The sequence below is a fragment of the Astatotilapia calliptera genome, chromosome 23, assembly GCF_900246225.1.
Source record: "Astatotilapia calliptera chromosome 23, fAstCal1.2, whole genome shotgun sequence".
Lineage (NCBI taxonomy): Eukaryota > Metazoa > Chordata > Actinopteri > Cichliformes > Cichlidae > Astatotilapia > Astatotilapia calliptera.
Window position 1 is genome coordinate 31,678,622 of NC_039323.1, and position 72,089 is coordinate 31,750,710.

General features: G+C 40.3%; 1 protein-coding gene across 1 annotated transcript; it reads left to right on the forward strand.

The window, feature by feature from the left end:
- The first annotated feature begins 6,928 nt into the window (after window positions 1-6,928).
- nalf1a (NALCN channel auxiliary factor 1a) lies at window positions 6,929-60,329 on the forward strand. Its single transcript, XM_026158259.1, has 3 exons — window positions 6,929-8,158; window positions 54,658-54,829; window positions 59,306-60,329. The coding sequence occupies exons 1-3, from the start codon at window positions 7,472-7,474 to the stop codon at window positions 59,602-59,604; spliced, it is 1,158 nt and encodes a 385-aa protein (XP_026014044.1). The 5' UTR covers window positions 6,929-7,471; the 3' UTR covers window positions 59,605-60,329.
- Window positions 60,330-72,089: the final 11,760 nt, after the last annotated feature.

Sequence of the window (72,089 nt, forward strand, 5' to 3'; positions counted from 1 at the left end):
CAGGGGGGCCGATGGCCAGTCCAGCTATGGTTCTGACCTGCTTTTTGCAAGAATTGGCCAATCAGAAGAAAGTTGGCAAGGGATTGAAATGCATTGAGGACTTATATATAGATGACAAATTTGTGTCTTTCCTTCAACTTCAACAAAAGTTTCAGTTACCTCAATCACATTTTTTTCGTTATCTTCAAATAAGGAATTTTGTTCAACGAAACTTTTTAGACTTTCCACTGAAGCCACTAAGTCATACTTACTTTGATATAATTCGGAAAGCAGACTTTAAACATCTGATATCTCAGTTTGTCAAGTGCTTTATAATCCCAGTTGATTCTGATCGAATTAAGAGTACATGGGCTGAAGACCTCGGTGTTCCTCTGTCTGAGGACCAATGGTCAAACTGTTTGTCCAATATTCAGAAAGGCTCAATAAATGCCAGATATAAATTAATCCAGTTTAAAGTCATTCACAGATTACATTTTTCTAAACTTAAACTTAACCGGATCTATAATTCTGTATCCTCCTTATGTGATAGATGTAATATCGGTGAAGGTTCCCTTGCACATCTACAGGGAGTGCAGAATTATTAGGCAAATGAATATTTTGTCCACATCATCCTCTTCATGCGTGTTGTCTTACTCCAAGCTGTATAGGCTCGAAAGCCTAATAAATTTGCCTTGCCTTGCCTTGCCTTAATTGGTACTACCAATTAAGGCAAGGCAAGGCAAGGCAAATTTATTTGTATAGCACAATTCAACAACAAGGTGATTCAAAGTGCTTTACAGAGACATTAGAAACAAAAACAAAAAAAAGCACGATTTAAAATTGATTAAAACAAGCAAACAAACTAACTAACTAAACACACACATTCACATTCACACCTGTTCGTGCGATCTGAACCCTTATCGTAAGGGGAGCTACCAGTCCTTCTGTGGACGAGCTACTTTCTATTTTAAATTCCCTGAATTTAAAATACTCTCTAGACCCAGTCTAGACCCAGCTGGGGAGCTACCCAGAGCTCTAAACCCACTTAACTAACTAACTAACTAACTAACTAACTAACTAACTAACAAAACAGTATATAAAATCAAAACAGATAAAATCAGTAGTTAATGTAAGTTTTGAAATTTAAGCTTAAAAGTGTGGATTTGGTGCTTTATTCAAATGCAGCTGAGAATAGGTGAGTCTTCAACCTGGATTTAAATAAACTGAGTGTTTCAGCTGATCTGAGGCTTTCTGGGAGTTTGTTCCAGATATAAGGAGCATAAAAGCTGAATGCAGCTTCTCCGTGTCTGGTTCTGACTCTGGGAACTGATAAAAGACCGGATCCAGATGACCTGAGGGATCTGGAAGGTTCATACTGGGTCAATTAAGCATATTAGGGGATGTGCATCTCTGTAATGAGAAGGGGTGTGGTCTAATGACATCAACACCCTATATCAGGTGTGCATAATTATTAGGCAACGTCCTTTCCTTTGGCAAAATGGGTCAAAAGAAGGACTTGCCAGGCTCAGAAAAGTCAAAAATAGTGAGATATCTTGCAGAGGGATGCAGCAGTCTCAAAATTGCAAAGCTTCTGAAGCGTGATCATCGAACAATCAAGCGTTTCATTCAAAATAGTCAACAGGGTCGCAAGAAGCGTGTGGAAAAACCAAGGCGCAAAATAACTGCCCATGAACTGAGAAAAGTCAAGCGTGCAGCTGCCAAGATACCACTTGTCACCAGTTTGGCCATATTTCAGAGCTGCAACATCACTGGAGTGCCCAAAAGCACAAGGTGTGCAATACTCAGAGACATGGCCAAGGTAAGAAAGGCTGAAACACGACCACCACTGAACAAGACACACAAGCTGAAATGTCAAGACTGGGCCAAGAAATACAGTGGGGCAAAAAAGTATTTAGTCAGCCACCGATTGTGCAAGTTCCCCCACTTAAAATGATGACAGAGGTCAGTAATTTGCACCAGAGGTACACTTCAACTGTGAGAGACAGAATGTGAAAAAAAAATCCATGAATCCACATGGTAGGATTTGTAAAGAATTTATTCGTAAATCAGGGTGGAAAATAAGTATTTGGTCACCTCAAACAAGGAAAATCTCTGGCTCTCACAGACCTGTAACGTCTTCTGTAAGAAGCTTTTCTGTCCCCCACTCGTTACCTGTATGAATGGCACCTGTTTGAACTCATCATCTGTATAAAAGACACCTGTCCACAGCCTCAAACAGTCAGACTCCAAACTCCGCCATGGCCAAGACCAAAGAGCTTTCGAAGGACACCAGGAAAAGTATTGTAGACCTGCACCAGACTGGGAAGAGTGAATCTACAATAGGCAAGCAGCTTGGTGTGAAAAAATCAACTGTGGGAGCAATCATCAGAAAATGGAAGACATACAAGACCACTGATAATCTCCCTCGATCTGGGGCTCCACGCAAGATCTCATCCCGTGGGGTCAAAATGATCATGAGAACGGTGAGCAAAGATCCCAGAACCACACGGGGGGACCTGGTGAATGACCTGCAGAGAGCTGGGACCAAAGTAACAAAGGTCACCATCAGTAACACACTACAACGGCAGGGAATCAAATCCCGCAGTGCCAGACGTGTTCCGCTGCTGAAGCCAGTGCATGTCCAGGCCCGTCTGAAGTTTGCCAGAGAGCACATGGATGATACAGCAGAGGATTGGGAGAATGTCATGTGGTCAGATGAAACCAAAGTAGAACTTTTTGGTATAAACTCAACTCGTCGTGTTTGGAGGAAGAAGAATACTGAGTTGCATCCCAAGAACACCATACCTACTGTGAAGCATGGGGGTGGAAACATCATGCTATGGGGCTGTTTTTCTGCCAAGGGGACAGGACGACTGATCCGTGTTAAGGACAGAATGAATGGGGCCATGTATCGTGAGATTTTGAGCCAAAACCTCCTTTCATCAGTGAGAACTTTGAAGATGAAACGAGGCTGGGTCTTCCAACATGACAATGATCCAAAACACACCGCCCGGGCAACAAAGGAGTGGCTCCGTAAGAAGCATTTGAAAGTCCTGGAGTGGCCTAGCCAGTCTCCAGACCTCAACCCCATAGAAAATCTGTGGCGGGAGTTGAAAGTCCGTGTTGCTCGGCGACAGCCCCCAAACATCACTGCTCTTGAGAAGATCTGCATGGAGGAATGGGCCAAAATACCAGCTACTGTGTGTGCAAACCTGGTAAAGACCTATAGTAAACGTTTGACCTCTGTTATTGCCAACAAAGGTTATGTTACAAAGTATTGAGTTGTATTTTTGTTATTGACCAAATACTTATTTTCCACCCTGATTTACGAATAAATTCTTTACAAATCCTACCATGTGGATTCATGGATTTTTTTTTTCACATTCTGTCTCTCACAGTTGAAGTATACCTCTGGTGCAAATTACTGACCTCTGTCATCATTTTAGGTGGGGGAACTTGCACAATCGGTGGCTGACTAAATACTTTTTTGCCCCACTGTATCTCAAGACTGGTTTTTCTAAGGTTTTATGGACTGATGAAATGAGAGTGAGTCTTGATGGGCCAGATGGATGGGCCCGTGGCTGGATTGGTAAAGGGTAGAGAGCTCCAGTCCGACTCAGACACCAGCAAGGTGGAGGTGGAGTACTGGTTTGGGCTGGTATCATCAAAGATGAGCTTGTGGGGCCTTTTCGGGTTGAGGATGGAGTCAAGCTCAACTCCCAGTCCTACTGCCAGTTTCTGGAAGACACCTTCTTCAAGCAGTGGTACAGGAAGAAGTCTGCATCCTTCAAGAAAAACATGATTTTCATGCAGGACAATGCTCCATCACACGCGTCCAAGTACTCCACAGCGTGGCTGGCAAGAAAGGGCATAAAAGAAGAAAAACTAATGACATGGCCACCTTGTTCACCTGATCTGAACCCCATTGAGAACCTGTGGTCCATCATCAAATGTGAGATTTACAAGGAGGGAAAACAGTACACCTCTCTGAACAGTGTCTGGGAGGCTGTGGTTGCTGCTGCACGCAATGTTGATGGTGAACAGATCAAAACACTGACAGAATCCATGGATGGCAGGCTTTTGAGTGTCCTTGCAAATAAAGGTGGCTATATTGGTCGCTGATTTGTTTTTGTTTTGTTTTTGAATGTCAGAAATGTATATTTGTGAATGTGGAGATGTTATATTGGTTTCACTGGTAAAAATAAATAATTGAAATGGGTATATATTTGTTTTTTGTTAAGTTGCCTAATAATTATGCACAGTAATAGTCACCTGCACACACAGATATCCCCCTAAAATAGCTAAAACTAAAAACAAACTAAAAACTACTTCCAAAAACATTCAGCTTTGATATTAATGAGTTTTTTGGGTTCATTGAGAACATGGTTGTTGTTCAATAATAAAATTATTCCTCAAAAATACAACTTGCCTAATAATTCTGCACTCCCTGTATTTTGGCATTGCCCTGTCTTGAAAACTTTTTGGAGCCAAATTTTTACGTGGTTTTCAAACCAATTTAGGAAAAAGGTACCACTTGATGGTACACTGGCTATGGATCATTTGCATCAATCGAATCTTTTTCCTTTTCACAAAAACAGATAGTTAAAACGGGTATGCTGGTGGCAAAGAAACTTATTCTTTTACAGTGGCGGTCTTCTTCGGCCCCGTGTTTTAAAAGGTGGCTTAATGAGATGGTGTCTGTGGCCAGGGGGGAACAGATAAGATTTGATAGAAAGGGGAACCTGGCGAGTTTTTGTACAATTTGGCACCCATTTCTAGAATTCTTAAAAATTAACTGATCATAATTCATGCCTCACACCCCGCATGAATTTTCTTATTTTATTTTATTTTACTCTTTATTTAGTTAATATTGCTATAATTCTTTTCTTCCTCTTTTTTCTTCTTTTTTTCCATGCTTATAAGTTCACAACTGCTAAATGTAGTAATTTTCCTCAGTTGAATCTGTATAAGCATGATGTGTTTAATTTAAAAGCAAAAAATAAAATAATTTTAAAAAAAAGAAGAAAGTTGGCTTACAGGAGAGTAGCTACAAGACAATAGATGAACCACTTGCTTTGATGCTTAATAATGCAAAGCTACTCTAGTGAAGTAGAGCATAAACATACTGAGAACAAAGGCACCAATAAGTCATCGATAAGTTAGAGGTTTAGACAAAAAAAATCAGTTATTAATGTATTCTGAATTAAAAGCTACAACCAAGTTCAGTTAGCTTTTTTCATTATTTGTTTACTGTGTGTTTTAGTAGGCTTTAGAGTTTTTTGTTGGCGGTTTAGCCTTAACCCTTGTATGGTGTTCGGGTCTGTGAGACCCGTGTTCAGTTTTTTTCAAAAGAAAAATTAAACAATTAATTATTTTTTCACGTGTAAATGTGTTGTGTCTTTCCACTCACTCCACTTGATTTATTTATAACATTTTATATAAAAGAAAAACGAGAAGCACATTAATTCATAAATGTGATCTAACAAAGGTAAAGGGAAAAAATTAACCATGTTTGCTGTTCATATGTCTTGTAATTGGGATGAAGTAAACATCTGTTGAGTAATTTAACATAAAATTGTTTGATAGTGTTAATTTGGAAAGCCAAAACTCTAGCGGGTCCACCAGACCCATGAACACTGGCTGAGTAACAAAAATACGGACACCACACAAGGGTTAAGACACATGTCAGCGGGTTCTTGTCAGAGGATAAAAACCACGTGACCAACCTGTCTGAAACGTCCAGTCCAATAAGAAATAAAATAGTTTTCAGAAAAGCTTCTGAACGACTTATAATTGATACAGAACACTCACACATAAAATGCTAAGTCCCTATACTTATATTTATTTAGTTACATTCCTATGAATTTTATGCCCAGCAATATTCTTTTCTTTAAAGAGTTTCATTTCAGAGCTTTAATTCTGAAGTCACACTTCGAATATTTCTGGTGAAATTTTGGCACGGTCTGTTTGACTTGATGCGCCCTTGCACAGAGAGATGCGGCGACTGTGGTGCGCGCGCATAACGTCAGAGCTGAAGATGTTTGGTCAAATCGCGTTAATTAAGTAGCACCATACCGGATGTTAATCGAAATTACCGACAAAATAAAACACATGCTAGGTTTCAACGTTTAAATGTGATATTCTGTATTTGTAATGTACTACTACTAATAATGATAATAATAATAATATGATTGTGCCTTGGTTTGTTAAATAACTTTTCAAATTATTGTGTTATTTTTTTGACTTTCATTATTTTGCTTGAAACATTCTTTTCCTGCTTCATTTCATTTAAATAAAGAGGTTGGGTATTGGTAGTTTAAGATTTTCTGAATAATAATAATGGATTGGATTTATATATTTTACAATTCCACGATTCATTCACTCTCACACACTGGTGTAGGCAAGCTACAGTTGTAGCCACAGCTGCCCTGGGGCAGCCAGACTGACAGAAGCGAGGCTGCCATATCGCGCCATATCGGCCCCTCACCAGTAGGCGGCAGGTGAAGTGTCTTGCCCAAGGACACAACGACCGAAACTGTCCGAGCCGGGGCTCGAACCGGCAACCTTGCAATTACAAGACGAACTGCCAACTCTTGAGCCACGATCACCCACGATCAAATGTGTGGTTGAAGGCTTCCAGAATAAATTTAAAGTGGATCCAAGGCAGAAGACTTTATTTTTTAAATTAAGTTTACTTCTTTATTTCTTGTTTTCATTCATTAATTTATTTATTGTTTGGTTTTTTTTTAAGTTGTGTTGATTTATAAACATTTAAAAAAAAAAAAAAAAAGTAGCCTTAAAAATAAAACAAAAAACCCTCATTTTGGAAGCATCGCGTGTCATGAATGTCTAAAAAGCGGGAAAGCTGTTAAAACGAATCACTAGGAACGACTAAAACGAGCCTTTATTTTGAGCGGCGTGACCGGAAATGCCGCCCGTTATCGTCGCCGCCTTTATCCAGCTTCCAGCAAACACACAGCATCTCTTAGCGAACATGGCGGCAACTTGACAACGGCAGCGAGCTGAGGATGGTGAGGGCTTGAAAAAGAAAAAAAAAGAGGTCTGTCACAGGCTGTAGGCCCATCCGCCGACACAAAGGCATACAGCTTCGCCATGTTGGAAGAGGATAGCGCCTTTGTCCCTGCACGACCGAGGCCGGGGGAAACGTAAACGCGTCGGGAAGTGTTTCTAAAAACGGAGTTGAGGCTACGCAGAGGAGCGGAGCGGCGCGGCGCGGAGGAGAGCTCGGTGCGGGCGGGCGGGAGGACAGCGGCTTCACCGGTCAGCCATGGAGGATGCGGCCCGTGGTCGCCAGCGTTTGATTTCCCAACCGACCCACGCTCCTTTTAATGGGAATTACCGCTGATAGCAAAGGCAAGCCGGGACAACCCACCGCCCGACACTTGAGGGGAGGAAAACGCGAAGCGGACCCGACGTCAATGACTGTTGCGGCAGAGGAGCCCCCACGGTGGAGTCGGCCGGTTCCCAAAATATGACCAGGGGTGCTGGGACGTGTTGGCAGCAAGAAGATGACGACGGCTTCCAAATCTGGCTAGAGCCCCCCCGCGACAACCAAAAGCCATTCACCGACTCAGAGAGGGCGCAGAGATGGCGACTGTCCTTGGCATCCCTCTTGTTCTTAACCATCCTCCTCTCTGATCACCTGTGGTTCTGCGCCGAGGCCACGCTGGCCCGGACCCGGGACAAGTTCGCATCCACCCACCCTTTGTCACCTCAGACATACTCAGCACACAGCAGCCTCAGAGGAAACCCAGATGATATTTTTATAGGAAACTCTACCAAACATTTGTGGCGGCTCGAAACTTGCCACCGGGATAGTTTATCTAACGACTGCTTTACTTTCTTGGATGCCGACGAGTTGTGCAGGGGCCTTTCCGACAGAGAGGGGACGCGGGCTGTAAATATGAGCAATTTGTACCTTTCCTTTTGTAACTCCTACTCCCTGCTGGATTTGTTGTACGGCTCGACGAGTCCGGACAATTTGAACTGCAGCCTCGACGCGCTCGGCGACGGCGACGCGAACCGCTGCAGTCTGTGCGTCCAGGCGTACCAGCGCTACGACCAGCACGCCCAGGAGAAATACGAGGACTTTGAGCTCCTCACTCAAAAATACGAGCCGGGGGCATATTCGGTGAGGACGTGCATGGAGCAGTGCAAGGTAGGCTGCAAACAAACAAATAAAACCTGCAAGAAAAGAGAGGAAACAAACAAACAAACAAACAAAAGGGATGGGGTGGGAGGGTGTTGGGGAGAGGGGGGTGATGTGGTGGTGGCCATCTGTTGATTTGGGCCCGGATAGATGCCAGTTTGTGGTCCTCCTCCTCCTCCTCCTCTTGTCGCCATGGAGACGGGTGACAGATTCAAGGAGACTCCCGGCTCCGGGCCTCATGTTCATTCATCTCCTCATCGTGTTTAGGCCCCATGCTAATGTGCAGATGGAGGCCGTGTGTGCGCGCCCCATCCCCACAGTCCTCCCTTTTACAAGCTTGTGCACTTCATAATACCGGAGAACGCATATGGTTAAGTAAGACCACTGGATAATTTAATGCAGTGGTCCAATTTACCCACCCCTCCAAAAACAATGTGTCTGCTCTTTAAATGTACAGGTGCCCTTGTAGCTCACCTGGTTGAGCAGGTGGCTCAGTCCGCTGCTGATCATTGTCTTCTGGTCTCCCTTATTGGCTCCCCCCCCAGGAAATGCACATTTAATTAGTCCTGCGTTTTCTAACAGCCCAGGTTGTCTTTGTCTGTTCTGTTAATCAGTTGAAATCAAAATCGCGTAAGTCTTTGGAACTACACAGCAGTATTTTACTACTTGAAGTCTAGAAGTGCTTTAAATTTCCAGATGCTGCCAGCATGTTTAGCAGCTCATTTGACCAAAAAATTGGAGTAATTATGTACCAGCCATCAAGCAGGGCCAGATCAGACCCTTCCTCGGCCCTTTTTTGGCCACTGTGCCGCATGGTTGACACTCCAATTTTATGGCCTTCTAACAGTTTAATGATCAGGAATGAGGCAGGCACCTTATGCAAACAACTCTAGGATCCCCGTGTGTGTGTTTGTGTGTTGCTGCAGTCTGCCAGGTGTTCACCACCACTGCCCCACTCCATATCAAGAGTGTTTCATTACAGTCAAGAGGTGGTTTCCCTGCCTAATGTGCCGGAAGTCTCCTTCCCGCTGCTGTTTGCTTATCTCCATATCCGCACACACACACACACACACACACACAAGCAAACGGCCTCGCGTTGGCTCTACTGTTTGATCGTTTAACATCTCCTGACAGAGCACGGCGAGGTTAATGTGGGCTGTAATGGGTGCCCGGTTAAGAGCTGCCTCTGACAGTCAGTCGGTTCAGCACCATGGAGCTGTCCACAGTGCTGAATGGCGCTCCCCAGCTCCATTCACAGAAGCCCTGGCCAATCCCAGATGGCCTCCATTCACCCAACCAGCGGCAGAGACACAAGCACAGGCGTCAAGTGAAAAATCTAACCAGGCCATCTGCCTGCTTATACAGACCCAATGTGTGGCATGCACAGGAGCGGGGCCTAGTTTGGAAAAAGTAGCTAGGATCTAGGGGAAGGAAATGTGAAAAGGCAAACCAAATCCCTTTTGTGTGCATTTGCAGTCAGCAAACTATGATTCACTTTCTTCTTTATGTCTCTGTTCTATTGAATGTCTTAATGCTGGTAAATACAGCAGCCTTTTTTAGGTACGATAATGCATATTGTTGCATATAAACACTCTGATTCTTTGAGTGCAGAAAGGCGTTGGAGGAAGCTGCTCTTGAATTTATCTCCTGCACAACAGTGGATCAGGATTTATTTTCTTTCTTGACAGTTTTGCTGTCAGTGTTTAAAGCCAGGCTCCATATTCAGTCTGCTGTTACATGTCTCTTTATATTTCGAGTATTTGTGGGATCTTGATACATATTTGGATTAGCTACAAAAATACATACAAAAAATGGATCTGATAGATTTTTTTTGCTGAGCAAGACACTTAAAGACACATTGGATAAAAGATACAAGTAGCACAGAGACCGATTCCAAGTCTCAAAGCCTGTATCAGAGGCTAGTTTATGACAATATAAGAACAAACTGAATGGATTTATTGTTCTGCTTAGTATTTTTAGCTGGACAAAATTTATGCATTTTTAGTGCACGTGAGGATCAACAAAAGCTACACACAATTGTTTGACAACAAACATCTCGAGGTTAACCACACTGGAATGTGATCCAAGAAAAAAAAAAGTCAGGTTTCATCATCTGCAGTTAAAACTCTTACAATAAGGGGAACAATGGCAAACGTGCCTAAAAAAACATTAGTACGAAGCTGTTCATTAAAATATATTTGAGCAGTTTGTATAAATAGATGTACAAATGTACAATAAATGCAAACTCATATACAGAATAACATTCTGACCCTGTGCAGTCAACCGAGTCTATACGAGTGAGCAAAATGCACAATGTTTAAATTGAATGGCATCAAATTTAATCCGTGAAAGGGGCATCCATAAAATGGAAATCCCAGTAGGCGGTTATTATAATAGGCTACAGGAAGCAGCTCAACATTCATTCTTCAATTCTTCAATTTCTAGTGTATGAATCCAAAATGCTCTTCTTTTTAACAGTAATCTGTCTGCATTCCCACCACTTTTAGGAGTAATTGTAACCACTATTTCTATTTCTGTATGTATGTTAGGTAAATGTACCAGGGTACACTGAAAATTTTACAATGTGTGAAAATTTAACCATTCACACATGGGTAATAACTTAGTTATGTAAAATTATACTGTTCTTGACTCTTAACAGCCAGTGGAGTGACTTTTCTACAAAGGATTCAGGTCGAACTTCCAAAGGATGCAGAACTTATGCTCATTACTAAGTGCCCTGCTGCACTGCCTCTTTGTTGATGCCAGCATCAACAGTGAGCGTTACTAGCTAATAGTAGCGTAGAAAGAGTCCACTAACCTGAGTGACAAATGGCTGACTCGCAGCGCCAACAATTGGCTTCAATGTGCTACTGACAGTATCAGTTGCTAAGTTGGGTATCAAGTCTGTGTTAGCAGTCAAGCTAATGTTAGCTACAGGGATGTGCAGAACTAGTTGACTAAGCGACTAATGGTTGCTGTTGTCAGTAGTCGGGACCAGACGTACTAGTCGTTAAATCTAATTGTTAACATTTGAATTGATGCCCAGTCCTAAATGTTATGCAGCCAGCTGCCACCAGATAGAGCACTTAATTTAAGAAACACCATGAATGGATCTTTTTGTCAACAGTATTAGAGATCACAGATACAAGCGGTGAAAATGAGATTTTTCCGAAGGGTGGATGGGCTCTCCCACAGCGATAGGGTGAGGAGTTCAGTCAATCGGGAGATGCTCAGAGTAGAGCAGAGTAGTCCTCCACATTGAAAGGAGCCAGCTGAGGCTGTTGCCTCCTGACTTTTTGTTTTTTTCAAAAGATATTTCAGTAATACACGAGCATCTTTTGTAGTAATATCTTTTCATATCATATTTAACATCAGCTTATTTTATGTGTTTTTCTTCTTCCCTGTCTGTTTGGAGTATTATGTACAACACTCATAATGGGCCAGTCGCATAGCTCATTATTGAAGAAGTCATATATTAATGGATTCAAATGCCTTTGTTTAAACAGTTTTTGGCATTAAATTATTTTCAAATTGAACGTTATATCTGAATGTTTCTTAGTGTAAGACTAGTCGTTTAGCCTAATTGATTTTTTCAAGTAAAAGATTAGTTGCCAGGATTATCCCTAGTGATCTAATATTAGCTAAAAGAAAGCCAGCTTTATCTACCAAAACCGGTTTGACCTAACCGGCTAAACCCGGCTAAACCAACAGCAACATCAGCAGTGTGTTTCATTCATATAGAATTTTTTTTCTCTCCCGGCTCAGAACCGACTCAGTGCTGTTGTTTTTCAGACTAATGTTAGCTAAAGCTAGTGTGCTTGCTCACATGCAAAAATACTGTCTTGAGTGGACAAAGCTAGCTGTTTTATCCAAACACCCAGGGCTGATCTGGCATCTTGGCTGTCCATTTTCACATTACTTTATGAGTTTAATGTTACTAACCAACCATCACCAGATTTGTGCAGTGTAGATAAGTTACAGCAGACTCACTGTATGTCACTAGCAAAATCATATCTGAGTATAAAGGTTAGTTGACTAGTCTGCCATATTTGCTTCATCAGCCAGGCTGTGGGTGTCATTGATAATACGAGTGTTAAGGAGGTTGTTAGGTCCACGAGTTGGACTAAATGATATCTGGAGAAAATAAGAATGTAGAGTCACAGTGTAAAGGAAAATAAACAGCTGATCTTGCACACTTATGGCAGGAAACTTCAATATTGGAATATTGAAGTTTCCTGCCATAAGTGTGAGACGGCTGTGCGTTTTACTCCAGCCGCCATGTCTGACATTCTTTCTTCTCCCCTGCTGAACTGAAGCCCTGCTCATGATTTCATGTTTTAGCCACTGCCAGTCTTCAGGCCCATTCTTCACACTCACCTCTTGGCATTTGAAGGGAAAACAGTCATTTAGTCAAGCTGCTAATTTCTTTAACAATGACCCTTCTCAGTCACCTTCTAGATTATAGGGTTGCCCGAGTCCTCCGTATGGTACAGAAAGAGCAGCATGACTCAAAGGATAATATCGAGCTCTTGTTGAGTTAATGGCTACCTGCCTCGGAGAAACCTAGCGGTTCAACTTGTGTGCCCGCTCAGATGGAAAAGTGTGAAAACATTAAACAAACAGAGGCCTGAATCACTGTCTGGTGCACGGTTAACAGTGCAGACAGGTACAGCAGGCGTTTGCTGCAGGACAGTCTCTGACATTTCGAGCGAGGATATTTGAGAGTCGCGTTTGTTGTGCAGGAGTGTCTCCAGTGGTCCGCAGGTGGTGCTTTGATTCCTCTCGCCTGAGGTGAAACATCACACAGCAGACACGGCCAGTGTGCTGTTCCTCACAATGGGATCCTCCATCATCGGACTCTGTGAAAACCCACCATTCATCCTGACAGCAGGGCGGGCTTAGAACATACAAACCGGGGCAGATGCACTGAGCAGCGGTATTTTCCAGCTTTTGTTTTTTTCTTTTTTTTTTCATCCCGAGCGTGAACCAACATGTCAGACTCAGTCAGAGTTTTACAGGAAACAGCGAAGCTCTCCAGAAAGCATTTGACTGGAAAATGACTGTTAGCTAACAAAGGCAAGGGGTCACAGTAATTAGGGTGTTCCCTACTCTGGAAGCAGGTGCACGAAACTCACGGTTTGCTATGAGTAGAGCTGGGCGATATGAGATTTTTTCATATCACGATATGTTTTTTTCATTTCAGGCGATAACGATATCTATCACGATATAAGCCAAATAACTATATTTGTAAGATTTAAATGTGCCGTTGCTCACAAGTAAAATGTGAAATAATCAGCAGCTTGTTTTTATTTAAATATTTATTTCCCATAATAAGTTCAACAGGGTAGATGTACTTAAGGAACATGAGACTTTTTCAGATAAATAAAGGCAAATATTGCAAACTACACAAAAGGCAGCCGCTAAAGCGTTTAAGTTTCAAAATAGAACAAACGAAACAGACTAAATTGTCAATTCCACTTAGAAACAAAATATTAATTCTAAAAATAAATCTTAGTTTGTTTTACAGAAGAACAGACAAAACTGACTAACTTTTGTCAATATCAAATAAACTGAGAACTAAAAGGAAATTCTCAATCTCTCCTTGTTGTATAGCTGAGCTTTTCAAACAGTTTTAACAGTTACTTTAGTCTGACAAAAGCCGAATGACGAATTAGCGCTTCCAGTCAGAGACTGAGGCTACGTCCACACGTACACGGGTATTTTTGAAAACGGAGATTTTCCATTTTCGTTTTAAAAAATAATCCCGTCCACACATAAAGGCAGAAATGAAGGAAAACGCTGCTATGAACATGCCAAAGCAGCAGGTGGCGCTAGATTCCTAACCGTGCCTAAATGTTGGCCAATCAGAAGTCTAGAAGCCTCGGTGGGAAAAAGTAAACAAAGCTGGGGCATAGAAGCAGAACCGAGTCGTATGTGTGGAGGGACAGTAACTGTGTGTATATGTAAGCATTTAAACACTGCAGAGAGTAGAATTAACAGTAACAGTATTGTAGAAATTCATTTCACTGAAACAATAACGTGGCGCAGTGTGACGCATGCACCAGTTTATTGTATTTCCAGACTTGCTTTCGGCACAATTTACAGTGCACGCTACTCTATTTTTGTCAGACTTGAAATAGCCGAAATACCTTCACACTACGGAACTTCTATGGCTCTTCCGTTTGACAATCTCTCCGGCGTTGGAACCATCATCTGTTTTCTCTTCGGTCACGCTCGGTTGATTTTTCTAGTCGGCACACTCATTTCCTCCATTACCCGCTGGCTCCATTACCCGCTGGCTGCTTCCCAAACAAACACACGTGCGGCTTGGCACTTGTGCTGTACGTAACAAGTCACGCGACGTGACGCTGCGGCTGTGACGCTGCGGCTCTGCGCTACTTAATTTGGATTGGCTGACCTTTTTTTTTTTTTTTTTTTGAGGACAAGAGCGGCGAGGTCTATCGCGATAGCTTAATTTCTCTATCGAGTAAAAGTTATATCGCGATACATATCGTTATCGTTCTATCGCCCAGCTCTAGCTATGAGCCTTGTTTTTAAAGTGGTGTTCAGTAAGTTTTGTAAAAGCTGGGAAAATGAGAAGACCGGTTGTCTGTCTCTATGTTAGCCCTGTGAGACTGGCGACCTGTCCAGGGTGTACCCTGTCTCCTTCCCTCCCAGTGCTGGGACACGCTCCAGCCTCCTCGCAACTCGATTCTGGACAGTATTTAAAAGAAATCATGCTATGTTCAGTGAGAGTTGAAACTAGAGATTGACTCTGTGAACTCGTCAGAAAAATCTTTACTGAGGTCACAGTTTGAGGGAGCCAGAGACTCATTGTAACCATAGATCTCTATAAAACCAGACTTCTTATTGAAACCAGAGGAATTCTCAAGAAAGTTCATTTGTGTGGCATATTTTAAATGACCTCAATTGACCAAAGTGCTGTAAAAGCTATTCAGAATGTACACTGTAAATATATATATATATATATATATATATATATATATATATATATACATACATACATACATACATACATACATACATATATATATATATATATATATATATATATATATATATATATATATATATATATATATATATATGTATATATATATATATATATATATATATATATTAGGGGTGCAACGATATTCGTATCGATATTGAACCGTTCGATACAGTGCTTTCGGTTCGGTACGCATATGTATCGAACAATACAATTTTTTTCAATTTTTTTCAATTTTTTTTTTTTTTTTTTTTGTGTCCCGTTTGGATCTATAGCCATCAGAATTGTTGTCTTGAGGCCAAGAAAGATGCCAAGAGGATTTATTTTAAGTGGATCATCATATTGGTCCATTTGATTGACCTTTATTATAATTATGAATTTATTTTATTTTCAGTTGCAAACGGGACAGACATGACTGTGGGATAGGACAGGGGGAAAGAATGAAAGAAAGAGGGGGAGAGAAAGAAAGAAAACCAAAGGGGAGAAAAAAAAAAGAACAATACAAAATTTGTAATTTATTTTATCAACTTTCCTTCTGACGATGCTGTCTGTGTTGAGCGCTCAGTGAATCTGCATTTGACTACTCCGCCTAGGCTCGAGAGTGCAGCCTAGGCGGAGTAGTCGAACGCAGATTCACTGAGACAGCATGGTCAGAAGGAAGAGCGCAGGGCAAGCTAGCGAGACAGAAGTGGACCTCCCCACCCTCATTCAGATCTGGCGTTTGGAATTATTTTGGTTTTCATGTGACGTATGACCCTGAAGGTAAGCGAGTCATGGACTAAAGTAAAACAGTATGTTGGATGTGCCATGCAATGCTCAATTACATGGGTGGGAGCTAGTGTGTTAGCGCAGTTAGCTCGTTAACGTGTTGGCCGTCTAGCCCCTCTGTATAGGGTAGCTCGTTAACGGAGATTTGCCGTGTTGTGGCGTTAAGGTTATTTCAACGAGATTAACCTGAAAGCACTAGTGGGAACACAACGAATATGACTGCACATTTACACCGACATCATCCTAGTGCAAAGACCAAAACAACAAGCATGCATGCTACAAACTTTAGCCGAGTCATTTAGACAGCTGTTAGCACATGATTCTCCTTATGGAGACCTGATATGTTTAATATGCTGCTGAGAATATAGCCCAGAAGAAGCGGATAGTATAGCTTTTATTTTGGAAAGAGACATTTCTCTGTAATAAACTCTCTTTTCCAAAGATGAGTGATTCCTCAATCAGATACAGGGCTCGCAATATCGCTAGCCCGATGTCCCGGGGCTATCTCTGCCCTGCCTGTCGGGCTATTGTAGGAAGGAAAAATATATGTCAATGCTTTTGCATTCTTTCAGAAATGTAGCTGGGTAATTATGTCATTGGCATCGGTGAGCCACTGTCAATATGTGACATATTGAAATCGTGTTTGAATTTGCGCTTGTTTTTTTGCTTTCACTTTGCAATCGCGCGAACTGTGTATAGAGAGCGACAGCACTGATCTGTGAGTGATGATAATTTGTGCACCAATTCCTCTGACATCGTCTTATTAATTGTTAGCTTACTATGCAAACATGACAAGTGAAATCTCCCGCAGCTTAAACATGTGAGAGGTTGATCGCGCAGAGAATCGCTGAGCTTATGTGAGTGCGGCAGGATATATATTTCACTACGATGACCTGGATGACTGAGAACCTTCACAGACAGATATATATTTTAGTTCTGCTGAGCCAAATAAGACAGGTCAGGGTGAAGAAGTGACAGCCAAAGAAAAGCTTACCACAAAACGGAGAAGTTATGACAAATCAGACTATAAGGCAAAAAGAAAGTGCAGCTTTATGGTTTCATGGACAAAAGAATTTCTGTGGCTGCAATATGACGAGCTAAAAAACAACACGCACAAGGGTTAGGGTTAAATTTAAAAACTGTACTTTTGTGTTAAAATATATATTTATAATTTTAATAAATGACAAATTAAAAAGGCATGAACATTTTTTTTTGTATCGAAAAAATATCGAACCGTGACACCAAAGTATCGAACCGAACCGAACCGTGAATTTTGTGTATCGTTGCACCCCTAATATATATATGTATGTATATGTATATGTATATATATATATATATATATATATATATATATATATATTAGGGGTGGGGGAAAAATCGATACTGTGTAGTATCGTGATATTTTGTTTGCTAATAATGTATCGATACAGGGACAGCAGAAATCGATATTTTGTTACAAAAAAGTTTTTGTGGACTGGAACATGCTCCGACTTCAGAGCATGTTGATCCTTTTTCTGAGCAAGAACCCTGACATTCCTTCACTGTCCAAATGTGTTTAACTTTTTTTTTTGCAGCAATAAACATGACAGTTTACTTATCCATCCATCCATCCAACCATTCGCTACCGCTTATCCTTTTCAGGGTCGCGGGGGGCGCTGGAGCCAATCCCAGCTGTCATAGGGCGAGAGGCGGGGTACACCCTGGACAGGTCGCCAGTCTGTCGCAGGGCTCACAGTTTACTTATTTTAAGACATATTTTATTTTAATTAAGTTTAAAACTTTTTTATTTAATGTAAAATTATATTTTGTTTTAATTTACTTTCAAATTCTTCAGTTGCTGAATGGGCTGCATGGTTTTCATAAATTGCATAGTTCAGAATAGCTATAATTGTACCAGATGGTTGCATTCAGTTAAGTTGGACTAGACTGTAATACAAACCGTTCAGTTTGTCAACAATAAAACTGACTGAAATGAGAGAAAGACTGAGTGTGAGACTTTGATATTAGATAAAATGAATATTGATAAAGTTTACCTTTATGTACAGAATCTGAATATTGCAAAATATTTTTAAAAAATTGCAATAACATCGTATCGTGCGTTAAGTATTGTGATAATATCGTATCGTGGGATGTATGGTGATTCCCACCTCTAATATATATATATATATATATATATATATATATTAGATGGGTTTTTAAAAGTGTTTTAAAACTATTAAGAGACTTGGCAGCTCTTATGTGAAAAGATAAGTTGTTCCAAAGATTAGGAGCCACCACCGAAAAGGCTCTCTCGCCTCTGCTTTCAAGCCTGCATCTAGAAAGAGCACAGACCTCGGTGCTACTGCAGGATTGTATGCCTTCAAAAGTTCTGTTAAGTGAGGGAGCGCCAAACTACTGAGATCCTTAAAAACAAGCAATAAAAATTTAAACTGGATCCTGAAATGTACTGGAGGCCAGAGGAAGGAGGCCAGTATAGGTGAGCTGCTGCTTGGAGGTGATAATGACTGGATTATTCTCTCAAAATCATGTGGCACGACGTAGGTAAAGGTAACCTCACTGAGGAGCCTGAACTTGATATAGACTTCTGCAGGAAATCAACGTCTTTCTCAGGAAGTGCACGAGAGGTTATTTGGAAGTTTACAGCTTTACAGCTAAAAGGAGTTTCCCGTTATGTCACAATTACAGTACAGTTTACAGTTAAAGCATAATTCATGCATTAGTTGAAAGAAGCTGAGCTTAACAAGAGAGCTAATCTGTTTATCACACTGTCAAAAATCACAACAAGGTTCCTTGCAACCGGATGACAGCAATCGGCTAAGGGTGTTTCCTCCAAGTTTGTGTTTTGCATTTGTTCAGATTGAGGAATTTCATCTTCAGCCGTCATTCTTACTTTTGATCTTTTAAAAAGATTGCAGGTTAGCAACACTTCTGTATTGGCATTGCTTTAGAGGCTCAGGAGCTCCAAATATCTTTCATGGATTAGAGATATTTCGGGTTCTGGCTTCACCAGTTATGGCCAATTACGTTGTTTGTTTAATCAAATACGGCTGGACCATATCATACTGTTCACGGTAATAATGTTGGGCAATGATAAGAAAATGAAATATCGTGATAGAATATGGGTAAAACGCTCATGCGCAGTGCCTTTGTTTTCATACGCACATGGCGGAAAAAGCATGGCGGCGACGGAGAATGAGAAGGACGGAAGCGGATCGTTGAATGAAACAGATGAACCAGAATTGGTTTGTCAAAATGCTGCAACTACAGTGGTGTGGAACTGGTTTGGCTTTCTTCCGTCAGATACACAACAAAGCACTATTTTTGGTAGAGCATGCTAGCGAGCCGTCGTTATTACCGTGTTTTTCGGAAAATGCGGCACAGTTAAAATCAGTCCTTTGATTTTCTGAAAAATCGACCGTGCCCCTTATAATCCCGAGTGCCTTATTTATGTAATTCTGGTTGTGTTTACTGACCCCGAATCAATTTTATGTGGTAAAAAAATCTGTCAAAAATGTTTTAGTACGACTTTGCTAAGCTACAAAGCCGCACTGCTTGATGGATTGTCGGAGCATTACTGCTACCATAGTCGGGAGCCTCGCGGAGTGATACGTACTGTGCTTCAACATAATATTACCGTATTGTGTGTGTATAACCTCTTTTTAAGTTTTGTGTATATTATACATGGTTAGGATATGCTCAGGATATGATGGCCCATTTCCCCTGGAAATGTCTTTTGGTTAAATTATCAGCAAGGAATTTGCATTTGCACTGTTAAATTTGTATATAGCTTTAATTTACATAAACCAGCTGCTTGTTTAAGTGAAAATACATTGATGGGATTTTTTTGCACTAATAAAGTTGTGAAGTTGTAAAGTATTTTGTCTTGCATCAATTATATCGTCAGTTATATTGTTATCGCAAATTTGCAAATATATATCGTGATAAATATTTTTGGCCATATTGCGCTGCCCTATAATCAAATTTGAATTCTCCTTACAATGTCCTAACAAGCATCATGTTGGATTCAGTAAGACTGCAAACTTGTGTCTGAGCCCATAAACATTTCACTGTAAACATCTATACAACTTTTTGTAATAAGAATGCTGGTTTTAGGCATTTAAGTTTCTTGAAGACGTTTCATCTGAGAAGCTTCTTCAGTTCTAAGAGCAACTGGTAGAGAGTCCCCGATTTTGATCATCTTCCTAATCACACGAGCCAGGTTGTGAAAACAGGTGTAGGTCACAATCAGCCAAGGTTTTGGGTGAACCCATTGTGAAACCTAGCCCCACCCTATCATGTGAGGTCAAATGGCCCAGGATGTGAGTGGGTGTTAAGGTGTCTTGGAAGGGATCTCAAAACTGGATTATAGATGGCAGACAGTTGGTGTCGCAAGCCACCTCCTCTGTTCAAAGATAGTCGTTCACAGTGGAAATAGATGGCTTTTTTAGGCACTTTCACAATGGCTTCACTTTTCAGGCCTTGATCCAGAGGCTAAAGTTGGCTCGAACGTTAAAGATGTGCAAATTACTGTTGAATGCGTTCATTTTAATGAGCCTAGCCTTATTTCCAGTTGCATGGAGTTACTTGCTCAGTAATAAGAAAATAATACCCACAGCATGGTTACACACTTTTTCCCCCTTCTCATCTCTGCGATGCCTTCATGGGGCAGATGTAAATAAAGCTGGAGTTGTGGTATTCCGCATGTAGCCTGGAATATAGAAGAGGAGCAAGCATTAATGGATTAGTGTTTTCTTAAGTGGCAGGTCATTTCAAATGTAACATTTCAAACAGCTCAACAAATAAATCACCAAACACACAAACTCTTTCTGCGCAGTGTGTCTGCTCAAAACGTTAATGTGCTCCACTCTAAGAGATAAAGATGCAAGAAAGCCAGGACAGGAGAGGAAGAGGAGATTATTTTCAAAGCTTATGGAGTCACAGCAAGTGAAGTTTGATAAACTGGAAAATGAAAGCTTACAAGCGACGTATTATTTCACTTTGGAGATTTTCAATTCAGATGTGTTGTGGAATTATTATACAAACTCATACTAAGCTGGAGTTTTATAAAGCTTGCATGGATATAGTGTACCGTGCAGTTTTGTGCAGGTTAGTTTGCAGTACTGTGGAGAAGTTTACTGCAGTGACTGGTACAGAGCTGGCTGTGGTTCTCAGGTCAATGCTAGGCTACATCAAGGGTAGCGGACACTAACTTATATTTAAGGTGGTGATGTTAATTAGATTCACCCAGTTTTTATAGAGCTTATTAATTGAAAAATCAGCAATGCGATTCTTGTTGAATGCAGCTGGCTGAATGCACAAAGAGCAGTGAATATTGCAGTATTATAACAGGTCAACTGATCACAGCCCAGACAAAGAAAAATCTACTGGAGATCACAAAACAAATTATTATGCGACTTACTTACTTAGAATTACTACTAAGTAATTCTTTGCCCCACCTGATGTAGGGTTCCCCCACCTTCCTATTTGTTGGTAGTCAATGATTTCACTAAAACCACAAAGGGCTACATCTACATCTTTTATACACAGTGTTCAAGTCTGGATTTGGCACTGTTTGAATTTGGTGATATGTGATGGGTTATTTTGTCACTGTAAGTACAGTCTGGTTTGCCTTAGACGTGTTTAGAAGTTGTTTTTCACCTTTATAGCCACACAGGGGACGTTAAACTGGGACTTTAAACAGTAAATGTTGGCATTTTTGCTTAAAATATACTAACATAATGATAGGATGCATGGTTTGATTCAGAATCCTGATGTTTTGCTGTTTGTAATGAAAGGTAATCCAAATGAGCAAAATAGGAAGCATCCCAGTGGGGCTGCACACCTCTCGGAAGGGCTCTATTATCTTCATTTCCAGCTTTTATACATGTTTTTAATCTTCAATTCTGCGATTTCCCACCAGAAATGATGAGCCTGCATCTAAGTGCATAGTTTAAGCCAGAAACTTAAGTAAAAGGATGCGTTATATTCACCCAAATAATGCTCCATTAAGAATTCTTTAATACAATTAAATACTGCTTTTCAGGTAGTTTTAATGTATTACGTTGAACAGTGCTGGAAGTGAAAGCAATTATGAACCATAATGATATATCCACCGGGCAGTATGGTAGTAGCACGGTGGTTAGCACTGTTGCCTCACAGCAAGAAGGTCCTGAGTTCAATTCATAATAACAATAATAATGTAATTGGATAATCCAAATTGCCACTAGGTGTGAATGTGCGAGTGAATGTGAGTGTGAATGGTTGTCGGTCCTTGTGTGTTAGCCCTGCGACAGACTGGCGACCTGTCCAGGGTGTACCCTGCCTCTCGCCCTATGACAGCTGGGATAGGCTCCAGCGCCCCCCGCGACCCTGAAAAGGATAATCGGAAGCGAATGGATGGATGGATGAATAATAATGTATACTTTATTAATCCCATAGGGGATTAGTCCTGGGTCTTTCTGTGTGGACTTTGCACGTTCTCCCCGTCATTGCGTGAGTTTTCTCTAGGTACTTTGATTTCCTCCCACAGACTAAAGGCAAGCAGGAAGTGAGGTTAGGTTAACTGGTCATTTGGAACTGCCCAGAGGTGTGAATCTGAATGTGAATGGCTGTCTGTCTCTGTGTTAGCGCTGTGACAGACTGGTGACGTGTACCCTGCCTCTCACCCTAAGACAGCTGGAATAGGTTCCAGCCACCCCATGACCCTGAAAAGGAGAAGAGGAAGAGCTTCAGGGAACAAACTGATGGCTGGACTTTCTCCTTGATTTTCCGGTAGAGTGCAGAATAAATAGTTCCATTCCATTAGTTAAACTAAGTCCTCCAAGTCCTGAAGTAGCAAAGCAACCACCATGTTAGACTGTTAGTCTGATGTTCTTTTTATGAAATGCTGTGTTAACTTTTTACCAGATGCAACAGGACTCAAACCTTCCAAAAAGTTCAGCTTTTGTCTCATCAGTTTATGGAATATTTTCCCCAAACGTCTAAAATGTGAGACGAGCCTTTGCGTTGCTTTTTGGTCAGCAGTGGTTTTCACTTTGCAGTCCTTTAGATGTTGTCCTGGGTTCTTTTGCGACCTTGTAGATGAGTCGTCGCAGAGTCCTTGGAGTAATTGGAGATCGGTCACTCCTGAAAAAGTTTGCCAATAATCCAAGTTTTTTCCATTTCTGGATTTGTGGCTCCATCTGTGGTTTGCTCGAGTCCCAAAGCCTTAGAAGTGGCTTTGTAACCCTTTTAAGACTGATAGATGTCACACACTTTGTTCCTCAGCTTCTTCAGATTGTGGTGTGATGTGTTACTTTTTGAGGCCTTTCTAAATGTTAACAGATGTTTTTACCTGAAAACCATAAAGTCATGCACTTCACACATCTGCAATGGAAAAGTTTTTATCTTTTATTATTGAGCCTTATCAGCTCACAACAATAACTCAGTCAGCTGGCTAGTTACACACACTCAGTAGTCTGTTTGTGTTTTTTATTATTACTGTAATCACAATCATCCAAAAAGATGCAAAAATGTGTAAGTGATAAATGAAATAAAAATTTCTTGAGGAGGCCCTCAATAAAAAAAGCCCTTAGGCTAATCTCATCTTAATTTGGACCTTCAAAATTTCTTCTGTTCTTGACACAACGACACAAAAATATCTGCTGTTTTTTACTGAATCGCTGGGAAATATGCTTCAGGAAGAATAATGAATTAACGGCACAGGTGTCTGCACCGTTGTTCCTCCTGGGTAATTTTACTCATTTGTGGATTTGAAAGCAGAACTCTCGGCACCTGCATGGAAAGTAATCACAGAGTCTGTGGAAGTAAAAAACTTTTCCTGCTTGTATTAGGGTTTCTGTTATTTCTCTGTTGCTGCCGGTTATTTGGCTGCTTTTTGTACTACACCTCATCATTTCGGAACACAATCCCTGACCAGTCCTTCCACAAATTCATCTCCTCCGCCCCTCCCTTCAGGTCCGATTGAAAGTCTAATCTTAGCCGGTGTTGTGTGCAAATGGAAAGGAGGACAGCATCCACAGCATCCTCCCTCTTTACATCCTTGTCAACCGCACACATCTGCATTGATCTCAGGGACGGGTGGCAGCGATATCAAGAGGTTGATCCCTATTGATTTGAGCCTAGCGCTGCATGTTCACACGTCCTTCATTTGATAGTGGGCAGCTCCTCTGACCAAAATAGGGCAGCTGCTGAGCTCAGTGAAGACATCACGTTATTATCTGAACCTGTCTGATTGTGCCATTCGATCTGGGAACAAACGTGTGTTTCAGAGGAGGGCATGTACAGTTTATAAAGAGACCGGTGTTAGAGTATCAGCCACCTCATCTGTTATCTCTCAACCTGCAACATGGACAGCTATGCAATTGTGCAGCAAATGATGTGTAACAACAAGGATATCAGCTCTCAGATGGGGGGGCCTTGAAACTAAACCTAAACACAGATGGAGCTCAGTGAAGTAATGTGTTTTCCTGTTAGGGTTTGGAAAAGGCTTATGCACTACATTTTGAAGAAGAAATCAGCAAAATCTCATCACAGTTGAATATACATTAAAACCAGTGTGATACTTTTACTTTACTATATGTTGGATGGACTTCTCCTTTCACACAGTCATCTGATTTTAAGATGAGATTGTCCTGTAAAGACTGTCCCACCTATCTTAGCTGTTGTTTTTCATAATTACCTTGCTCAATTGAGAATGATCCATATTGCATGTAATTTATCATATTATTTCTCTTGATTGCAGGCATGGTTGTAAAAGTATCTGGTCAGCTGTGTCCCTGTGTTAGCCCTTAGACAGCAAAACAAGACCAATTTCTCTGCAGGCCGATAATATTAGCTGATCTTAGCTATTTGCCAGTTTATTGGTATCTGCATTTACACCAGTGAATACATGAAAATTAAAGAAGTGACAGGATAAACACCCTTCAACTATGTTATGAGTATTGACTTTACATAGTTTGTCCACCAGAGGCACTCCTTTTAGCAACATATATGTTTGGACAAACACAACCAGCTGATCCAGGCCGAGCGTAAATGAGTATATAAATAATTACATTTATATGCAGGAAAATCTTTTTACTTTTTGTGCATCTGAAAGAAAAACAAATGTTAGCCAATATATTGACATATCTAATTTTTAATCACAAAATTTGGATTAAAAATCCTATATCGATCAGGATCTAATACAGTGTAACAGATGGATGTAGATTCCTGTTCTGAAAGTGAAGCCATCGTGGGAGTCTTTAAAGACAGCATACTTTTTAATGGTGAACAAGGGCGATCCAAATATTCCCTTCCCTAGTGCTCAGTCGCTAGTTTCAGGTCATGTTGAATAAAACTTGATTTGTTTTCTAAATCCTCAGAGTCAGAATGGAGGGTTATTAATGTTATGCTGAATAGCCAACAACTTGACTCTGAGCTTCGCAGTCAGATCCTCTCAGTTGTCCTGTCCGGTTTCAAAATAAGAAGATGGTGACAGCAAAGCAAAAATGTTGACTGACTACTGCCTCTGCTTTAGTTGGATAACTGGTGGACAAATGAACACATGGACTAAGAATGCTGATATTTGGAAAGGATATTCTGATCCCAATCCAGAAATCTCAATATGGGTGATAACGGATTGCTAGCACTAGCACTAGCATTGTATAGTGAAGGCAAAGTAGAGGATCGTTGTATGTTTGCAGCAGAATCTGACTTAACCGCTAAATCTGGTCATGTGAGTCGGCATGAATGAAAGGCTCCGTCGGTGCCTCTACCATTGACGTCTCTTGCTCTGCCTCACTCACGTGTTGTTGAGTGGCATTTGTGCATCTGTGTGAAAGCACAGACAAGACAAACTAGCTTGCCTAAACGACAGCAGCGTGCAAAGTTAAGACTCTCACACTGAGCTGAAGCGAAACTGGGGCAAATAAAGTAGGTAGAAACTGTAAAAGCAAGTTTAAATTATTTGCTTTGTTCCCGTTGGCATTTATTATTTAGAGTAACTAACATTTCAGTGGAATTTGATGTATTTATTTGCTGCATTGTACTGTGCAAAGTGGAGCCTTTCTTGAACAAATGACCCCTGGAACTGGCAAAAAAGATGCATTGCTATCTTTCCGAGGATGGCTGGGACACCAAGACATCTGTGGGAAAAAAGGAACTATTCTTTACTGTGCTTATTATTTTCTCTTCTAATGAATTACTCATTTAGTCTTCAATAAATGTGATAAAATGTCTGATGCAGTTTCTCAGTAATTGAGGCTTGGGCTGGGCCATATTATACCCTTCACGGTAATACCGGTATAATGTTAGGCAACGATAAAAAAAGAAAATATCGCGATAGAATATGGGTAAAACGCGCATGCGCAGTGCCTTTGTTTACATACGCACGTGTTCCGAAAAAGCATGGCGGCAACGGAGAATGAGAAGGGGGAAAGCGGATCGTTGAGTGCAATGGCTGAACCAGAATAGGTTTGTAAAAATGATGCAACTTCAGTGATGTGGAACTGGTTTGGTGTTTGTCCGTCAGATACCCACCAAAGGACATTTTTTTGTAGAACATGCAAGCGGCCGTCGTTATTACCATATTTGTCTGACTAAGGTGCTCGTAAATCTGGGAGTAATCTGGGTCCCAAACTCCGTCCACTTCAGGTCCCAAAGTCAAACGAACACTGTGGCACATTGAGAGTTCAAAGCTGTCTAAATTATTTCACCTTTAATAAAATGATCAGAACTGCTGCTTTACCAGGTGTAACAATTAAGTTTAACATCCAAGCATCCATGAAAACAGAATTTATTACATTTAACGGAGTTAGAAGTTAGCGGAAGTTAGCTCGCTAGTTTCGCTAGCTACCTAAGCATGATATCCAGTTGTTCAGTCTGACGTCACTAGCCGTGTCTGGACCTAAACTCCACTGCAGGTCCATATATCAAACGATCACTATGGCATTACTGAGAGTTGAAAAACTGTCTAAAGTCTTTCATCTTTAATAAAATGATCAGCGTTCTGCTCTACCAGGTGTAACAATTGAGTTTAACATCCAGGCATCCATGAAAACGGAATTTATGACATTTAACGGAGTTAGAGGTTAGCAGGGAGTTAGCTCGCTAGCTTCTATCTAAATACAATATAGCATGTCCTGACTGCGGGGTTTTGGAAACAAATTAAAACGTATAGCTCTGTTATCACTTCCAACATAAATGAACACAGAAAACTAAAAAGCAGTGACGTTTGTCGGGTTACTGAAGTTGGGCTAGCTGGTATATAATGATGTGCTACGTGACCGCTAGCGACACAGCTATGTTAGCATAATATAAACAAGCTAACTTTTTTTTCCACTGGATAAAAGTTAATGTGAGTGTTCTCGGTGGTCAGGAACAAATGTAATCGCATGGCAGGATGCTGTAAAAGGACCAAACTTCAGCTAGGAGAACAACTGAGATAATCCATCCATAATACGAGGTTAGTCATTCATATACTGCTGCATGGGCTGGGCTGTAGTTACATCCTAAGGTTTTAAAAACTGAGCTTAAATAAATGATTAGCGGTAATAAAAGCCGAGGGAGGTCAACAGTGATCACTGACTGTTTTAGGAGCTTTTTGAGATTAAATAGAAGAAAATACATAACATTAAACATGTTAACAACACAAATGCCATATTAAACGCAGACTACTTTAGGCCCGGAAGTAGGATTCGTCGCGTCATCACTGAACAATCGGATAGCATGTTCTGACTGAGAGATTTCTGAAAAAATTAAAATGTACAGCTCTGCTATCACTTCCAACATAAATGAAGACAGGAAACTAAACAGCAGGTACGTTTGTAGGGTTACTGAAGTTGGGCTAGCTGGTATATAATGATGTGCTACGTGATCGCTAGCGACACAGCTATGTTAGCATAGTAAAAACAGTGAAGCTGCAGGATGAACGCAAACACTTTTCCACTCGATAAACGTAAGGGTTTCTGATAGTTAGAGACAAATGCAATCGCATGGCAGGATGCTGTAAACGGACCAAACTTCAGTCTGAGATAATCCAGCCACAATACGAGGTTAGTCATTAATATACTGCAACAACATGGGAATAGAGCAGCTGTGATAGAATACAGCATTAAGGAATCAATGGTACAGAAGTGGAGGAAGCAAGAAGTATGAGTTGAATAAAGTTTGATTTATCTGACTGCTTTGTTTCGCTTAATGTGCCTTATAATCCCGTGCACCTTGTGGTCCGAAAAATACGTATTTGACTTTTTTATTTGGCACACTGCAGTTAAATGTTGCAAAGCACCTCTTTTTAACTTCAGTGGATATTGTACATGGTTATGCTCAGGATATATCCACCCATTTCTACTGGAAATTTCAGTAAGAAATTTGCATTTGCACTGTTAATTTTTTATATAGCTTTAATGCACATAAAAAACAGCTGCTTGTTTAAGTGAAAATAAATGGATGGGTTTTTTTGCGCTAGTAAAGTTGTGGAGTTGTATTTTGTCTCCCATTAATTATATTGTCAGTTATATTGTTATCGCAAATTTTCAAATATATATCGTGATAAATATTTTTGGCCATATCGCCCTGCTCTAATTGAGGCTGTCTCTTGAATTGTCTTATTTTGTACAAAATAAGATTTTACAGAAATATGGGGAAAAGGGGGCAAACTCCAGCCAGACACTGCATCACCTGTCACCTAATTTTCTGTGAAAAATCGTTATCCTTTCATCAGGTAAGGGCCAGTATCACTGTGCAGATCCCTTACTGTGTTGGCTTTATTTTGAAATCAGCTTACAGATGGATTCTTTGTGTAGCGGTGACTCTGTGCGTATACATCAAACCAGCAGTGATTATGACGGCTCTCGGAGTGGAAGTGGCTCACATACGGGTGCTGCTGCAGCTCTGACTCGCTCTCTCGCTCAGCCCACAGTACCTCCTACTTGACAGCAAGACATAGATACAGACTCTCTCATCCACAGATCTCTCCCTTATGTTGCAGTGTTAATGTGCTTTAACTCATCTGCATGAATATCCTGTGATCACACATGCTTTTTTTCCCCTTTGTTAGCCTTTATTTATTATTCATATTAGCCAACACGGTGCGTGTGAGTCTGTTACAGTCTCACTGAGCCTCCTGTGCATTGACGAATGATAGACTGTTGCAGTGCATTGCATTGTTCGCCTGTCTAGGTTGCAGTAAAGCCACGGATGGAAGCGCTCACGAGTGATTTCTGCCATTGTGCCTTCCTGTGGTGGTTGTGAATGCTGACCTTGGAGAGGTTTTGTCCCTTCAAGATGCCTGGCCCACTCCACGACGCCCCCTTTTATGAATGGGCTGATCCCTGAGCAGAATGCTAATGAGCCAGGGAGAGGAGAGAGGGGAGGCCAGCTGCTGCAGTGCACGGCAGCGCTTCCATATTGTTTTTGAGTGTCCAGGGAGCAGATCTGATGAGATCACAGGAGATAGCGGCAGGGCTGGGAAAGAGGAGAAACTGCACTGGGCTAAACAGGGCTCACGTGGATTACCCACTCAATAGGCCTTATTCAACCTCTGTGGCATTTCAATTAGATATGACACATGGAGTCATTTCTCTGACATAACCTAATGTTGTCAAATCAAGGGCAAAGGCTTAAAGTAATCATAGCTAGATCATGTTTGATTACGGGAGTGGAAATTTAAATATTTCAGTGCTTTGGTTTGGAGCACTATAAATTTACTATAACGCCAGTTCTCGTTACACCGGCTCTAGCCCCAGTTTGGACCCCTGGCATTTAAAAGGGTCGTTGAACAACACCTGGGTTCTAATAAACCTAAAGGGTAGGGCTGGGCGATATGACCCAAAATTCATATCTCGATATTTTTTAGCTGGATGGCGATATAAGATATATATCTCGATTTTTTTTTTTAAGCCATAAAGTAAGAACAAAAAGAGTTCTTAGTCAAAGCTGTGTCCCAGATGTCACACAGACACTTTTATTAACATACAGCACAGATGTACATGAAAAATTACTCAAAATTAAATTATGAGCATTCATTAAATAATCATGCTCCATAAATAAAAGAAAACAAGGTTGTTTTTGTGCTAAACAAAGAGCTCACAATTGTGCAGTCAAAATGTAAACTAAAAGACGCCGAGCACAATAACAAAGACAGATTTCACAGCTGCTCTGTTCCCAAGTTTTGCTGTGTGACTGACAGCCTGGAGTTTGAAATCCGCTTCATAACCACGTCTCTTACAGGTGCCATTTATGGTCCTTATACACACACAATACGGTAATATTACGTTGATGCACAGTACGTATCACTCCGCGAAGCTCCTCAGTAGCCGTAATGCGCCGACAATCTATCAAGCGGTGCAGCTCCGTAGCTTACCAAAGTCGTACTAAAACATTTTTGACAGATTGCTGAGCGCCGTGTACCACATAAAATCGGTTCGCGGCCATCAAGCACAACCAGAATTCATACATAAGGCGCGCTGTCAACTTTTGAGAAAATGAAAGGACTTTAGGGTTAGCGCTGTTAGCGCTGTTAGCTCGTTAGCGTGGTTAGCTCGTTAGCGTGGTTAGCTCGTTAGCACGTTGACGCCGTCCAGCCCCACGCACGGGGCGATGCGCAGTAACTCGTTAACGGAGATTTGCCGTGTCCGTCTTGTCGCTGCCTGCACGTGAAGCGATGGGGGAGGAGGGGGAGTTGTCTTCAGTGAAGGCGAGGCGGAGTAACGTTGCGTAGAGACAAAAGTGGACGAAAGAGAGGCAAACTTGCGGCTCCACAACTATAATTATAACGTAACATAGACTATATCGATATAAAGGATATTGTCACATCTTATATCTCGTATAAAAATATATCGATATGTTTTAAAAACTCGATATATCGCCCAGCTCTACTAAAGGGTGTTGTAAATATTTACTGTTGTTCTGAAGGCATCGCCCATGTCGCTTACAGATCCCTGTTACTTTTTTAAATGTATTTAAATTTTTTGTAATTTTGGCTGTAAAATTACAAAATAATTCTGATCTTTCAGGAACAATTAGAATTTTCTCTCAAAAGAGTTGAGGAGTTACAGTAATCTGAGACACACATGGTAAAATCTAGGCAGAGCTGTTTTTCTGTTTATCTGTTCAGATAAACATACCTTGTGAATGCTTTGTGGTACCATGATACACCGAATATCCCTGTAAACCTCGCCTTGTCTTTTTTCCCGAAACATTTAATTTTTGACTCTAGCACAAACAGTACTGGAGTTAATGCCAGTTAAAGAGTGCTTGTAAAATGAGCCGCCCGCCCATGGTCAGTAGCTTAAAAATAAAAAAGGGTTAACAGTCTTTTGTCAGTCTCATTGATGCTCATTTTACATTGTGGGCCTCATGCAGCCCACTTTGATCTTAAGTGGGCTGAACCAAAGAAAGACCCCTTTCTGTCGGTGTGAAGATGTTTAACTACGCATTTAATCCCATTTAATATAAAAAGAAGTGCAATTTCAGCAGTACATATCAGTAAATGCTGCTGTAGTAAGTGCAAAAAATCTGTCATAAGTAAATAAATACCTGTATTAAACTACAGATAAAGTTCTGGTAGTTCACTGCCCAGAAAATGTTCTTTATCTCTAAAAAGCAGAAATTTCTAAATCAGAAACAGGAACTTTCCTGTGATTCCATTGTTTTTGTTTATCTGTTACTTAATTGTTTTGGTGTAGAATGAATGGTAATGGTGGAGGTCTTTATCAGTAGGAAACACTGTAAAACTTGTGAAAATATAGTTAACACATTCACTGCCATTGACATCTATAGCCGTCAATTGCAGTGAATGAGTCAATGGGTTTAACTCATTCACTGCCAATGGCTGGCAGTGAATGAGTTAAAAGTCCAAAATCTATGTCCGCTATATTTTCCATACAAGGCCCCGGAGGTCTGATTCTGGCCCCGGGGCCTCGTATTTGACATCCCTGGTCTATCTTAGTGCAAAGATAGCAAAAGGTAAAAAGTTTCTTTTGCTGCTTGTGTTTTCTGTTTTGACTGTGGGCAGGTCGCCATCTTTGTTTCGACTTTCAAAGAGAGACTCAACATGATGCATAATAATCTGAAAGTCCTGCTGTGAGCGGTTGGGGGTTGAGGGGAAAGAGAATATGAGGTTTTTGGAATGATAGTTTGAAAAAAAACAAAACACATCTAACCTTTTATTTATTTAATTAAATGTAAATATAAATGTAAATATTCAAGGAAGGAACCACAGCAGCCACAGTGCACTAAATGAACACTGCATGCTAGCCTATTAGCTTCAGTTAGCTTATTTATAATGTAATCAAATGACAGACTGAAGAGACTGGAGTGCACCTACCCACAGAGGCAGCTTCATTTTAAATTGGGCCAACGTCCCCTTTAGAGTCATCTTCCCATGCACCTCTGGATTGATTTCAGTGCTGCTCCTGTTGAAATCCCATTTTGCCTGTTTCCACTTGCACCTCTGTGGCGAGTGTTGGATTTCTCCCAGTGTGTCAAAACATCAAAAGGGATGGAATTTTGTTTTTGTGGCTGCAAAACCCATTTAAAGTTCAACATGTGCTGGGTCACAGCGGCACAATGGTCACTAAGATGCCTTGGCACTTGGATGATCTGTGCAAGAGAAATTCACAGTGCACAACCTCATAAATGTGGAAAACATCTGCCTGGTCGCTCTCCTGATCTGATGAGCAATCTTCGGACTTGGAAAGTGTGAACTCTTTGAATGCATCCATTTGCTCTCTGGGTGGTTTCCAGAAATCCACCAGTCAGGTCAGTTTAACAAAAAGGCTGATATTTTCTCTGCTCAGCTTTAACATCCATGTTACATTTGCAGATCACACCTACAAACCATTCAAAGTCCCAAGCACCAAGTTGTCTGAACATCCTAGCGATGCTAGTCTGTTTTTAGATGATATGTTGGTGGTTGATGCCCTGATACACAAACTGGTGGGTTCTTTTTGCAAAGTTTAGACTTGATATTTTTTGGTTGTCTGTTTTAACAAGATGCAACAAACAACTTTTCTGATATGGTGTTAGTGAATTTTGAGCCAACCGTGCAAAGCTTTAAGTTAGAAGTTAAGGTTACTTTAAGGGTATTGGAATATGTGGGGGGGTTGTAACAGGTGCTTAGTCTCTTCCTCTCACTGCAAAAAAAAAAAAAGACTAAAGCTTGGAAAGCTATTAATGTAATGGTTTTCTCCTGTATTCTAATAAATAAGAATGATTTCAGATCAGCACTTATTGGCCAACAATTGACCAGATGACCTGGAGCCCTAGTTGTTTGGTTATAGTCAAGTCTGGATCAGATGGACACTTTGGAGTTATTCAATGTGAAAATGATCTGCTACTTCCAGTTTAAAGATTAAAAAAAAAGTGTATGCCCCAAAGAAAAGACAGATGCGTTATAGTGACACATCAAAAATCCTCCCTGGAGATGGATTGCATTTACTTGCCAAGCTGTTCTCCTGATTAAGCAATAATGGAACAACCAAAATTTAATTATAGTAAAAACATTCATTAGTTTGGCTAAGTAATTATGAGAAAATGAAGACATTTCAAGCAGGATGTTCTTTTCCTGTGAAACACCTAAGGGTCAGGCAAATGCCTCCATTCATTTAAGCGCATGGCATCAATTAGTCTAACAGAGCTATTGTCTGCATAGGTATTTAAATGGATTATTTTTACAGGGGCTGATATAAGCCTGAATGCATATCCCAGTCCCTTTGTGCTATATTACATTATGGTATTTAACTAATCTGGAAAATGCCTGTTTGGTGCAGGGTGGTGGGGGTGGTGGTGCCCTTGTTTATGAAGCACTCAGCGGTGTTTTCTGTGGTGGTGTCATATATGAAGACTGATGACAAGCGATCCTGACTGATGCCTTCAGATGATCACATCTTAAGTTCCCCACCACTTGGCACTAATGGAATTATCTGCCTTTCCCTTTAGTCAGGTACTGCTCTCTTTAGCTGCCACCCCCCCTTCTTTTTTTAAAGCCAGGTGTGCATGTATATACAGTACAGTGAACTGGGTAAAAGGCTTTGTTAAGCTCTGTGTGGCCCATTAGGATGATTGAGGATCATGTCTGTCCCGGTAAATGAATTGTCAGTCTCTGGACATGAGTTTTGTTTATTAGAGCATAGTGTGACAGTGAGCAACAGTTTCTCTTTTTCTTTTTTACAGTAAGGTGATTTACAGTATCACAGAGTACACTGCCAGCCTGTGAGTTATAGGATTGCATAATGGTTTTTGTGTTTTTAAAAATGCAGCCCTGTAGGATACAGTGAAACCTAATTTACTTAGCTTTACTATCTGCAGTGACGGCACATGCCATGTTCGGAAGAACCAGCAGCTTTTCATTCAGGATTTGCTGCAGTGGTGATTTCATCAGCTTCCCTCGCTGCTCTGAAATGAACTATATTATGCACAGTACAAAAGGTGGCAGAAAAGCCAAGGAGAGGCGGGGAAAACACAAAACAGGAAGTGACAGAGGGGGAAAAAACGCTTTGGCAGAAATTGGTGGATGTGGGCATGAGCAACTGGCCATAGAGTCCTTTTTATCATGTATACTTTTTCAAGTCTACTTGGAGTTTGCTGCAAAGGGTGCATGGGTAGTTGGTGCACCGTGGCATAGTGTGTCCGTGGACGAGTCAGTGAATTTGCAAAAAAAGGTGGGAGACGCGAGCACGTCCGCTTGGAGCCTTTGATGACGAAATTTAGGTCGCTCAGACTTAAGCGGACCTTTGCATACTTGCGCGTGTGGAAAGCATAACATGAACCCAGCTACATTCAGACTGACAGCTCAAAGAGTTTAGTGAAGAATCCTGGACACTTCTCACCCTTAATGGACAGTTCGACGGATGTGCAGGTCGCAACTTCGCATTAACAAAGTACCATCCTTCGCTAAAAGCACGCCCACATACGATAAGTATGTTTTAACCTAAATTGGACCATAATTAACAACATGAACATGAGAAATCTCGACCTTATTAGGGATATATTTAATAAGGTTAGTGAGAAACAAGGTCATTGCTTTTTATACAGTTCAACCTCTTTTAGCAGCCAGAACAGATGCCATCTGCTGGCCACTCTGAAGGATGCAACAGACTTTTTGCATTGGCTTCACTTTTTACACGTGGAGGTGTGAATATAAGTGTGAATTGTTGTCTGTCTCTGTGTGTTAGCCTTGCAGTAAACTGAGATTTAATCAACCTGAGATCTCTCATCAATGTGTTCTTTTTGAACTGATGCTTTACCTGTTAGGGCTAATATTTAGATATGGCACCTGGACTTTGTGTTACACATTTAACAGTGTGGTGCATTTAAGGAGGTTTTTTTAATCATTACCGGTGAACATGTTAGAACTGTTCTTTTACAGTGAAGCCTGTCTAATGTCAAGGAATACCAGTTTAAGGATATGTCAAAACAAGCACAAAACATGTGAAATTACAATTAATCTATTCAGTCAATATAACATGTACTGGTTGAGGGATGGGAGCTTTGTTGTGAGACTTTAGTGGGACTCAAACAAATCTTTGTAAGTATCTGAAATAGCATTTCATATTTCACTGTATAATAGTACTGTCTGCAAACTAATCTGTTAAACTGGTCTCTTAGTAAAAGCAGTATCTCCTTGACATCAGTGGTTTTCACAGAAAGTATTTTCTGTGGTCTGGTTAAGATAAGGTGCGACTGATATCTTGTCCTTGGGTGTTGCACCCAGTGATTGAAAGAAAAGGCTATCTATGGTATCCCATCCACAGTTACAAGTCCACTTAAAACAAAACCGTCTGTAATCAAACATCCTCCATCCATTTTACCCTACAAAAAAAGCCCTGATGATTCTAATATGAGATAAATCTCCTGTAAATGTGTAATGACACCATTTTGAAACTACCCCAAGTGACTTTTCCTGTGTTATAATTCATAATGATGCACAGCCAGTATGGTAATTGCCAAAAACAATCCTGCAATAAACCAATATAGACAGGTAATATAGGCCAACCAGTGTCTTCTCTGACTACATCTATCATTCAGGTAAATGTAATTTGCTATAAAAATTCAGTATAGTTGTTAAGAAGTACAAATTCCATTGATAATTCTGTTAATCTGTGTTTCTGTGCGCTAATAGTTAATCTGTCGGAGAGAAATAGAGAATTATTCGTTATGGATGGTTAATAACAGCTTTAACATTCAATTTCTGGTTAGAAATACTACATTTTGACTTGAAGTTCACTATAATGTCAAAAAGTTAAAAATGTCTGCAAATTCCACTGTTAAAACTCTAATTCTGAGATTTTGGTCCAATGATAGCATCACAGAGTTACAGCAGATTTGTGCATGATACAAATCTAATGTTCCACCACATCCCAAAGGTTCTCAGTAGCACTGAAATGTGGTGACCGTGCATCCCATTTGGTAACAGTGAACTCATTGCATTGTTAAAGAAGAAGTACTTTAAGATAAGCTGAGCTTTGCGACATGGTGCATTATCCTGGGAGCAGCCGTCAAAAGATGAGTACACAGGTCACGAAGGGATGGACACGGTCAGCAACAATAGTGTTGCTGTTATCATTAAATGATAGGGCCCAAAGTGAACATCTCCCCCAACACACACACACACACACACACACACACACACACACACACACACACACACACACACACACACACACACACACACACACACACACACACTAATAGTATGGAATCGAATTTCCCAGAGGAACCCACCCGAGGGATTAATAAAGTTCTATCTTATCTTATCTTATCTTATCTTATCTTATCTAGTATGATTTCATACTATATACTATGGTGTAATACCCCCTTGAATCATTGATGCAAGGAAGAATGGATAGATCCATGTGGCAGAAATTACCAATCATCAGACTAGGCAGGTTTTCCAAGCTCCTGTGTTTTTTTTTTTGGTTTTTTTTGTTTGTTTGTTTGTTTTTTTGAGAACTGGGACGTTTTTCTTTGTTTGACCAGAACAGATCTCTGTAAACCTTAAACAAGGCTTTGATGCAAAATCCCAGCAAATCAGAAATACCACAGATCAGAAATACTCAGACCAGCCCATCTGGCACCGCACCAGTACCTGGCTACATTCAGCGTTACTTTACATCACCTTTCTTCATGAATCTGGTGCTTGGTTTGAACTTCAGCAGATGGTCTTGAATAGGGTTTTCAATACTCAGGTACTAATCAATACTAATAATTGCTATCAGATTAGAAAGTCATTTGCAGTAGCACTGATACAAACAGTACTGTTTGTGCCTCTTCCAACTCATGCACAACTTCATACAGCACCACTGCAGAGAGTCTTGCACACAGCCCTTCCCATCACTACAGACTAAAGTAGTTGACACTCACGTCACTGAATTTTGGTTCAATAACACTGAAACATTAAACTGTTATAAATAAAGTTTATAATACATTAATGTTAACTGCTTAACTCTTAGCAATTACGTGATAGCTGCAAACTCTTCCTCAGGGGGTCATAAGCTAGTGTAGTGTGGTCCCAAACATGCGTAATTAGGAGGGTTTTATCAGGAAGGGCATGGCATCCGTCATAAAATCTTGCCAAATCGACCATGAGGATCCATCTGCTGTGGAAATAGAGAAGTTGAAAATACTTTTATTGGCTGTCTGTTAAGTTATCATTAAGGTAGCGGCTAGTGGCTATGGCTAATAGTAAGAGAAGTAGGATTGTCTTTAATTACTTTGTGGCAAATTTCCAATCCAGGGATGGAATGAGAAAGATTGACCGATCGATTAAGAGAAATGGAACAACTTTGAAAGCAGTTAAATGATTATATTTAATGTAAGAAAGCGTGTCGTTTGAATTTTTGTGTTCATTTAACACTAAAGATATTTTGTGGTGTTAAATTATTTTTTTCAGTTGGGTTGTTGATTTTTAGCTCGAGTTTAAAAGCATAAGCACTAATGAATGTATTTTTTTGCGAACTGTTCAGGAAGCAGTGTCATTAATTGTTTGTTTAAACTCATGTCTCAAGGGCCAAAATGTGTTGTTTTCACATAAAAATTATTCATGCTTTTCTTTTTCTTTTCACAGATCTATGCTATATACACCTACAAATACAGGTCTCATATAAATCCCTTCATGACCTTGTGCTGCCTACTCACTAGCCTTAGTGCAAAGCAGAAAATATTTTATTTATATTTTATTCGTTGAAAGATGAACATGTGCTGCTGTAATTATTAACGGTAAAAATAACATCTGCCCTCAGATACACACCAAGATTATGAATTAATGGGTATTCTTTACTGAGTAAAGACCTGTGGCATAAGCAGTGTGAATGTAAATCATGTGAGTACAGGGATTTTATTCCGGTAAATCACAAACAGTTGAAGCTGCAGTTTGTAGCCTCCGTTGACTTTCTCACTTCATTAAGTCCAGTAAAAACACAGAGCAATCCCACAGTCTCTACCTGTTTTTCATTAGTATTCAAGGCACAGAATAACAGCCTACAGTAATAACCCACTAATAATCCTCATTGTCAGTTTTTATTTTTACTTTTTTGGGAGCGCTTGGTGTCACCAGAGACCATAAATATACATGGGAAGTATTAAAACTCAGCCAGTCCTGCTGTCAGTCACCAGAATCTGATTTTCCCTCATTGTCTTGAGCAATGAGCTGGTGATGCAGGATGATGTCACTAAATCTCAGCTAATTATGATATTTGTTTTCTAGTATTTTTCATCCTTTTCATGTATTAAAACTTCCTGAAAATGTATCCCAATAGCCACTGTGTTATTTTAAAATGAACCCCAATACTTCCCCCTTAGACCGTCATTATCAAAGGGAAATAGCTATAGCTGGATACGTTCCAGATCAAAAGTTTAAGAGCACTTGAAAAATGGCAACAAATCATATTTTGCATGATTGGATCTTAACAAGGTTCCAAGTAGAACTTTAACATGCAACAAGAAGAAATGGGAGTGAGACAAAACATTTTTTTGTTTCTCAGTATTGAGTAGCTCCACTGTTATTGTTGATCACTTCAAAAATTCGTTGCTTGATATTTCCATGAGGTGAGTGGGAACAGCCGGTCGCATGAAGGACATCTACTGTCTAGAACTGTTGTCCATTTTTGTAAACTTCCCTTGCCATCCATCCCAAAGGGTCCTCAGTTGGATTTAGATCAGGGGAATACGCAGGATGGTCCAAAAGTGTGATGTTATTCTCCTGGAAGAAGTCCTTTGTCCTGCGGGCATTGTGTACTGCAGTGCTGTTCTGTTGAAAAAACCAGTCGTTACCACACAGATGAGGGCCCTCAGTCATGAGGGACGCTGAAGCAACATCTGGACACAGCCAGTGGCCGTTTGACGCCCCTGCACCTCCTGAAGCTCCATCGTTCCACTGAAGGAAAAAGCACCCCAGACCATTATGGCGCCCCCTCCACTGTGGCGTGTAGAAAACATCTCAGGTGGAATCTGCTTGTTATGCCAGTAACGTTGGAAACCATCAGGACCATCAAGGTTACGTTTTTTTTCTCATCTGAGAATAAAATTTTCTTCCACCTTTCAATATCCCATGTTCAAAGTCCAAGTGGTCAGTTCTGTGGCGCTCAAGCAGACGAGGCCTTTGAAGACATTTTTTGTTTTTGAAGCCCTTCGGTCTCAGATGCCGTCTGATGGTTACAGGGCTGCGGTCGGCACCAGTAACAGCCTTCATTTGGGTCGAGGATCGTCCAGTGTCTCGACAGACAGCCAATTGGATCCTCCAGCTCAGTGCTGGTGACATTTCTTGGGTCTTCCACTCGACTTTTTTTTTCCATAACACTCAGGATCATTTAAGAAATTCCAAATGATTGTTTTTCTGCGTCCCACCTCAGCAGTGATGGCGTGCTGCGAGAAACCCTGCTTATGCAGCTCAACAACCCGATCACATTCAGGGAACATTGTTTTGACTTTGCCATCACAAGGTCAGTGTGACTACCTGACAGAAAATGACAATGAATCCACATTTTTGCACAGACCTGGCCTTTTAAAGGCATGAGATCCTAAACTTTTAATCAGCTGTAAAACAGCCTGTATCAGTTTAAGCGCTGTTTTCAATAAATTGCATGCTCCAAAAAATGTTTTGTCTCACTCCCATTTCTACTTGTTGCATGTCGAAGCTCTACGTGGAACCTTGTTAAGATCCAACCATGCAAAATATGATTTTTTGCCATTTTTCGCCTTTTAAACTTTTGTTCTGGACTGTACAAAGCACTTTTTTTTTTACCCCTTTGGGATCCCCCCCCCCCCCCCCAAAAAAAAAAAAATTTCTTTAAGAAAACTGCACCATTGTTAACCACCTAAATAGCTACCTGCCTGTCTACGTGTAAACATGTTTACCTGTTGGGGCTGGGTTTGTGTCTCCTCCCACAAACCAGGAATCTTTCACATGTAGGGTGAAATATGTTAACTGCTACATCATGCTCATTAATGAATATTAGAAAGGCACTAAAGACAAACAAATAGCACTGCAACATAAAACCAACTCGGGCTTCCTCCTTGATGTTGAAACAAGTTGCATCCATTTAAATTTGCATACAAAAAACCTAAAGCAATACATTTGATCATATTTCTAATTTTTCAATATTATTTTTCATTTAGCTGTAATCCTAACCATATCATTAGCAAGGGAGTTTCAAACGTTATTTTTCAAAGTATTGCAGGATTTTGCAAACTGCTCCAGTTTGAGCATCCTTGTCTGGCGATAGATCAGTGCAGATCATGCACCTCTATCTAAGAGAGCTGCTCCGTTTAGCACGAATAGAGAGAATGTCAAGCCATTATCAGAGGCACCTGGTACACCCACAGTCCCAATGCCGTTCCCATGTGACCTCCCCTCCAAATCCTCCCCTCATGTAAACTGCTAAGTGGCCACCTGAGTTGAGAGCCACTTTGGTGCATTTCGAGGAGCTGCACACTGCTGTGAAGACCCTCTCCCACCTCTTCAGCAGTGTTCAGCTCTGTTAGAACAATAGATGTTAAATGGGAAATCGCGCTCCTCAGCTTTGTCTCATTTCTAATAGATGCTCTTTCGCACTCGACTGCTACTGTAATATGTCCCAGAGATATTAACAAATTTCTTTCGTAGTTAGCTCTCAAGGCTGCAGAGATGGCAGGAGGAGGGGGTGTATGAACGCAGGAGCTTGTGTCAGGCTCCTGGTGTGGGCGGAACGGGAGGCCTCTTGGACATTTAACTTCCATTTAGCTGTTATATACACTAATAAACACACATACAGTGCATACCTTTAGTGACATTTCTGTGTGTGCTATACCAGAGGTCTGTAAGCACTCATTTTTAACTTTATAACATCTTATTTTTTGATCAGCAGGTGGATTCTTTCATTTTTCCTCATAAATTCTATGCCTACAACACTTTGCATCAGTTATCTGATTTCTAGTTACTTAAGAGACGTGTATGTCTTCACTTTTCTCTGAGGTCTCTGGGAGATTAGAACAGTAACACAGTTAACACACACTTAACTTTATAATGCATTCATAACAATGTCTTCTACTCTTAAGGGGCTTGAAAATAACCAGAAGATCTTGTCTCTGTAATAATCCTGTAATAATACTGCGAGGATGCTGCTCTACTAGCATTAGCTTTTAGTGCAACACATCACCATGTCTACATACTACATCGAAGAGCTCTTAGCATGGCTTTTGGTATTCATGTTCTAGTTACAAAGTTTTTTTAAATTATTAAATGTCTTAGAAGAGGAAAGGACAATAGCATGATAACAGCAAAAAGCTGTCTATCTGATAAACTAATCACATTATATTATGTAACTATAGTGTGTGTGTGTGTGTGTGTGTGTGTGTGTGTAATAGACAAGCATTTATATAGTTACAGGTTGTTGTGTTTTTTAATACAAAAATACATGTCTTTTGGCTAATAGCAGGGAGTTAAAAGTTAATGTTAGCCTAGTAAGCTTTTTGTTTTTAAAGTTAACTTTATTTGCGGCTTGCTAGCTTGGTTAACGAGGTGTGTCCATAATTCACTGTGATATTAAATGGCGTCTTAACGTTCAGTAGCGAAAAACAGGAAAAATTAGCTCTGGAGACTCAAGATATACCAGTGGGTTGGTTGTTGACTGGAGTAAGTTGGTACATTTACCTGTTATTAAAGTTTACCTATGTAGAAATGTAATTACATATCAACAATACAACACTTAATGTTTGTGCTGTTAGTTGAAATTCTTAGAAAGTTAGACAAAATTAAAATTGGTGATCTTAAAAACTGGATTTAATAAATTGGAAATGCAAAGTAAATTGGAATTGTTGCATCTCAATATAGCGCAAAGGGCAGCAAACGACACTAACTGATCATCAACATCAACAACTTTGTGAACATGCTAGCGTTTAGTCTAAATCTGTACTCTGTCTTATCGAGCCATAAAAAGTGGGCAGAGTGACGACAGACTGTGGGAAATTTATTATATGATGAATCTTTATTTTGTTTTCTTTTTCTTTCTTTGTTTTCTTTTTTCTTGCGAAAAGTAAAAGGTACATATTTGCACTGTTTCTTATTTTTCTTAGATTTTAGGGGTTTACTAGGCAGAGGTTAGAATCTTCTTACAGACATGTGATAGGTAATAAAAACAGAAATGAACCAACTTTACACCTTTTCTTAAAAAAAATCTATTTTTGTTGCTTTGTTGTAGAAAAAAGAAAGTACAAGGGTCAAAAATACGGTAAGCAATTTACCCCTAAAGGAGTAATACTTTTTTTTTCCTGACTGTGTTCAGATTACAGTTTTAACATCTATATGCTGATTGCTCTCCTCTCGCACACTGGCCCTTCCTTCTCATTCCCTCTCTGTCATTATTCCCAACACTCGGATGTGATGATCACCGTTTACACTTTCTACCTTGAAAAGCGATCATCTGTGATGACGTCAGTCACCTTGAATTTATTTTCTGCAGACCTCAAAAACTCAGTGTGTAGAAATGGATGGAATCCAGAGATTAATGTTGCCAACTTGTATTAGGTGTCTGGATATTTAATGATCTGTCTGTCCCTTTTTTCTTTCCAGTATTCCCACCTTTGAACCTTGTCTTTTTCTAGAGTCCTGTCATGTTAGTACTTACCTGGACTCCAGTTCTTTCATCCTCATGTTAGCGTACACATAAACAACCAGGTGTTTTAGATGTCATGTTTCATTGCTGATAAGAGTGATGTAGCCAAGCTCAGTTTTGTGGTTCCTGTGTGTCACAGCGACAAGGTCCCTACTCAGCATTTATCCCACTGTGTTTATCATGGAGCGCCATCTCGGGGGTTGGATGGTTCAGTTGATATGTCCCAGGCTTATGTCAAGCCACCTGCAGTCAGCAGGGTCTGCATCGATGAAGAAAGCAGAGCCACACTGACCTATTCAGCAGCCTCGCTGTTCTCTGATCCAGCTGAAAATGATTTCTTTAAAACTTGGGAGAGGAGAGCTGCAGAGCTGGCTCCAAGCCAAGAGGGATTCTTCGACCAGAGCACGGCTTAATCTACTCACCGTGAAAACCAAACCTGGGAAACAACCTCATGCCTAAAGAAATTAGGTTTGTTTTTCGCAGCAGATAGCATTTTTACATGGGCTGAATGCCAATTGTTAGACCTGCCTGCTTTGTAAATGGAGCCAGGCTGAAAACAAATCCCGCCATGCACATTCATGATCATGTTTTCTCAGAAATGATGAACAAAACACGGTTCAGGGAAATGATGCTATGTTTGCATCTACGTCCTGATAAGTGGATCCAATCTTGCAGCATTGGGTGCAAAGCAGGAGCAGATAGCGTTGAGTCGGATTGTAAAAATCTTCCCGTTCGTGTCAGTCAAGCCTAATGGGTCAGACGTCTCATAAAGCTGTGTCCTCTAGAGAGGCTTTCCAGCTAAAAGGGTCAAGATTTCTAGAAGCCTGTCAATATGATTGATCTTTAAAGCAGGCCCGTGTTTAATGTTTTCACCTTTAAACATTGTTCTTTTGGGCTTGTTTACTTCTGAGAAACTGGAAAACCGACAATTTGTCAGCATTTACACTCGGTTTCAGTTCAGAGGTTTATCAGAGCTGCTTTACTGACAAATGTTGACATTTCAAAAATAATAAAATAGATTAAAATCTCATTTTTCGTAGATTTTTTTAAATGTTTTATTTGTTGAACAGTTTGAAATGATTGTATAAAAATAGACAGCACTGAGCAAATGTTGTGAGCCAACCTTCATTTCCTTATATTTTACTTTCAAGGAGCCAGCCTTTCTTATTCTTACACTTTTTCAGTGGACTTGAGCATTAAGTCTCCAGCCTTTCTGAAGGTCTTTCCAAGCTTTTCACTCATTTTCAATCTAGTTCTTGTACCTGCTCATTGTTGTTTTGGGGGTTTTTTTTGTCTTTGTTAAGCCACTTAACACTGACCTATGAATAATTCCTGTGTGAAAAAGGCCCCTAACTAGACGGATGAACCAGTGTTGTCCCTTCACATAACAGACAATTGTAAATTATATCTTTAGGGACTTTGTTATGGGCAGCCTGTAACAGAAACACAGAATTTGTTTCCGTTTCTTTGGTTCAATCCACCAAAAATGTCAATGGTAACATAGTTTGACAGGCATAAAATAGTATTTTTGCAACACCGAGGTGATTGCCAAAGAGCTATTAGCTGAAAATTTGGCATATCTTGACATAATTCAGCAAAGACCTGACACAGGGTCTAAGAAATATATGTGACCTAGACCCGTCTGAAATACTAGTAATAACTTTTTTTTGTATAGCACTTTTTAAAACACACAGTAGTAAAGTTTCTCACAGTTATAGAAGCCACACATTAAATACAGACACAATCAACATACTGCTTGGGTCCAGCTGATCACAGGCTGAGAAGGCTTTATAAAAACGAGATCACCTCTGGTTTTAAAATAAGGATGTAGGAATGTTAAGAGACCTGATGATCGGAGAGGCTAGCTGCTGTTACAAGTTATTAGTATTTCTGCTATATAAGCAGAGCCATGTATCTATGTAAGTTAATAGAATTTTAATTCTGAATTTTGCTCAAAGGTAATGAAGGGAAGCAAGAATCGGGGAGATATGCGGATGTCTGCTAGTTCTTATTGGCAGCCTAGATGCTCCAACTGCCTTCTGGACCAGTTGAAGTCAGGCTAAAGAAGACTGAAAGACACACGTTGAATAGTTACAATAATCAACACAGTCCTAACAGTGATGACGTCCTCTGAAAGTCTCATTAGGAAATTAGGAAATTAAGGTTCTTTAATATATCTGTGAATTGCTGTGTATTTATTTTTATGCTTTTATTCTTTTTTAAGTCCTTACTTGCTGTCATCTTGGTGTGATGGTGTCTTGGGCTTAATTTCTCCTCTATGACATTGACTGCTAGCATATTGTTATTGAAAAGTAATGGAGGTATAGTATTTAGTCTTTATGTGGTTAAAAAATTTTTTTTCTTTGTTCACTTGATTTTTCCCAAGTGAGCGCTTGTCGGTAGAGGCTGACACGGTCAAGGTAGGAACAAGGGTCGCACTGAAATTGCAAACCATCTAATTTGGTGAGAGCGCCCTGCCTCAGTGTCACACACAGAAGCTCTGCCTGGATGTGTTACATCACCAGAGGATGGGATGCAATAAGTGCACACGTCAATGCAGGAAAACAGGCAACCGTGTGTTTGCCTGTCCTGCTGGATTATCCAAGTGTTGCATCATTGACCCAAGGCGACCGCTGAGATTTAAGCTTTGAATGATCAAAGTCCTATCAACAAAATTTTGCCAGTATTGATGGTGTCTTTTTTATGTCCTGCTCTGTGTGGTTTATACAATTCTTTTTCCTGAATGAAACAGGTCATATTCGCTTGTTGATTTCCACTTCAAATGTGAGCTCTTCAGTATCGTGAATCTAGCCCTATTTTGCACACTGGGTACAGTACGGTACTTAAAAAAAGCCTTGTCAAACCGCGAAACACAGCAGAAAATAGCACAGGTAGTGTAAGAGCCCCTTCCTGTTCTAACGCAGCCATGATTTGTGTGAGTGGTAATGATCTGTGTCATTCAGCTTCTAACTGGGATCTCACTCTGCTGCTGACTCATATGCTTTTTATAGCCGTCTCTGTCATTCCACTTTATAGCCGCCGCGTGTGTGTGCGCGCGCGCGTGTGTGTGTATGTGTGACAACACCGTCCTGCTGGGAAAGAAACAGAGTGTTGATACTTCACAGCATGTTGAGTTAAAGTTTTTTACATACCCGGGAGCTTTAAGCCAATATGAGTACAGTTAACGTGGCACTTCATTTATGAGCCAGAACTTGGGGATACACTCGTTGTGGCTCAAGACATCATTTCATGGCCTGTGTTTAGTATTATATTAAGGCTAATAAAAAAATATGCACACTTAATGAGTAATGTTTGGAGCTTCCTACTCAAAAGCAGCCATTTTACTGTTTTATGAGCCCCATTTTAGAAAACACACTCATTCACTTCAACAAGAGTTGAAAAGATAAAAAAATGAACACATAATATCTTCACATATATACACATAGTAGTATAGCATAAAAACCTGAGACAGGAGAAGGGGCTAGCTTGACTCTTAACAAGAACTAAAGGGTATGGGATAAAACATGATATAAGACATCCGGTATTTGGTCAGTTCTTTAGTAAATTGGTAAATAAGTTATTAGTTATTAAGAATGAATTAGAGTAGTTGAAAAACAGCAGTGCATATGGGAGCTGCTGTAACAGGCTGCTGCTCAGGAACAAAATAAATAGATTATTTACTCTTTTCAAATGTAACATAATTGACTATTCAAACATGAAGCTACATTAGCTTATCATAAAATCTAAAAAGCAGCTCTCTTGCTTTTTTGTTCTTTTTTTTTGGAAAGAAGAAAATTAACAGTTTAAGTCAATTCTGTAACATAAATAGTAATTTAGCTTAGTTTAGCATCACAGCTGGAACTGAAGCGGGCTAGCTTGGCTTCTTTTAACAAAATTAAAACAATATTCTTCATCTTTCTAAGATAAATGTGAAGTTAGATAATGTTAGCATATGAAACAGAAAAAGGGGGGAATCTAGCTTTAATTTTTCTGAATTTAACAATATTAACACAATTTATTTCATGTCTCTAAATTAAATATGAAGCTAGATTAGCTTAGCATTAGCATAAAAGCTAGGACACAGGGAGGGGACGCTAAATGTTAGCTACCTTTCATGTTTGAACTATTACCAGTACCTGGAATTTTTTGACACTTTCTTCACGTTAATAGTATTGTATAATAATACATAATAAACAAATTATAAATAATAAAAAAATACATCAATAATTCTTGAATGAATTTTTTTATTTTGCACACCATAATAGCTGTGTTGGTCACTGTCTGACAATGTCTGTGATGTCAACACCACTGTCACAGTGTCTGCGTACTTCATTATTAAATAATAATGTTAGATTATTATTGGTTATGGTTATGTTACATAATATGTTTGTTTGCAACAAGTTTCTCTGACAACAACTTATCCCACGGCCTAATTAAAATTACTAATTAAGGATAAAGAAATTAACAATAGCAATGGATAGACATGACAACAATTTAGTTCCCTAATAGTCAGATTTTTTTTCATTATAAAGAAGCAGAATTTAGTGTCTTCTATATTTCACAAAGAATACGTACAGCCATTTATTTCTTTAGATCATCATAATGTAGCCCCACATTTTTTTCCTCTTGTTGGTCTGCACTTGAAAGTAGAAAATAAAGGCACAGTGGGGTTTTTTACGAGTGCTAGTTTGATGTTGAACGTGTTTATATATTGTTGATTTTTGTGCTATGCTACCAAATGAGTACCGAGCAAACAATTACATGTGTCTGCAATTCAGCAGCTCCTCTTGTCTACAGACAAGCTCTCCCACAGTCCTCTCTGTGTTAGATGACAGGCATGCGAATGGGAATGGTGGGGGAAGCCCTGCAGCCCGGGAAAGCAGAATGGAGGATGAGCTGCTTTGCATGTCAGATTTACAGGAGCTGTCAACCTGAGAGCCGCTTCTTGTGAACAGCTCTTGGTTTTGGTGGAATGACCAAAAACTGACCCTTTTTTACAATACAGAAGTCACCAGGAGTGTGTGATATCCATTTGAGCTGAGGAGTGGATCCCCTTTTAGCCAAGCAGAGAGAAGTTATTTGTAGGGTCTTTTTATTACATCGTAAATGTGACTTTTTTCCTTTCTGGCTGCTAACTTTTGCAGCATGTAGCACCAGAATAGCTCCGTTAATCTTTATCTTTCAATATACAGCACAGTTGTAACGCTACCTGCTGGCTGCAAAACCAGTGACACCCCCCCCTCCCCACATGCATTCCCTGCAGAGACACAGTTGCTCCGCTGTTTGATTTGAGAGTGTTTTTTGCTATCCAATTGATTGATGCTACATGACAGCACACAGGCAGAAAACCTCCCCTGAAGGCATCAGATGCACTTTTTTCCAACCTGCCAGTTATTTCATGTGGCAAACAAAAGCATTAGAACTAAAATCATTAAAATCAAATTGAATTTACAATTAAAATACACATTATATTCTCCCTTGGCTTTGAATTCCATTCAATTCAATTTGATTTTATTTATATAGTGCCAAATCGCAGCAATAGTTACATCAAGGCACTTTATATTGTAAGGTGAAGACTTTACTATAAGGCTGAGAAAACAGTGAAAACACCAACTATCAGATGACCCCTATGAGCAAGTGCTTTGGCAACAGTGGGAAGGAAGAACTCCCTTTTAAAGAAGAAACCTACGGTAGAACCAAGCTCGGGCCATTAGGCTTGTGTTTGTTAGTTGCGATTGTAGATGCCAGTTGTTTGTAATTATTCAGTAGTAAATGCATCCCTGCATTACGACAGTTAGCTCGTCGGCTATTAAATGCCTTTAACACATCTACAGTCTTGATGGTTGTGAGGTCAGGACTCCACAATGAAGTTCTGTCATTGTTAGGTTGTAAAAGCTGGTTAGTCAGTAACAGACAGGAACACTTCTTCATCATCCTGCTGTCCATTGTCTGTGTTTTCTATTCCCTGCATTACAGTTTTTCAAGTTTCACTACAACTTCGAGAGCAGTTGGCAAGTGGCTGCAGACATGCCAGCTTTTCAGTGACTGATGGTTGCCAGATGGTCGATGGCTGCTCTCTAGACCCGTGTGACCCCTAACAATAGTTGATCCGTACTTTGCAATTAGGAGCCTTTACCCAGAAATAGTAGATAAAATAGTACTTATGCATTGAGTCTCATTTACCCAATCACACAGATTCATGTAATGCTTTTATCTGTACCTAGGCACTTTGATCTAGCATTCATGCTCTCAATAACACTCTTATTGATACATCTGGAACAGTTCGGGGTTCAGTATCCTTCCCAAGGACACTTCGATACATAGACTGTAAGGACGTTTTCCCAAATATAGTTTGTTTCCTCTGGTCCGAATAAGTTGATGAATTTGTAGCTTTTTCCTGTGGTTTGGTTTGTTTTAGCACAGAGAAAAATCCAAGTCAAGTCCAAGTGAACCAAAATGTGTTGAGAATTTATGTTCATTTCACAGCTAGTGCTTACCCATACTGACCCTTGCACTTTTATGATAACTTGCCGCATCCCAGAATACAAAGCATATGTGGTTACGAGACCTCTTTTTTTTTTTTTTTTTTTAGCTCACACTTGTAAGGTAGACCTCGTAGTAAGTTTGGATCAAGGTCGGATCACATTCACACCATAAACAAACCGCTCTGGAGTTGAAATCAACGAAAACAACTGCGCCAAGACTCTTTGGAGGAGGTGGTCGCGGTGTGGTTCTTTTGATCCACATTTCAGCGATTACTGTATTCACACCTGCACAAACAAACCGCACCGAGCTTGATTGCAATGGACTAAACACCACAGGTATGAAAAGACCTTAAAAAAAACCTAAAATCCTATTTTTAGACTGCCCGTTCTACCACCTAAGTCAACCTTAAAGAAAGAAAGAAAAGCTAACTAGCTTTTCCCAAGTGAATGTGCACCATGAAAATGGACAGGTGGCCTTACTTTTTTAAACAGCAAAAGACCAAACCCACAGTAGTCAGTGCTATAGAAGTTAAGTGTCTTGTGTAATAGTTAACAAGTTGTGAAGTATAAAAACAATTAATGCACTGCATACTGTAAACAACCATTGGTTGTTCTAGCATTAAACCTCAACCTGTCTCATATAATAGTCATCACTGCTGACACTTATCTGGCAGAACATTAGCACTTAAATGGGATTTTTATTCTTATTTATTCTTCAGCTTTAAATAATTGGCTTGGGAGAAAATTACTTAAATTTCTAGAGTTAATACCCAAAACACAGCGACTAACCGACACGTGATGTGTTGTCAGGTGTGGCATCTAAACAGGACTGAAGCTCTTTGTGCAAATAGATGGGCTTTTGCTGAAATCAGCTGCAGGGAGTAAAGCCCTGGTGGAAGCAGTTGCCAGCTTGGTGTCTTTCCTGTCTGTGTCTCTGGGCTTCAGTAAATTGTACGAAGCAGACTAAGCTGCATGGCGACAGAGGCTTTTTGAGTGCCAGGTTCCCATTCACACTGATCACACATTAGACTGATCAAATCAGACTCCAGGCCTGCTTCCTGACTAACTCAATTTGCTCTTGTACGTTTCCCTTTTCACGCTGAGCATACGCACGCACACATTTACACACACACGCAGACACACATAGACCTGCTTGCACGCTTAAACATGTGCACACAAACAGACAAACCGACAGAGAGTGGGGCAGTACCCATTGAGCTCTAATGAAAAGCAGAAAAAGCCGTTACCTTGGCAACTGCCAGCATACATCTTCAGGAGGACCCAGATTTCCTGTCTCACTGCGATCGTATTGTTTTGGCTCTCTTTTGATAGCCGCGGTATCCCTAGACGGATTATCTCACGGCGGTGAGAATTTATATAAAATGATCGCAAATTAAACAGCAGCATATGCGCAGACAAGAAGCCGGCACAGTGAAAATCCTCGGTCACGGATTTTACACGTCACACTCCAACAAACTCTTGAAAGATAAACCCCCATTCATTGATCTGTCTGATTTTTATCTTGGCCCTGAGCTTGTTTTTTCCTCTGTACGTTGAGCTGTTGAGCCACTTCACCGTAACAACGCTTTTACCAAAAACAGAGAATCATGGGAATTACACTGTTGGTGTGGTCTATCTAAATTACCCTCCAAAAAACAAAGAGGTGTAGTCACTATAGTCCACAGCAGTTTGTTGTTGTTTTTTGCAAGTGTGAGCTTGGATTTAAACAGAGACAGATTTTCCCTCTAAATCCCAAACAGCATTGACTTTTTTCCCCTCTCCTTTTGCTTTGACGGATGAGTGTATTTCCTGGAAATAAGCCCAACAGTACAGTATGTTGCAGATGCATGTAGAGTGAACATGAAGTCATACGTGTCTGGAATATATTAGATTTTACAAAGCACATTGTTCTCATCATTATGATTCCCATCATCCTAATCAGATTATTATAATTAATATAATTGCCTGTGCACTGTTTGTTATCTTTGTATATTGGCATAAATAGGAAATGAGACGCACATGTGGGAGGCCAGTGCTAGAGGTGAAGATTTACCTGGGTACAATTTAAACAAACATCTAAAACCACGAGGAGTCGAACCACAGTGAGAGCCCCGCCTCCAAAGCATGGATGTCTCTGTGTGGTTAAATAACACGGAGGGATAATTAACTGTGCCTGCACCATTTTGTCTTTCCCTTTGGATTTTTTTTGTTAGTTTTGTTTGTTTCATTTCGGAGGTTTATGACTATCATTACACATACAAAATTTTTGATTTTATTCACATCTATTATTTAGAGGCCCCATCACTTTTGTTTACTTTTGAACAGTTTTGTATTTATTTAGTTTGCCTAAATTGTTAAAGTTGTTTACTTAGTTTTTCACTTAAATATTTAAAATCAGATTCATTTTCATGATTAAATTGAGTTTAAGTAAGTTAAATTTTTGAAAAAAGAAGACAAAAAGCTAAAGTTTGCTACTTTGTTATTTATTAAAGTCTGAAGGTGGATGCTTCTGGAAACTGGCCAATCATAATAGAGGAGGGGGAAGGCCTTAAAGAGACAGGCACAGGCTTACATTATCACACGTATCAAGGGATCAATTCTAGATTAAAAATCATTTCGTAAATTCAAAAGATGATGGTGCAAAAATCAATATATAACACTGCCATATTATTGGATTGTATTGATACTGGTGAGCATCTACACGGTAACTGACAGTTTTAAGGTTAACAATAAAGAATAGTTTTAGTGCTAAAAATATAAAACCAAATTTTAAAAAATGATTACAATAGAAATAAAAGAAGAATGCAGTGATTTGCAAATCTTATTAACTGACAAAATGTACAATTTGAAGAAAAATATATGATGCCAGAAACACACTTCAGAGAAGTTGGGGCAGACCCATGTTTAACACTGTGTAGTATCACCTCTTCTTTTAACAGCAGTAAAGCTGCTGCAGCAGTCCTGAGTCTTCTTTGTCATGGTTTTTGTCTCATGATGCTCCAAATGTTTTCAACAGGTAAATGGCCTGAAATGCATGAAGCCCAGTTCACCACCTGGACTCTTACAAAAGCTACAAAAGCCATGCTTTTGTAATAGATACAGTATGTAGTTTGACATGGTCTCCCTTGAAAAAGATTTCATTTGGATGGGACCATATGTTCCTCTAAAACGTGTATATACCATTCAATTCCATGAGCACTAATGCCCCCCCATGCATTCAGCGACACAGGTTTTTTAAGTGTGTGCCAATGACAAGCCGGATGGTCAACATCCAGTTTGTCTGGCCACAGGGTAGTTTTTTTGCTTTGCATTAATCCATTTTAAATGAGCGTTGGCTCAGAGAAGATGGATTGTATTCACATATTGCATAATAGAGTTTTATTTTGTTTGCCTACAAAGCGGGGTTTTCAGCATGCACAAGCATGTTCCCGTGCAGTCCTCCAAAAACGCAACATCGTGTAGCTAGAATGGGCATAGGTCGAATGCTGATTGGTTGAGAAGTGGGTTGGAACGGGGAAGAGAGCGACAGTTTACCAGGAAAGGGAGAAGTGTGAAGCAACATTAAAGATTAAAAAAAAAAAAAAAAGCATATCACAGGCTCCACCACGCCCAAGATGGGCTTTTATTTTCATTTTCCCAACTTTAAAAGGCTTCATACTAATGTGGAACATTGGTGGTGTTCCCCTTAAAACTCAGATTGCGTTATTGCAGCATTCATTAGTAAGTGCAAAACTTGGCTCATGGCAAGATTTTAGCATTGTACTATTTGGTAATTACATGACTGTTGGTAATGGTTTGTTTTGTCTTTGATTCATCACTTGAAAATTGCTGTTGTACCTCTATTGCTTAAATGTGTCAGGCAGCCTAATGACTCTTTTAGTGGCTTTCATCACTTAATAGCAGCACATTTCCGCTGTTATTTAACTGACACAGCTTTTCATTGCATGTCTTTGTGGCTTCCATGAGACAATAATTGAAAAATTGTGTTGCCAACTCCAGGTAGAGCAAAGAAAGCTGGCTCATAGGAAGCATGTAACATTGTAAGCAGTCCAAGGAAACAAAAGCATCCGGTGTGTGTCCCATCATGCCAACTCTTTTTTTTGAGGCATAGGTTTATTCAGCTTAAAGGTTCCCAGCTAGCTACAAAGGTAGATGGGATGGGGGAAAGTGCCTGTCCACCTTTAAAGACTGTGTTAGAGGGCACTTATCGAACTTACAGTGATCTTTGGTCCCACCGGGTTGGCGCAGTAGGCGGTGGGGTCCTAAACAAATCTGATTTCAGTCTCTGCTTGATATCGTCTGTGCTCTTTCCCCTCTCCTGTGTTAATCCCAATAAAACACACAAAGAAATGGCTAAGAATGAGAATGAATACAGACTGTGGTATGCCCTCGGTTCATTTAGTTTTGCTAAGCTTTCCAAGCTCGAGGCTTTGGCTATTACATGTCACCATCTGTCTCCTTATGCACATAAGTCTGTGCGTTTTGTATTACATCCTGCCTCACAGTGAACTAAAGCAAATTTAACTTGGAAGAAGACGCAGGATGAAATGTGGTGAGCTTATTTTGTGCCATTTGGTTTTGATTGCACTGGCATGCAGCAAGCAGCCAAACACACCACAGCAGATTAAAAACACCCCTTTGCTTTGAAATAAAGTCTCGTACGTTTTTGTCATGACTGTTTTTTTTTCTGTTAAACGATTTTCCATTTGGCTGTTTCAAACACGCAAAAAGTCCCTCAGAAGGGGGCAGATGTTAACCAAACCCTGTCCCTAATCCTAGATGAGTCACTGATGACATCGTGGATATTAAGATATTTAGTGCCTTTAATGGCTTTATTGGAAAAAAAGTCCTGCCTGCCAATGATTACTCTGTATTTGGCGTAGCTTTGATTAGCTAATCTTTGAACAGTAACCTCTAATATCCCAGTGGCTGTTAGATTGATGTGTGAAGTGTTGCTGTTCTATTTTGGTGGAAAAAACATGTGACGCTTAGTGGACCTCTAGATATTTATTTGTTATTGTGAAGAAAGCTATTTGAACCAAGGGGAGGGCCAATACCCAGCAGAGACAAATGCAGTAACTTCCTCCAATCCTCTTGTGGACCATGAACCTGCATCTATTTATGTAATTTTCTTGCCTAATTCTTCTTCCTCCTCCTCCTTCTCCTCCTCAGGCGGCCTATAAGCCCTGGCTGTGTGCTCAGTATTTCCCCACCACCCAGCAGTCCTGCCAGAAGAAGGTGCCGTGCCACCAGTACTGCCTGGAGGTCCAGCAGAGCTGTCCGTTCATCCTGCCCGATAACGACGACCTGATCCACGGTGGCAGCCCCAGCTTCATCTGCACAGGTTAATACCCACTTCCTGCCTAGTGCCACTTCGTGTATCCTGGAGATGAGTGCAGATTGTGTGTTTGCATGCGTGGGTGTTCATGGGGCCTTGTATCCTCTTCACAGAAAAACCTTCTAATTTAATTTATGCTAGTGAATAGCTGGTGAGTAGCATTTTGCAAAAGGACAGACAGTAATAAATCATCCAGTGTGTGTTTCTCTGTATTGACTGAATGGTGTCTCACCAGGAAAACAGTGAAGTGGTTCTAAAGGCTTTCTGATGACATCTAGTGGTGTTTTTGAGCACTGCAGTCCTCATGCAAGGACGTTTTAACAACACATTTAGTCCTTCTCTCAGTATCTGCTGCAGATTTGTTTTATTCTGTAATAAAGGTCAGCTTCACGGGTTACCTGGATGAGACTGACAACATAAAACATTTCAACACCTAAAGGCTTAGAGGTTTGTGCATGCTTATAATGGATGGAAGTCATGATTTTATTTTTAGTCACCTCAAATTTTGATTTTCAACTTTCGCTGTGTGATGATTCTATGAAAGTATACTGGGGTTAAACAGCTGAAAACAATTCCTGCAGTGCTAAATGAGACTGTTGGGTCAACTACAACCAGATTCCAAAGTAGTTGGAATGCTGCGTGAAACTAATTAAAAACAGAAAGCAGTTATTTGCTTTTAAAGCCTGTATTGAACTGAAAATTATACAAAACACATCTTATCAAATTATAGCAAAAAGTTTTCAAAACATTGTGACAGAGGCATGTTTCCCTTTTGACAGCAAATTTTAATTAAGTGTCGTCAAAATTTAGGCATTGAAATTATTTTAGTTTTAGTTGACTAAATATCATTAGATGGTAAATGGTAAATGGCCTGTATTTATATAGCGCTTTACTAGTCCCTAAGGACCCCAAAGCGCTTTACATATCCAGTCATCCACCCATTCACACACACATTCACACACTGGTGATGGCAAGCTACAGTGTAGCCACAGCCACCCTGGGGCGCACTGACAGAGGCGAGGCTGCCGAACACTGGCGCCACCGGGCCCTCTGACCACCACCAGTAGGCAACGGGTGAAGTGTCTTGCCCAAGGACACAACGACAGAGACTGTCCAAGCCGGGGCTCGAACCGGCAACCTTCCGATTACAAGGCGAACTCCCAACTCTTGAGCCACGATCGATAGACTACATCCAAAGTTGATGAAGCTGAGTAAAATAGAAAGTCTGAAAGTTAAAGTGTTAAAGCGTCTGGTCTTCTCTTCCTCCCAAGCGCTGACATTTGTCTCGTTTTCTACCTGCTCCTGGGGGGAGATCAGATGTGCGTATTTGACCTGCACAAGAGTATCCAGAGTATTTTAATCTTGCTTTTATTAGTTGATGAAGGTGTCGATGCATTTCATCGTGTGTTAGTTTTTATTCAATTATCGTCTTGTTTCTGTTATAAAAAAAAAAGGTTACTGAGGAAAACTGTGATGTGAATTATTTTTGGTTTTTACAAAGCTTTTCCTGCCCTTTTGGTGTCCCTTTCCAACAATTTTTTAAAAATACCATTTGGGCATTAGCACTCTCACCTCTGAGCAGGAACGTTTGACGTCCTGTTTGACCGTGTTCCCTCCTGTGAGTCTCCGTGGATTTCCAAAGTTCAAAGACATGCATGTTAGGTTAATGTGAGTGAATTAAAGAATTCCTGATGGTTATAATAAGTTAGTTTGCCATAAATTTATCTAGTTTATGGCAATCTAGTTTAGCGCCTGATTTGTGTCGGTAACAGTCAGCAGTTTCAGCAACACGGCTGTCTGCGGCGCTCAGCTTTTGGAGCCAATTAAGTGACTTCCAATCCTCTTTGCCTGCCCTTCCATGTTTTGCTTTAAAAAACTGCTTTAACATCTCAGCTAAATGTAAACACCCAGCGGTGATACTCACATTTTTAGTGTGGCTTGCACTATTCAAACATATCATTATCCTAGAACTCCTTCGTAGCTACAATCTAGATATTATTAAATTTCTAAGCCATCTTCAGTGTTGAACTAATCCAGCGCTACACTATATTGCCAAAAGTACTCACTTGTCTGCCATCAAACGCATATGAACTTGAGTGACATCCCAGTTTAATATGATGTCACCCAGCTTCAACTATTCTGGGAAGGTTTTCTATAAAGTTTAGGAGTGTTTATAAGAATTTTTGACCATTTTCCCAGAAGCATATTTGTGAGGTCAGATACTGATGTTGACCTGGCTCAGTTTCCACTCTGTTTCGTTCCAAATGTGTCCTGTCGGGTTGAGGTCAGGATTCTGTGCAGGCCAGTCAAGTTCTTCTACACGAAACTGACTCATTCATGTCTTTGTGGACCTTGCTCTGTCTACGGGTGTGCAGTCATATCCTATCACGGTACCACGCTAGAATTTACTGAGCTCCTGAGAGCGACCCATTCATTTATGTATGTTTGTAGAAGCAGTCTGCATGGCTAGGTGCTTGATTTTATACATCTATGGCCATGGAAGGGATCGGAACACCTGATTGAAATGATTTGGATGGGTGAGTGAATCGGCAATTTAGTGTAGTCGTCCATAAACTTATTGGTGCATTGCAACCAGGAGCTGCTAAAATCAAATTGGCAGTGCTCTTTGCAACAACAAATAGGGCTCACATTATGGCATAAATCTATGTGAATCCACCATAATCCAGTCTGCATCTTTCAATGCACCATGGGAGCAGATCCAAAAAGATAATCCCCCAGTTCAAAGTGACAAAAAGCTACTTGTGGTACACTTTAAATATTTTACCTACACTACCAGCATGGCAACAAAAGCAGCATGACCTCTTACATTAGTGGAATATCGACGTAGGAAGGGTCGATACCTCAGGTTGGAAGGGTTGCAGGTGGAAATGAGTCGTACCAATGTAAGATTCAACAGCAAACTCAAACCTAATCGTTTTCATAATGTCTCTTAAAGATGATAAAAGGGTAAATCATCTCACTTGTCACAGGTGCAACAGACGAGTCAGGTGAGGTGTCAGTCCACACAGAGAAGGGGTCTAATCCAGCAGCCCCATCAGTCCTCAATCTGCTCTCATCATCAATCACATGCTCTCTACTTATGCTTTGCTTTAGTTAGAACTAAGTGAGCTTCTCTCTCTGCAGTTTAAGCTTCCCCGTGCAGATGATCACAGCAGCCATGGTGTTTTTGTTCTTTCTTTCTTTTTTTTTTATAAACATGCTGGCAAGTTAAGACTTCCAGAACCATCAACTGATGCAGCAATGCGCTCCCTCTGTGCCGTGGTGAGCTCTAATTGGAGTTCATTTGAGGGTCACCGTGTCTGGTTGTGATTAGAGCCACACGCTGAGGTCTAGTGCGTTTGATCCGTTTACCGAGGCAGCAGATGAGCAACAAGGTGGCTGGTGTTAGACAGATCATTGTCATTTGTGCTCCATGTGAGCTGTTTATTGCACGGTTATTTTTTTCAACTTTTTAAAATTATTATTATTAAGCAACTTCACAGAAAGCCACCATAGAGATGTATCAGATTTAGCTAAAAAGGCTAAATGGAAAACAGTCTCTCTTTACTCTTTTTGTCTCTTTGTATTAGATAATTACTGTTAGCGTTTGACACATACTGATAACATTACCTACAGCCCCTAAAAATAACCAAAACATGCTGAGGACTCTCTTTGCATCCTTGAGCAATCAATAAAAATTTCAGTTCATGTCCTTCTCAGCTAAAAAACCTTTTTTCGCATCTTGTTGTTACGTTGGTTTTTCTTCATGGATCCAGTATTGATGGGTGAAGCTGAACTGTCTGATATCACTGGCTGCAGTTGGAAAATCGCAGATATTAATGGATTAGTGAGGTATGCTGACCCTAATGCACAAATTTGACCCCCTTTTACATTGGCTGGTTCATTATAACTTGGGCTGAGCACATTACTTTTATTGCAGGAGCCCTACAATAAGCCGCAAATGCGTAAATATGTTTTGCACAGTTGGAATAACAGCAAACAAAATTGTTCATTTTGTCAGCTCATTTATCACCAAGAAAAATCAATCAGCGTAATTCATTTGTCTTTGATTTGGAAAGAAACGAACTCCTTCACCAGGCTACAAGACAGCGTGAGACCGGTTAGCTTAAATGTTTAAAAGTCACATTAATGATGTTAAAATGTGTTAGTGTCACATCTTGAAGCAATTATGGTGTCACGACTTTAGTTTCTTGTGTTTCAAAGTTTGCAAAGCACTGAATGCACTTTTACATTTAATGGCATATTTATGTATTTATGAGCCATTTCTTATTTTTGGTTTGGTTCCTTCTGGCCTTCCATATGAGCGTGTGAACAGCTGATTGTGAAGCAAAACAGTGGAATACAGAACACAGTTGGTATATCTGCTGTGAGAACACCAAACTACCAGTGACCCCCTGTTATAAATACAAGTGCACAGCAGGGGAACCTCAGCTTTTTCATCCAGTGTCTTCTCTTTCTCAGGTCTCTTGGGAAACCATCCATCAGACAGTGAGGCGGAGTGCTGCGACGTCCGATGGGACTCCAAAATGGACAACCCTTCAGGGGGCACGCTAAAAAGAACTGCTTCTTCCTGCCAGCCCGTGGGGGCTTCGGTCACTTCCGCCGCCACCCCGAGACTGTGCAGCGGGCGACTGAAGATCTGCCTGCTGGCCCTTGTCCTCCTACACACTGTCATTATCATTTCAGCCTCCCATAATTCTTCGTTGGTGGGCGTGGCTGCCATTTTCTCGCCAGAGGAAAGTGCTTCTAATGAGGAGTGAACCTTGGGGTTTAATCAGGGCTGGAGCTTGCGTAGAGCGATTGTTGACAGGGAGGAAGACGAAGGCTTGTCATGGCTGCCAGGGACACAGCTGGTGAGATGTGCTGGAAATGCCTCCACAAGCCTGCTGCCGATGAACCGCCAACCACAGGAAGTGGGAAGGTTTTAATTGGAGCGGAGGGTGCTGGAATTGGACATCAACCGGAGAGAGATGTTTGAGAACCACCACCCCTAAAAGAACTGACCTCTTGCCACTTGAAACCTGCTCATTGTTTCTATTCCATCCAAATGTTTTCTAGCATATTGTCCCCCCCCCCCCCCCCTCCCTTCTCTCCACCCTCCTCCGTCTGTTTTCGATGTGTGTGTACGGATAGCATGTCAGCGGAAAAAATGGACATCGATGAGGTGTGCACTCTCATTCGTTACTTTTAGATTTTTGCTGCACTTTCTTTCAGGTGCCAGAATGTTTTTGACATATCAGCTGTTTCCCACTTCTTGCTCTCCATCACCTTAGACGGATCTTCTTTACTACCTTGTATGTGATGTTGCTCGAGGGCCGGCTGGGACCAGCTCCATCTATCACTTGTGGATCTTGTTTCCCAGAAAACAAAATGTATGTGATTCTGTATTCTGATATTCAGCTTGTGTTTCTGTCAGACCGGACCTTTCCTCAACCCCTTATGACAGTACATGCCTACATATTTTAGGACCTTAAGTGCTCTGAGACTGGCTCACTTTCTCCTCTAGCTTGTTGGGTTGTTAAGCAAGTTAGGAGAGGTGGAGTGGTTACAAAAAAAAAGAAAAGGTGGTGACAACTCAGCTCACGATTGCATGGTGTTGCAGGAACAGTAAGCTCAGATTAGTCACCGTGTAGCGCTCCTGGGCGGGGGGAAATGGTGTTTTCTGGTTTCTAAAGTGTTCAGTTTACCTCATACAGTGGTGTTGGTGTTGCAGACAGGCAGCACGGCGAGTACTTAGACTTGCAGGGACAACCCAGGGACACTAGAGGACAGTTGCATGAAGCCAAAACACCAGGGGCCTCATTTATCAGCCTAGCGTAAGCTATCAAATTATCAGTTACACTTGTCAAGACCTTAGTGCTAACCTTAATGAGGGACTACATAACAACATGACTGCACTTAAGCTTAGCCTATGGACATTATAAACTGTGACATCACCACAGCCCTGTATCCATTTACTGATGCTCAAGGCACGCCAGACTCACTGTAATATTCTCCTGAGCGGCAGATGTTGCCTCTCAGGGAAAAATAAAGAAATCATATCAGTGCTGGTGGGATTAAAAGAAATCCAAACTGGAATCAAAAGGATTGCAGACTTTGTTTTATAGAAAGTCTCGCCGTTTCCAGCTGTAGTAGTCTCCGTCTTTGTAATCTCGGAATCACAGCACTATTCCACTGATATATCATGGAAGCGACCCGCTCGTACAGCAGGTTACAAAAATCAAGAAGTACACGACAATCTGAAACACCAAAGTGTAGCGCACGCCGGCAGTTTTGATGTCACTTTTACTGCACACAGTTGTTTGTGAGGCCAACAGCAGGCTCTATTCTAATAGGCATCAAGCTTTTCTCCAGGAAGTTCAGTTTTATCTTAGTACCTCCTAAAAAGTCATTTAAAAAATAGAAACAGAAATTTCGCTGTCAGAATTGTTATGTAGCATTATTTCTGCCATTGCACTTACAGTTACAATTATGACGGGTAGCTACAGTAATATTATACGTGCATTGTGGACACAACTACTACGGTGGTCCCGAGTGGTCAAATGCAAATCAACTTTTGAGAGAACACCAGGAAATAGAGAGACACTGCAGAGGAACACAAAATACAACTAAAGTACAAAAATAACACTTTAAAAAAGAGATACACTTCAAAGATGTTGAGGGTTCATCAGTGTTGTGAGGAAGAAAAAGATGCAGATGAAGCGTTTTAATAGTGAGTCATATAATGCTGTAGCTACATTTTTGCTGTTTAATGTTAGCTTGTCACTTCCGCCACTGTTCCGTGAAGTTATCGTCTCTTTTTTCTATTTACATTGTTTTTTTAATTTAACTTCATTGGTTTTTGTGAGATTTTGCAGCTGCTGTGTTCTTTTTTTGAGAGAACATGAAAAAAATTCAAATGATTTTAAAATTTATTAAATAGTTGAAGGTTCAAGTTACACATGGCGCCATAGGCATCCCTCTTTCCTGTATTTGGTCTGGTGTCCGGCTCATGCTTCATCTCTGCTCCAATCACAGGTCTTCTTCCTGTAAAGGAAAACTCCTTCCTATCTCCCTGTTGCTATGCAGTCTAGTAACTTTCCACGGCAGCCTCTCAATGACTTCACATGCATGTGGGTCCTGCGCCACACCCTACACAAAGCACAAATGTGTAATTTAAAGATAAAAAGTAAATTCCTGACACATAATTTTTCTGTTATGCTGTTTTCTTAAGTTGCAGGGCCACCGTACAATACCAACGTTTACTTGTGAAATATTGGTGTAAACAGTTCATGGTTATTGCGACACCCATTGTGGGAAAAAAGATTACCGTTTTTATAACAAGTCTAAGCTAAAATCAAGGAGAATGGCACTGATGTTACTAGCTAGCTGGAAAACAGAAAATTAAAATGACAAGCAAAGTGTACAAAAGTTCAACAGTGCCAAATGCCCCTAAATGTTCACAAAAATCTTCAGTCAATTGGTTCTAAAATCTTTTTTCTCCACATTCACATGCTCCTCGGATGGTCCGAGTAATTTAGATCTGACATCATTCTTCAGACTTCAATGTGCAAGAAAGATGTTGAAAAAATGGAAGCGCTGAAAGCATTTAAACACATTGCATTGTTGATCATTGTCAGTATTAACCAACAACAATATGGCAAGTGAGCAAATGTCTCCTTTCTGATTTTCAAGTTAGTTGTCTATTAAATTACTACAGAAAACACTAACGTGCCTACAACTCTGTGCTGCAGGCCCCATTCCATGCATCCCACAGAACGTCATTTTTAGTTCTGATAAATGAGGCCCCGAGATCTTTGAGTGCCTCTGCTGCATAAATCTAATGAGGCAAAAGTGCAATATAGGAGGGAAAAAACAAACAGCTGGGGTTAGTGTCCTACTTTGTGACATCTTCACTACTGATGGCTCAGCTTGTCAGTATCACAGAGTTGGTGCATGTGACTAGCCAGCCACCCAATCTATCAAACCGTTGACTCTTACATCACCCTTAGACAAGCTGATCAACCGCTATCTTTCACAGACTAGCAAAGGGCTGTGTTACTGTCAGCGTGTGAGGAGTGTGAGGAGTTTTCAAGGGCTGATCCGTGTGATTTTCTTTCTTTTTTCCTTTTTTTTTTTTTTTGCATGGCTGCTGCTAGTAAAGTGCACATTTACATGAGGATGGATCATGCAGGGATTAAGATTAGTTTGAACTCGCCTATTAGGCAGCAGAAATAGGGATTTGAACCACCCGTGAGCAAATACTGACAAAAAACGTATACTAAGTACACCAAATCTAAATGAAGACATTCTTGTTTTGCTGATGGTGAACTTTGTTTCCAGATTGGCTTTTTCCTCATTTACAGCCTCACATTATTTACCACCCATCGATTTGCTCTTCGCTCACATGCCAGAGCGAAATGATAAAGTCCAAAAGTAAGTCAGGTTTTTAAGATGTCCATAGTTTTTCCCCTACGTCTACCACCGCCACAACCATTCCACATTGGCTCTATTTTTTATTTTTATTTTTTGAGATTTGTTTTGATTTCCTTGACAAACTCTGTTGACAAGAACTTACATTCCCTTGAAGACAGCAGTGGATGTAATAGACCCACACTTTGTGCTCCCTCCTTCCTTCAATCTCTAGCTGTTCATGATATGAGTCCTGTGGATCTATGCAGATGAACCCCACCCCGAATCAACATACCACTTTCCAGCACCGCCCCCACGCCAATCCATCCACCGGCACCCTGTCCTTTATGTTGTAAATATGTCCTGAGGATGTGGAATCCCAAATATCTTCCCTAACCTCTCCCTACTTCCCCCACTGTTGGAATCTCACTGTGTTTTCTGTTTGGCTCCTTGGTTTTTGTCTGTTTTTGAGACCTTTGCTGCATTTTTCTGTTGTCTAAAGCTGTGGTGTGAGTTGAGGAGATGAAAGAGGTCTTAAAGGAAAATATACAAAAAATGAAGCTTGGATTGAGAAAGGGTTCAAATATAGAGGAAAAAAATCTGATAAAGTTGTCATATTGTCATACTAGAGATGCTTTAGTTTGCTAATTTACTTTCTTTTTTTTCTACAAAAGACTTGGATGAAATTATTTATAAAATGCGTCCCACGAGTCATGACCTTTTTTGGACGTAAAACAAATACATTTATTAACATTTTGTTCAAAAGAAAATAAATATAAATTATGTTAAACATTACTGCTGTTTGTGCTTTTTTCCCCAGTGTCTGTATCATTGATTATTGAAGAGCTGCAAAGCATTTAGTAATGAGAGGAACCAAGAGGAGTGGGTTAAGCAAAAACTGGAGTATGGGAGATGTTTGGTAGGACAGTGAAGCAATGCTTTGTACAAACTTTATACGGTGGGGATGAAGTGCTGCATCCGACGAGGGAGGCAGCTTGCCTATCAGTGGAGCAGAGGACACTGAGGTAGTTAAAAAAAAAAACACTATTTGATGCCCAAAGCCCTCTACATTGATGGATTTGTCCTGAGTCCCTCAAGGTTCTGGATGTTGTGTGGTGGTCCCAGCTGACGTACCTCTGCAACATCAAACCAAGGTTGGGTACAGTGGCTCTGGAATGTAAATTGGGGCCGTGGTTCCCCCTTTTAACGTCCACTAGGCCTCTAACAAACTAGAAGTTGTTACCTAATAGATTCTTTATTGATCCCAAGAGGGAAATTATAGAGTCACAATACTACCTTTATTACCAATAAGTAAACAACAGAGGTAAAGTAAAGTGCCACAGGCTCAGAGTGAGGACTGTGAGACAGTGCAAAGAGTTTACAGAGTTTCCGTTAGTGTGGCGTGGTGATTAGCACTGTTGCCTCATAGGTCCTGAGTTCAATTCCACCACCTGGCTGGGCCCTTCTGCGTGGAGTTTGGATTCTTTCCAGGTACTCTGGTTTCCGCCCACTAACTGCACAGTCTAAAGACATGACTGGCAACCTGACCAGGTTGTTCCCTGACTATCGCCCTATCATAGCTGGGATAGGCTCTAGTGTTCTTTATGGCACCAAGGTTGGATCAGTCTGAGAGAGAAGGAGCTCTGTTGCCTCAGTAGTGTGGACTGGAGCAGGGTTAGATGGCTTGTGATGGAGAGCAGTTTGTTCAGTTTGACTTCCTGCCTCTTGATGACTCCAACGCCTCCAAATTCTGGCCAATGATGGTTCCAGCCTTGTGAATCAGTTAGTTGATCCTGCAGGCATCTCTGGCACTGATGCTGCCTCTCCCAGTAGACGACAGCAACTTGGATGCACTCGCTATCGCAGACTGTTAGAAAATCTCCAACTTCTTGCTGCATGCATTAAAGGATCTGAACTTTCTCAAAAAGCTCATGACTGTTGGTCCTCCAGTCCAGGCTGTCATTCAGGTGATCCTGTAGCTGTCCACTGTTTCCACCTCCTCACCCTCGATTTTAATGGGCCTTATAGTTTATAGGTTTTCTGTTGAATATTTTCATTTTGATATGTCAAAAATAAATAACACATCTGCTAGTTGTGAAGTTCAGAAGAGGGACTGGATGGTGACTGACAACAAGGGAAATCGCACTCCTCATTTTAGCTGGGCAAGTACTGGAGAGGAGATCTGCCCTTTAATCTCAGATTCAGGAGAAACCATGCAAGATGTTTTTCCCCTTGGTAAGGGAACACTGGACCAGCTTATCATCCTCTTGAAGATACCAAAGGTACCCATGCCCTCTGGGTATGGGTGTAACGGCTACATTTAGCCACATATTGCAACATCACTGATATCAGCGCTCGCTGGATAGGCCAAGTATAAATTGTTGATAACGGGACTCTGCCCATTATGGTGTAGCACTTACGTGGAGTTATATACAGTACCAGTGGATAATTACCAAGGTAATGAGTAATTTGGGCTAGTATCAGAAGATTAAGAACGACTCTTATGGTGTGTTCACACCAAACGCAATAGACGCGACCAGAGCGTCAGGTTTACATGTACAGTCAATGGAGAAGCACGATGATGCGCAATTGAGGGTCCCGCGAAAATTCAGAAGCAGATTTGCGTCACGAAAACGCGTCAAAGTAGCGCGTCTGGCGCGTTTATTTATTTATTTTAGGACAGTGCATGTTAATGAACATAAATGTAAAATAAATTACATGAATGTAAACATGCCAGATTATAGCCAAGGGCTAATTTCCATCCGTTGTCCGTAAAACATTAAAAAAAATAGACATAATAATTCATAAAAAAAATTCATAATTCATTTATAATAAAAACTCCATCACCAAACTCACACACACACCATTCTATTCCCAAATAAAACATTAAAACTATACAACTTATACATGATCACACACTTGATTTGTCCATAACCAGTTTTTAACCTGTGCCTTAAACAAGTTGTCGAGCATTCTCTAATGGATTGAGGACGACTATTCCACAGATGGCCACCCTGGACAGAAAGGACGTTCTGCCCAAATGCTGTCCGTCTGTGGGGTATAAACAAGTCTCCTCGGGTTGTAGCTCGAGTGGTCCTGTCTGAGCTTTCTTTATGCCTAATGAACTGCTTTAGTGGTGGTGGAGCAAGGGAGTGTAAGATTTTATATATTAAACACACTCTTTTAAGTTTCACTAAGTTATTGAAGTTCAGTAATTTATGTTTTTTTAGTATTTAGTATTTATTTATTTTATTGTCATTGTCAAGAACAATGAAATTGCGTTTGGGGCTTCCATACAACCCCCAAAAAAGAAGAAAATAATAAATACCCCTTAAAACCCAAGTGTACATATTTAACCCAGTGTGACTCCAATGCAATAAGACAATCCTTAGCAATAATGTTCGTAGAAATTCAGACAAAGACCTGAGAAACATGACAAAATACAACAATGCAACCCATTCAATATTATTGTACTGTGAGATATGATATCAGATATGACAGTTATCTATTTAAGAAAGAGGGGGGGGGGGGGCAGGAGGGGGAAGAGAATAAAGATATGATGCACCAATGCAGACCAGTTCATTGCTATTAAGAAGTTGGATATGGTTATTGTCCGTGAGAGGGGGGCAGAGAGTTCAGGAGCCTCACAGCCACCACTGTCATGTGTTAACATGACAGTGGTGGGAAGTCCGTTTTTAGTCAAGTACTTTTAAACTTCTTTTATAAATGTTTTCAATAGTGTTGTTGGACAAGCAAGTGACCAGGACGTCAAACAATAGTCCATATGAGAGATGATCATTGAGTAAAAATAAGTTTTTGCAACATTCATATTTAAATTATTACATATATGATTAAAATTTCGATTATTACATTTAAGTACCTGGGACACTTTATTTGTGTGACTCTTAAAGGATAATGTGGGGTCTAGAATGACCTCAAGATATTTAAATTCTGGAGCTAATTCAAGCTCTACTCCATCCAGGAATATGTTTGATTGCTTCAAGTTTAAGGGGCATTTTGAAAAATACATGCAGACAGTTTTTGAGGTGTTCAACATTAGGCATGAGTCCTCCAGCCATTAATGCTAAAGCAGCTGTAAGATCTTTTGCCACCTGCTGAACACTATTTGCTTGCGTATATATAACTGCATCATCCACATACATTTGAGCAAATATATTTGGACAGACTTCTGGTAAGTTATTGATAAAATTTTTTTTTTTATCAAGTTACTGATAAAAAAAAAAATGCACCACACCAACTTAGTGTGGTACATTTTGTGTATTTGCACGTATCGCGTCTACAGTCTCTCTGTAAATAGTTATATTTTATATATTTGTGTTTAATGTTTTAACAGAACCAATGGATAATAACCAAGGTAATGAGTAATTTGGGCTAGTATCAGAAGACTAAGAACGACTCTTAGAGCTCTGGTACATGAACGGCAGAGGAACCAGACAAACACAGTTGTGTGGCTTAAAAGTACTTTAAAAAATTCTTTTAAAAGGCTTAACATCACTAAACAACACAGAATTACACAGAACTTCAAGCAAAAAATGTTGACCCAAAGTAGCAAAAGAAAAAAAAAAAGAAAAAAAAAAGAATAAAATAAAATTGTGCACAAGTAAAGAATTAGTCTTGGTCCAAATGGTACCGGTGGGGCCAATGACAAACGGGTGTATTGCAATAGAGTCCATCCAATGAGGAGTGTGTGTGTGATTGTCTGTCCTACCGCACTACTTGTACAGTAGATGATTGAAGTCCATCAATGTGCGAATGAATGTGCGTGTGTATGTATATCGTCTCCTAGGATCTTGGGTTGGCTCGCCGTCCAGTGAACACTGGAACACTTTGGGTTCTGGAATCGCTGACCTGGTCTTTGGATTCGTCCCATATAAAAACCTGACCTATCAGCTCTCCCATTAGAACTATACACCTATAAACATAACCCTTTGTTGTATGACTCGCTCAGAATCTGGGTGCAATGTAGGAAAAGGTTGGGGTTACACTTAATGTCAATTAAAGCACCTATCTGCTCAAATCATATGTTCCCATCCTCCATGATGGACTCTGCCTTTAAAATATGGGAAAGTAATGGCCTTAGAAATATCAAAGACCTTTTTGTAGATGGGATTTTTGCCTCATTCACGCAGCTCCTGAAGCAGTTTAATGTTCCTCGGCAACATTTTTTCCGCTATTTACAAATTCGTCACTTTGTAAAGAGTCGATTTCCTTCATTTCCGGAACTACCTGAGGAAACTTCTTTGGATAAAATTATTAATATAAACGTTCATAAGAGAGGGGCGATTAAAGAAATCTATGCTATACTATTAGATCTTCAATCTCCTTCTCTCTTCATCCTTAAAGCACAGTGGGAGAAAGACCTTGGGATGACTATAACAGATGAGCTCTGGCAATCTTTTCTCCAGAGGGTACACTCTTCTTCGATATGTGCCAGGCATGGGCTCCTTCAATTCAAGGTCCTACACCGATTACATATCTCCAAGGAAAAGTTAGCCAAGTTCTATCCAGGAGCTGACCCTCTGTGTAACAGATGTAAAGCAGAAACAGGTTCGCTCCTTCATACCTTTTGGACATGCCCCAATCTTCATACCTATTGGGTGTCTATATTTAACACTCTGTCAGAGATGTATAACGTTAAATATGATCCTTCTGCTCTAACGGCTATCTTTGGGGTGATACCTCAAGACATCACTTTGCCAAAATGCTAATCGAATTCTATTGCCTTTGCTTCACTTATCGCAAGGCGCCTTATACTTTTAAGATGGAAGCAGGAAGCTCCTCCCACACATGAACAGTGGCTTGCGGAGCTCATGAGGTTTTTACATTTAGAAAAGATGAGATATACACTGGCAGGTTCAACCACCAAATTTCTTAAGGCATGGCAGCCATTCCTGATGTACATGGAAACATTTAAAATGACCACCTTATCATGACCAGATACCATATCTCTATATCGCTATCATAGCTAACTGTACACTGAATGTCCCTTATACATTTTATTTTTCTATTTGTTTGTTGTTGTTTGTTTGTTGTTTGTTGTTTTGTAGGGGTTTCTTTGGTTTGTTTGTTTGTTTTTTCCTTCTCTATTTCTGTTATCTTTTGGGGTATTGTAAATACTGAACAGCAAACTACTGTATGTTCAATGTTTTGTTGTTAACATGCTGCTGTGACTGAAAATAAAATTTATAAAAAAAACAAAAACAAAACAAAAAACCTGACCTATAAACAATGGTCAAATATATGTCACGAACAATTTAATAACTCCCACAAATTAAACTAAAGTAGTGTCAAATTGCAGTGACTACTATTCAGATCAACTATTGTAGCCCAGCTAGAAAAAAAAAAGAAAAGAAAAAAGAGCAGTGGAAAGTAGTTTTTTTTCGTGTATGATGTAAACAATTTAGTAATTTCTTTTTCTTTTTTTGTTTAAAGGAAGATGTGGACAAATAAGATTATTTGTTGTTGTGTAACTTGGCCAATCAGCAATGAGTTCCCAGTGACCCTTGCTGTTGACCTTGATCACATGATTTCCTGTGTTGCCATTTCGTTCCTGTTCATACAATGCCATGTGCCAGAGAAACTAATGTTCCCGAAGTTGAATCGCTAGGAGTCAAGCAAGTCTGCTGCAGTTTTTGGTCGTTCAGAGTTTCACCCTGTCATCGGTCAGGTTCGACACACGGACCCGGTCTGAAGCAAGCTCTCATTGAGGAGCGGCGATTCCGGTTCCGGTTAACTGGATGGCGAGCCAACCCAAAAGTGAACAGGATTTGCTGAGGTTTTATTAAAGCCAAAGTTTCGTTCCCATTGAAGCTTCAGATACCTGCAGGACTACAAACTTTCTTCCTTCACCTGAGTGTGGCAGGACAAACGTTAGACAAACTGAATGGGCCCCAACAATCCATCAGTTACCAGACATTATTCATTCATACATTTGACTCAGATAAAGCTGTATGCGTGCACTTTTATTTAGTTTGTTATTTTGGGCCAAATATTTTGTATTTTATTTTATTGCTTTCATTACATTTGTTGCAACTGCTGTGTGTCAAATATAACAAATTTGTGAACAGTCTATTGTGGTGTGGTCTCTCCTTATTGGTCTTTATACCTTGGGCTCCTGCCGATTCTAGATCTTCTGATACTGGCTAATGGGAGTTCAGTCATTCTTAATAATAATTCGTAAGTTGGGTTACACTATCACCAATTCATTCATCATCATTAGTTCAGTCATGTTGTACAACATTAAAATAGCAGGGTTCAAAGTATCAAGGTTCAAAATTTCTCTGTATCAAGGTTCAATACTTGTTTGTAACCTGTGTGACCAAGTGGTCGGCGGGGTTATGAAAGAAATAATAAAATGACAATGCCACCTGGGGGAATTCTAGCCCCCAGGAAATATGAACTTTGGAAATGAAATGTAATTAAGAAGAACGTTTGCACAGGTTCAGGGATGCACACTGAGGCCGGCTCAATGTATTAACACCATTTTATTTATTAAAAAAAATAAAAACAAAACAACAAAGACAGCGCACTAAATGTAAGGATGTACTTAGAGTAGAACTGAACTGTCACCGGCCTATGGCTCTTCACCCTTTTCAGTCATTTAGATAAAATATTAGATATTGTTTACCTGTAAATGCACAGAGAGAATTTAGAAATGTAATTATTGTCAAGAGTGAACAAGCACTGATAGTGTAATCTACAGCTGTGGCCAAACGTTTAGAGAATGAGAAGTGTTGTTTGCTTATTTACAAAGTTTGCTGTTTCAGTGATAGTTGTATATCATATCATATCACTTCAAACAGAGGTGATCCAGTAATGCTGCACTAATGAATTAGACTAACTATTCACTTTAGCTAAAGTTATTAAGTTAGCTAAAGAGTTGGGATGCTGTGTAAGCAGTGTTGGGAAGGTTACTTTTAAAATGTATTCCATTACAGATTACAGAATACATGCCCCAAAATGTATTCTGTAACGTATTCCGTTACGTTACTCGATGAGATTAACGTATTCTGAATACTTTGGATTACTTAATATATTATCATGCTGCTTACAACTACGTGAATGTACTATTGCTGTGATTTATTACTGTTACTGAAGGTCCGCGTCTCCGAACTGTAGTAAAGGGACCTCTGGCTAATACGGCGGGGTCCGTGTCGGCTCGTAGCCGAAAAATAGCTTTACTTTGTTGTCTGGGTCAACTTTGCTTGCGAGAGACAGACAGAGGCGTTGAAAGGCTGCTCCAACGGAACTTATTGTTTCGAAGGAAAACATGAACACAGCATACAGTCAAGTCTTAATAGCGTACTTACACCTGGGCTCGTCAGGCACTCTTCTTGGCTGCAGTGGTTATTATTATATTTACATGCTCCCAGCTCCCGTTTCTGCTCGATGACAGCTCCGACTTTTCCTTTTTCTCCCTCGCTCACAGACACATAACGGGTATGGCAGTCCATTCTCCCTGCAGCACGGACTACACTGCCTATGATGCTACATTCTTTAGAGCTATACCTGTAGCATTCTGCCTATTAGCCTAGCACAACAACAACAAAAAGGCCTCTCTCACCCAGGAAACACGCAGAGAGAGAGCGTCCTGATGTAAATAAGTCACTGGAGTTGATATTTTACACCATGTAACCATGGCAACCGTAACGCTGCCGCCTGGAACAACAGAACGTAGCTGTCAAACAAAACCAAACAGTCCTGACCTGCCACAATATGAAACAGGGAAACAGTGTAATCCATTTATTTCAACAAAGTAACTGTATTCTAAATACCACCTTTTTAAACGGTAACTGTAACAGAATACAGTTACTCATATTTTGTATTTTAAATA

Bases quoted from the DNA above. Each gene is read 5' to 3' on its own strand.
- nalf1a (XM_026158259.1), top strand. From the start codon at position 7,472: ATGACCAGGGGTGCTGGGACGTGTTGGCAGCAAGAAGATGACGACGGC. The intron at 8,159-54,657 runs GTAGGCTGCAAA...TCTCCTCCTCAG, and splicing joins CGTGCATGGAGCAGTGCAAG to GCGGCCTATAAGCCCTGGCT. The intron at 54,830-59,305 runs GTTAATACCCAC...TCTCTTTCTCAG, and splicing joins CCCCAGCTTCATCTGCACAG to GTCTCTTGGGAAACCATCCA.